The sequence below is a fragment of the Antechinus flavipes genome, chromosome 2, assembly GCF_016432865.1.
Source record: "Antechinus flavipes isolate AdamAnt ecotype Samford, QLD, Australia chromosome 2, AdamAnt_v2, whole genome shotgun sequence".
Taxonomy (NCBI): Eukaryota; Metazoa; Chordata; class Mammalia; order Dasyuromorphia; family Dasyuridae; genus Antechinus; species Antechinus flavipes.
Window position 1 is genome coordinate 100,939,489 of NC_067399.1, and position 72,089 is coordinate 101,011,577.

The following is a 72,089-nucleotide window of genomic DNA, read 5'->3' on the forward strand; positions in this document are numbered from 1 at the left end:
AACTGGTAGAATTACTGATGTGCTACTCATAAAAGCTTGAAAATCATTGATCCTATCTCTTAACAATTATACTTTTTTTTTCACTATTTTGTCTTAATACTTTGCAAATTACAAATTTTAATTAATGATGATCCTACAAATTCCTTTCTAAGCTCTATTAGGGATTGGGACCACTCGCTAGAACAACCCAGATGAACATTATATACATATTTCAGGCAGTAATTAGAGCTACATTTGTCTATTACTCCATCTTTGAGCCAATCAGATTGTATGTATAGAAGCAGGCCAGCCAATGTCATCAAACCCATTTAATTACGGTGAGGCTAAAATCCAATTCAATTCAGCAAGTATTTATCTTGGGTATTTCAATGACTACTGAGACAAAAACTCCATTAGTTCCCATCCCAACATTTCTATATGTATTATGGTTCTCAATGAGACACAAAGTCAATTCTCTTGAATTTCATAATTCACAAAATTGTGGAATCCAAGAATTCATAGTTGAAAGAGATCTTACAGTTTATCTGCTTTAATCTAAACACACACAAAAAAAATTTCCACAAGAATATGCCCCCAAAATGGGTGTCCAATCTATACTTGAATATCAATGAAGTAGGAAGTACCATGACCAAAGGCAAGTTCCTCCATTTTTTAAAACTTTTTATTCATTTTTAATATTCAGCATACTTTACATAAAAGAAATGTTGTCGTTACCTATTTTCATTGCCCTTCTAATTTCTCAGTTTCACATAATTTCAACATTAATAATTCTATTTATGTTTCCAACATATGAAGTCATGTAAGTTTAGCTTTACTAGTAATAATGTCCAGTGCTAGTTTATAGCATAACTATAATATCACCAAATGCCCAAAGTAAATAACACACCTGAAACCTAAATCTATTATAATACTAAGAAGTGTAATTCCTATGTCACCTATGCTTATTCTTCTAATTCAATACTCAAAAAAATAAGTATGAATTAATCCAGCTTCTGATATTTTAATCATTAGTATTTTGGGTTGAATCATTCTTCACAATAACATCAACCTAGGGCAATACTGTTGTACTGTAGTACTGTACAATACTGTAGTAAAGTTTATCAGTTTATACTCATTCTCTCATGCTTATTGCTGTGTTACTTATAATTACAAGCCAAAAATCATATCCTGAAGCAATCTCTAAAATGTAAAAATAGAGAAAAAAATCTTTATTAACAATATTAACTATTCTTGAAATAAAATATAGCTTTCAGTTCATCAGAACAAATCATATTGTATATTTTATTTGAAACAATAGTAACTTCAACATTAATTGTAATTGTTCAGGAAAGCAAAAGAAATGACTAAATCCATTTGATTTTCTATTTTATACTTTAGTAAGGACTTCATCTTTATTAGTTACATTTATCTTTCTCTGTAATGTTCTTCTCTAAAATATAATATTCTCTGGGAGCAGGTTTTTTGGGGGACTTCTGGGAGCAGCCTTCGTTTCAGTTCAGAGTGATCACCCCAAATGCAGCCAGGAGTTAAAGTCTAAATCCTTTATTTTCTCTTTCAAGTATTGTCTCCTTCCTTGGACCCAGTTAGCTTTCTTAGAGGCCTATCTCTCTCCTTGGTTCTGAAAGCTCTTGCCACTAGTCCTTTGCCTCTGCTAGCTTCAGGCTCTAGCTCCCTCCGAATGTCTCCAGCCAGCACAAAGGTGGAAAATGGAATGAATCTGTCTCCTCCTCTGAGACTGGGCTTGTCCTTTCTGACTTCTGAATGTCCCGAACTGAATCCTGGTTGTGGCTCCTAGTTTATATATGCTCTATTAAAGGTGTGAATCTTATAGAACTCTAATAAGTACTAAGTACATTAGTGAATTAGAGAACTGTTAAATACCATGCTAAATTAGATAACTGACTTAGCACCTTGTAAGAATTCAACATTTCTCCACAATAATATAGGGTTTCTATATATGTTAGTCATAAATAATCCATTTTTTTTAGAGTTCTATTGGTTAGGAAGGCTTTAAAAAAAAAAAAAAAAAAAAAAAAACATTTTCCCCTGAAATCAAACTTAATTTGTTCTCTCTGAAACTTCTAACTATTGTTCCTTGTTCTGCTCTCTAGGGTCAAACAAAACAAATCTAATCTTTTCTCCAAAAGAACATCCTTAAAATCCTTGAACAGAAACATCATGTCTCTACAGAGTCTTAAATTATCAAGGTTTATTTGCATAATTCCTTCACTTGATCCTCATATATCCCAGAATCAAGGTCCTTCACCATCCAGGATGCCCTCCTTTGAACACTTTTCATCTTATCAATGTCCTTCCAAAACTATGATGTCCAGAATTGAACACAATATTACAGGTGAGGTCAAAATAAGTCAGGGTACAATGATGCTACAATGTTACTATTCTTAAACGCTATATTCTCTTAAGGTAACCAATATTTTCATTAACTTTTTTCACTGCCCTATTACATACTGTTTAATACTAATTTTGCAGCCTGTGAAAACACATAGATCCTTTTTTCCCCAGAATGATTGACTAACCACACCACTTCTTGCTTTCTTTCTTTCTTTTTCTTTTTTTTTTTTTTTTTGCTGAGGCAATTGGGGTTAAGTGACTTGCCCAGGGTCACACAGGCAGGAAGTGTTAAGTAACTGAGGCCAGATTTGAACTCAGGTACTCTTGACTTCAGTGCTGGTATCCTATCCACTACTGACTAGCCATTTCTATCCCCACTTCTGATTAGTAAAATTGAGTGTTGGAGTTTATTTATTTATTTTCTTGTTGTGTGTGTAATTTGTATATGTTATCTCTCTACCAATGTAATATGTATATGTTATTCTAAGTTTGTTTAGTTTACAATTTGCATAATGACCTAATTAATAATTCATTGATCTATGTCTGACCTTTTAACTTAGTAAACTAGTAGAAACTATCCTGTCAGCAGAGGAAGGCAATCTTATAAGGAATTTCTTATAAGCTGTCTGAATTTGAGCACAGAACTTCATTTTGATATGTTTCTGTTTTCTCATCTGTGAGATGGAGAGGCCAAAACTTGAATTAGATTTTTTTTTTAATTTCTTTATGTCAGTAATTTATCCAGACACTTGTTCAGTGAGTTCTTGATTTGGAGTTAGAAAGACCTGAGCTGAAATCCTACCTCATACACATACTATGTGATTCTGGGCAAGTCACTTAACTGTTTTCAGCTTTAATTTTTCCATCTACAAAAAGGGTATGTTTATAGTTTACATCTCACAGGATTGTTGTAAGAAGCGAATGAGATAACATATAAAAATACTTTTGAAACTTTAAAGTGCTACACAAATGCTAGCTATTATTGTAATTTATTGAAATTATCATTTCATTCTCTAGTAAGGACTCGATAAATATTGGTTTAATTAAAGTCTTTCTTTTACATAAAAAGTCAATCATTCCTTAAAGCAAAAGCAATTTTTTCAGTGTTTCACTATTACAGATGTAACATGCTCTTGACTTAAAATATAAAATCCTGAACATAAAGCTTGCATACAGAATCAACATCTTGAATAAAATTTCATTGGTCACAACATTCAGTCTTCTGCCACATACATCCTAGTCTATTGGAAGAGTTTTTGTCAGGTTGTTTCCTTGCTGCAAACAAGGCAGGTTTTATCTGACCTTCAGTCAGAAAAGTACACAAGGAGTCTACCAATCTGATGAATCATATCTAATTCAGTCAACAAAATAGTCAACAGAAAATTAAAATGAAATCCACAGAATATTAACTTAGTGAGGGGGCTTAGATTAGTATTGTTTATCTTTCTTCTATCTCTCACAAGATTAAATCTAAAAGTGGAAAGTTAATGGCAATTAATTTAATAATATCCTCCCTGTATGATATGTAAACAAACCTTCCATCCTATAGTCTATTTCATTCATTGATTTGAATGGAGACAAACCATCCTCCTTTACTAATATTCCCTGAACTAAGAAACTTAGTATACCCAAGTGAGAATCATAAATAACTTAAGATGCCATTTCCATATATTCATTTGCTTAACAAATATATATATTAACCGCTTATTATATAAAATGTGCCAGGTACTCAGATATTTATTGAATGCACATAAGGAAAAGATGGAATTGCTAATCTCAAGGAGCTTTATATTCTGGTATACATATTTATATATTCACACACATAAATACAAACATATACACATAAATACATGCATACAAATATACATGTATGTGTATGTTTATGTATGTCAAACCAAAGCATTTATTAAGGGGTTGGAATTTTTATTTCTGTTGTTTGAGGCCAATCAACTCTTCACTTCTTATTTTACTCTGTCTCTTATAGTTTTTTTGGACTTTTCTCCTAGGGATATTATCATTAGAACATATCATTCTTTAAGATCCAATCAGTCTTCATATCAACTTCTCATATCAACTTCTCATTGTTACTCTATGCCCCTTTTGACTGCAGGGCAGAGCATGAAGTCTTAAACCTTCATTTAAGAAGAGGGAAATGAGTTCAAATCTGGCCTCAGACATTTAACAGTTCCTAGCTGGGTGATACTGGGCAAGTCACTAAACCCCAACTGCCTCAGCAAAATTGAAAGAAAAAGAACAAGAACAAGAAAAAGAAGAGTGTCCAAGTTAGAGTATCTCATTTTCCATCAGTTCTGCAATCTTCTGGACTTTGGAATTCTCCATCATATTCCAATGCAGAATACCTTCTTCCATTTTATGGATTCTTTTTCTTTTGTCTTCCCCCATTAGATTGCAATATCCATTGATAACAATTATTTTTCTTTTATAATATTTAGAATGCCATATTTGTATCACCTAGAACATACTAGGCACTTCACAAATGTTTATTAACTGTCTAAATGACAAAGACCAGACTAGTGTAATCTTAGGTATAAACAAATTCATATTTATAAACGTGTACACACTATACACCAAATCCAGGATAAATTGAAACTTAGCATATATTTTTTTATTAAATTGTTAAACCAGAATATCAAAGAAACCAATACAATAAGTCACTTGGATTAAGACTCTTCACAACTTTCCTACTGTTCAAATTGGACATGAGACAAATAGGACTGTTCATTTAAGTTCCATAGAGTACAAGCTGTCACCTAATACTATGTATCTTGGAAATCCTTTAACAAGAAATATATGAGTCTATTGAATCTTAGGTTATTTTGTTTACAAAAAAATCCTAATATTGTGAGAGATGAGTCACAAACCTTACATCAAAGCTCAAAAGGAACTTATTAAAGCAAAAAAACTTAGGATAACAATAGTGAATTGTTGAAAATATATTATATTCTGTGGAAAGGATATGCATCAAAGAAAGAGTAAGACCAAAGCTTGGAATGTATGAAACAATAACTGCAAACTATTCTACTCTTATTTCATTTTATTTTTCTGTTAGATGTCTTAGGACCAGAAAGGGTATCATCAAAGTGGCTAATAGGGAATTTAAAACCAAGACAAGAAATCATATGAGGAAATATCATGAAGATATCTTTAATAGGTTCAAATCACCTGAATGTGATGAATTAAATCATAAGATACAAAATAACATCTATTATTTGTGATCTTTAAAACATCATAGATTCAAAAATTAAAGGTAAAACTTTACTATAAAAATGAGAAGGGAAACAAATCCTATACATTTCTTAACTATGTGTAGTGAGTAAATTCTTAAGTATACAAATGGTAGAAGCAACTAAAAACAGATCACTTTGAGTACAAGAAATTGAAAAGCTTTTCACACATAAAATTAGTGCATTTAGCATAAGAAAGAAAGGCCTTCAATGAAGGATCATCTTTGCATGAAATATTTGTGATAAGGATTTTATTTTCAAGATGCATAAGCAAGTAGTCAATAAGCATTTATTAAGTAATTACTATGTGCCAGACACTTATCAAAATGACAACAAATAAATAATATGAGTATGCAGGATATGGGGAACATTTTTAAAATCCTTCTTTGTTCTAGTCATTCATCTTAATGCTTTACAAATCTCTTACTTGATCATCCCAATGACTTTGTGAAATTGTGTTACTATTGCCTCCATTTTACATTTGAGGAAACTGAGGCCCACAGAGATTAAGTGACTTGCCTAGGATCACATAACCAAAAAGTATCTAAAGCTGGATTTGAACACAAAACTTCCTGTTTCCAGACTCAGTAGTCTATGTGCCTCCAAGTAAAAGATAGTCCTTATTCTCAAAGAAAGCTCAGTCTAACAGAAATATGTGGCCAAAAGCTAAATCCTAAATGATAACTAGTTTAAAAAAATTAATAAAAAGTTTGGGATAATTTGGAATCATTCAAATAAAGTGGGTAAATATTTATGAGGTAATATTTGTAAAGTGCTTCACAAAAATTTAACTGCAACTTGTTTTATTTTATTTTTATAATTATTATTATATTAATTAAATTAATTTATTATATATATGTAAAATATATAATAAATTAATTAAAAATAAAAAGTAAATAAATATAATATAATATATAATTATTATTGACTCAGAAGTTCGACAAACATATGTCCCAAGAATATCATCTACAAAAAGAAAGTTTTTATATATATCAAAATGTTTTAGCAACACTTTTTGTGGCAGCAAAGAACTGGGAAAAGTAGATGTCCATTGATTAGAAAATCACTAAACAAATTGTGGTACATGAATGCAATGGAATATTACAATGCTATAAAAAATGACAAACATGATGAATGGAGAGAAGCATAGAGAGACATATGAAATGACGCAAATGCAAGTAAGCAGAGCCAAAATCACAATATTGAAATGCAAAATGTCCAGGATAATGTAAATGGAAAGAACAACCACCATAAACAATCTAAATGAAATCTTATGAAAGCATAAAGAACAAGTTTGGCTCAAAAAACTTTCTCTAAAAGAGAGAATATATCTTCTGTTTCAGATGTTTGTGATTTATTAATTAATGTTAAAACTTTTCCCTTTTCCTCTTTTTTTTATTATAACTTTTTATTGACATAACATATGCTTGGGTAATTTTTTACAACATTATTCCTTGCACTCACTTCTGTTCCGACTTTTCCCTTCACTCCCTCCACCCCCTCCCCTAGATGGCAGGCATTCTTATACATGTTAAATATGTTATACAATATCCTAGATACAATATATGATATGTGTGCAGAACCGTACACTTCTCTTGTTGCACAAGAAGATTTGGATACAGAAGCTAAAAATAAACTAAAAAGAAAAACAAAAATGCAAGTAGTACACATTCATTTCCTAGTATTCCTTCTTTGGGTGTAGCTGATTCTGTCCATCATTGATCAATTGGCACTGAATGAGATTTTCTCTTTATCAAAGATATCCACTTCCATCAGAATACATCCTCAAACAGTATTGTTGTTGAAGTGTATAATGATCTCCTGGTTCTGCTCATTTCACTTAGCACCAGTTTGTGCAAATCTTTCCAAGCCTCTCTGTATTCATCCTGCTGATCATTTCTTACAGAACAATAATATTCAATAACATTCATATACCGCAATTTACCCAACCATTCTCCAATTGATGGGCATCCATTCATTTTCCAGTTTCTAGCCACTACAAACAGGGCTGCTGCAAACATTTTTGGCCCATATAGGTTCCTTTCCCTTCTTTAGTATCTATTTGGGGTATAAACCCAGTAGTAACACTGCTGGATCAAAGGGTATACACAGTTTGATAACTTTTTGGGCATAATTCCAGATTGCTCTCCAGAATGGTTGGATTCCTTCACAACTCCACCAACAATGCATCAATATCCCAGTTTTCCCTCATCTCCTCCAATATTCATCATTATTTTTTTCCTGTCATCTTAGCCAATCTGACAGGTGTGTAGTGGTATCTCAGAGTTGTCTTAATTTGCATTTCTTTGATCAATTATTATTTGGAATATCCTTTAATATGAGTAGAAATAGTTTCAATTTCATGATCTGAAAATTGTCTGTTCATATCCTTTGACCACTTATCAATTGGAGAATGGCTTGATTTCTTATAAATTAGAGTCAATTCTCTATATATTTTGGAAATGAGGCCTTTATCAGAACCTTTAACTATAAAAATGTTTTCCCAGTTTATTGCTTCCCTTCTAACCTTGTTTGTATTAGTTTTGTTTGTACATAGGCTTTTCAATTTGATATAATCAAAATTTTCTATTTTATGATCAATAATGATCTCTAGTTCATCTTTGGTCACAAATTTCTTCCTTCTCCACAAGTCTGAGAGGTAAATTACCTTATGTTCCTCTACTTTATTTATAATCTCATTCTTTATGCCTAAATTATGGACCCATTTTGATCTTATCATGGTGTACAGTATTAAGTATGGGTCCATGCCTAGTTTCTGCCATACTAATTTCCAGTTTTCCCAGCAGTTTTTGTCAAATAATGAATTCTTATCCCAAAAGTTAGGATCTTTGGGTTTGTCAAACATTAGATTGCTATAGTTATTGAGTATTTTGTCCTCTGAACCTAACCTATTCTGATGATCAACTAATCTATTTCTTAGCCAATACCAAATGGTTTTGATGACCACTGCTTTATAATATAGTTTTACATCAGGTACAGCTAGGCCACCTTCATTTGTTCTTTTTTGTTGTTGGTGGTGGTGGGTTTTTTTCATTAATTCCTTTGAAATTATTGATCTTTTGTTCTTCCAGGTGAATTTTGTTGTTATTTTTTCTAGGTTATTAAAATAGTTTCTTGGGTGTCTGATTGATATAGCACTAAATAAATAGATTAGTTTAGGGAGTATTGTCATCTTTATTATGTTCACTCAGCCTATCCAAAAGCACTTAACATTTTTCCAATTATTTAAATCTGACTTTATTTGTCTGGAAAGTGTTTTGTAATTTTGCTCATAAATTCCTGACTTTCCTTTGGTAGATAGATTCCCAAACATTTTATGCTATTGACAGTTATTTTGAATGAAATTATTCTTTGTATGTCTTGCTGTTGGATTTTGTTGAGATGTATAAAAATGCTGAGGATTTAGGTGGATTTATTCTGTATTCTGCAACTTTGCTAAAGTTGTGAATTATTTCTAATTACTTTTTAGTAGAATCTCTGGGGTTCTTTAAGTATACCATCATATCATCTGCAAAGAGTGATAATTTGGTTCCCTCATTACCTACTCTAATTCCTTTAATCTCTTTCTCAACTCTTATTGCTGATGCTAGAGTTTCTAATAAAATATTGAATAATAATTGTGATAATGGAAAACCTTGTTTCACTCCTGATCTTACTGGGAATAGTTCCAGTTTATCCCCATACATGTGATGCTTACTGATGGTTTTAAAAATATATTCCTGACTATTTTAAGGAAAAGTCCATTTATTCCTATACTCTCAAGTGTTTTTTATTAGGAATGGATGTTGGATTTTATCAGATGCTTTTTGTGCACCTATTGAGATGATCATATGTTTTTTGTTAATCTGGTTATTGATATAGTCAATTATGCTAATGGTTTTCCTAATATTAAACCAGCCCTGCATTCCTGGTATAAATTCTACTGGGCCATGGTATATTATCCTGGGGATGATTTTCTGTAACCTCTTTGTTAATATTTTATTTAAGATTTTTCATCAATATTCATTAGGGAGATTGGTCTATAATTTTCTTTTTTCTGTTTTCAGCCTACATGGTTTAAGTATCAGTAACATGTTTGTGTCATAAAAGGAATTTGGTAGGACTCCTTCAATCCCTATTTTTTCAAATAGTTTATATAGCATTGGAAATAATTGTTCTTTAAATGTTTGGTAAAATTCACAGTAAATCCATCTGGTCCTGTGGATTTTTTCTAAGGGAGTTGATCAATAGCTTGTTCTATTTCTTTTTTTCTAAAATGGACTGTTTAACCAATTTACATCTTTCTCTGTTAATCTGGGCAAGCTATATTTTTGAAGGTATTCTTCCATTTCATTTAAGTTATCGAATTTATTGGCATAAAGTTGGGTAAAGTAACTAATTATTGCTCTAATTTTCTCTTCATTGGTGGTGAGTTCTCTCTTTTGATTTTTAAGACTAAAATTTTGATTTTCCTCTTTCCTTTTTTAAATCAGATTTACTAAGGGTTTGTCTATTTTGTTGGTTTTTTCATAGAACCAACTCTTAGTTTTATTAATTAATTCAATAGTTTTTTTACTTTCAATTTTATTAATCCCTCCTTTTAATTTTAGAATTTCAAGTTTGGTGTTTGACTGGGGAGTTTTAATTTGTCCCTTTTCTAGCTTTTTAAGTTGCAATCCCAATTCATTGACCTTCCCTTTCTCTATTTTATGCAAGTAGGCCTCTAGAGATATAAAATTTCCCCTTATTACTGCTTTGGCTGCATCCCACACATTTTGGTATGACAACTCGTTATTGACATTCCTTGGGTGAAGTTATTAATTATGTCTGTGATTTACTGTTTTACCCAATCAGTCTTTAGTATTTAGTTTCTAATGAATTTTTGTCTATTTTCCCCTGGCTTTTTATTGAATGTAATTTTCAATGCATTGTAATCTGAAAAGGATGCATTTACTATTTCTGCCTTTCTGCATTTGAATTTGAGGGTTTTATGTCCTAATATGTTTGATTTTTATGTAGGTTCCATGAACTGCTGAGAAGAAAGTGTACTCCTTTCTGTCTCCATTTAGTTTTCTCCAAAGAACTATCATACCTAACTTTTCTAGTATTCTATTGACTTCTTTTGACTTCTTTCTTATTTATTTTGTGGTTTGATTTATTTAATTCTGAGAGTGTAAGGTTGAGATCTCGCACTATTATAGTTTTGCTGTCTATTTCTTCTAGCAACTCTCTTAATATCTCTTTTAAGAATTTAGATGCTACACCACTTGGTGCATATATGCTTAATATTGATATTGCTTCATTATCAATGCTACCATTTAGCAAGATATAGTTCCCTTCCTTATCTCTTTTAATTAGATCAGTTTTTTGCTTTTTCATATCTGAGATAATGATGGCTATACCTGCTTTTTTGACTTCACCTGAAGTATAATAGATTCTGCTCTAGCCTTTTATTTTTACCTTTTCTCTTATGTATCACCCTGCTTCAAGTGTTGTTGGAATCTTTACAAACTGTTAAGTCATTAAAGTTGATAGAGACAATAATTATCTAATTTAGCATGGTTCAGTATCCTCGATCTAATCTTATAAGGAGATGTTTTGGGCCAGAACCTGAAACAAGGTACTAAGTAGAACTAATTGATACAATGCTTGTGTTCACACCTTTACTCACTGTAGTTCACACATTTGGGAGATTTCAGGGTTTAGTATGAGATATCTGAATTCACACCTCCCTTGAAGCTCTTAGGGCCAGAGAACACTATGGGAGAAAACCCATCATCCCGCTCTCTGGTATATAAGGAAAATGCAGAGGCCCAATTAGGAGAGTTCAGCTGAATTAGATTGGAGAGGAGAATGCTGGGACAGACACAGAGCACTCTGGGAAATTGAGAGCCAGAAGACCTCTCTCGGAGGCAAGATAGATTCAACTTGGAGTTGAATTGGAGGCTGAAGAAAGCAGAGGCAGAAGCAAAGGACAAGTCTGCAAGAGCTGTTGGAACCAAGCTGAGAGATAGGCCTCTAAGCTAACCAGGCTATATTGGAGGCAATAAAAGATCTGAACTTTTGACACCTGGCTGCATTTTGAGGTGATTATTACTTTCAACTGCAACTAAGGCTGCCTCCAGAAAACCTCCCCCAAGAAACCTGCTTTCTCCCAGAGAGAACTATTATTTTAAAGAAGAAAATCACCACATTTTGGCACCCAAACAGGGACTGATTTCAGTGGAAAAGCCTGTGATCCTGATCCATTGGAAAAGTATCTTCAACCCAGAAATTAGGGTGAATACAACAAAGAAATTTTGTTAAAAGAGTTAAAGTAGAATTTCAGCTAAGATGGGACAGGTGTTTAGAAAATAGCCTTCTGTTTCCTTCAGCCTCCAATTCAGCTCCAAGTTGAATCTGTTTTGCCTCTGAGAGAGGTCTTCTGGTTCTCAATCTCCCAGAGTGCTCTGTGTCTGTCCCAGCATTCTCCTCTCCAATCTAATTCAGCTGAACTCTCTTAATTGGGCCTCTGCTTTTTCCTTATATACCAGAGAGTGGGATCATGGGTTTCCTCCCATAGTGCTCTCTGGCCCTAAGAGCTTCAAGGGAGGTGTGAATTCAGATATCTCATACTAAACCCTGAAATCTCCCAAATGTATGAACTACAGTGAGTAAAGGTGTGAACACAAGCATTGTATCAATTAGTTCTACTTAGTACCTTGTTTCAGGTTCTGGCCCAAAACATCTCCTTGTAAGATTAGATTGAGGATACTGAACCATGCTAAATTAGATAATTATTGTCTCTATCAACTCTAATGACTTAACAATTTGTAAAGATTTCAACAAAGTGTGTTTTCTGTAAACAACATATTGTAGGATCCTGGCTTTTAATCCAGTCTTCTATCTGCTTCTGCTTTATGGGGGAGTTTACCCCATTCACATTTATGGTTAAAATAAGTAATTCTGTATTACTTGCCATCTTGTTAACCCCTGCTTATGCTTTTCTCCTTTCCTTCCCTCTTACCCCCTTCTCCAGTATTACACTTGTGAGCACCACTTGTGTCTCACAGCCCTCCCTTTTCAGGATCCCTTTCCCCAGTTTAGAGTTCTTCCCCCTTTTTTACTCCTTTTCCTCACAATTTCTGTATTCCCTTTTGCTTAGCTTATTCCTTCCTTTTTCATTTTCCCCTTCACACTTTTCAGTGAGATGAGAGAAGTTTCTCTGTAAATCGAATGTCTAATATTTTTCTCTTTAAGCCAATTCTGATGAGAGTAAGATATACATTATGTTCATCCCCCTCCTTTCTTTCCCTCAGATATAATAGGCTTCTTTTGCCTCTTCCTAAGATGTAATACCCCCACTTTTCCCTTTTTCTGGTACAATTTCCTTTTCACCTCTAGTTTCTAGAACAAATTATACATGTGTTCTGTATGTATATTTATAACAGAAATATAGTTCCCAAGATTTCTTTTTACCTTTTTATATTTCTCTTGAATCCCATATTTGGAGATCAAACTTTTTGTTTAGTTCCATTTTTTTCATCAGAAATAGAATTTCATTGAATGTCTATCTTCTTCCCTGGAAAAAAAAATGCTCATTTTGGTTGGGTAAGTTATTCTTGTCTGCATGCCAAGTTCCTTAGTCTTTTAGAATATCAGATTCCAGGCCCTTTAAAGTGGATGCTGCTAGATCCTGAGTAATCCTTATTATGGCTCCTCTATATTTTCCATTGTTGTTGTTGTTTTTTTTTTTTTTTTTTTTTCCTGCTTGTAGTATTTTTTCCTTGGTCTGATTGTTCTGGAATTTAGTCACAATATTTCTTGAAGTTATGATTTTAGGGTCCCTTTCAGTAGGTGATCAATTAATTTTTTCAATGTCTATTTTGTCCTATGTTTTATAACATCTGAGCAGTTCTCTTTGATAATTTCCTGGAAAATAGTGTCCGGGCTCTTTTTTTTCATCATATTTTTAGGAAGTCCAGTAATTCTCAGATTATCTCTCCTAAATCTATTTTCCAAGCCTGTTGTTTTTCTAAGAAGGTATTTGACATTTTTTCTATTGTTTCATTTTTTTTTTGGTTTTGCTTGACTGATTCTCAGTGTCTCCTCAAGTCATTCATTTCCATTTGTTCAGTTCTGATTTTTAATGAATTATTTTCTTCATTTACTTTTATTATTTCTTTTTGTAATTTTCCGATTGAGTTTTTAAATTAGTTGTTTGGTTCTATGGAATTTTTTTCCATTTTGCCAATTTTATTTTTTAGAGAGCTATTTTCTTTTTTCCAATTCACTAATTCTGTTTTCCTTGGAATTGTTTACCTTTTACAATTCACTAATTCTATTTTTCAGGGATTTGATTTCTTTATTCACTCTATCTTTAAATGAGTGGGATGACTTATCCAAACCCTCTTGCCAAGCTTACCTTTCCTTTCCCCATTTTTCTTCTAGCTCTCTTGTAAGAGACTTTTTAATTTCTTCTATGAAAGTCTTGAATGCTGGGGACTAGATCATATCCCCCTTTGCGGATTCATCTGAAGACAATCTGTATTTATTCTTTTCAGGGTTTGAAGTCTGCTCTCTATCTGTATAGGAGCTACCTATTGTTAGAGGCTGCTTTAATTTTTTGCTCATTTTGTCAAAGAATCAAAGAAAACAAACCAACAAACAAAAAAAAAAGCAAATGCTATCTGCTTTTTTGGGCCAGATGATATTACCAGACTTTCCTCTACAGACTGGAGGAGGTAGTAGTGTAAATGGAAGGATTCCGTGGGAAAAAAATTATGTAGAATTTAGCATAACATTTAAAAAAAGTCACTTGTCACATGGAAATGTAGAAGAGATATGGACAATACCATAGTACACTTAGGGGGATTCAGAATTTCATGGACATAATAGCTAAAAGAAGACATGTTATAGAAACCTCATCATTAATTCCACAATAGCTATTAACATACAGACAATGCCACAACTATCAGCCAGACCACTGAACTATGAACCAAGTCTTCCTTACATTTCTTAGTGAAGAGTCAATTCATTATGGCACAATCCTAGATGTAAAGAAGATACTTGAGTCTGATGAACAACTCTTTATTTAGTATTGGAATAATTGTCACTCTTCAGAAACTTTATGAAATTTCAAGTGGCAAAAAGCAAAACAGAGAAAATAAGTGATAAAGACAGCCATTGTTCTTGGCTGTCACTTTTGAAAAGAAATGCAAACAAATGGCTATGTTTCTGCTTGCTGTCTTTATGGATGTGTAGCACACATACACAATCTGAAAAAAAAAATTCCTCATGGATCTGGAAACTGAAAAGTATTAAATTTCCAAAATGGCCCCAAGGACATAGAAATGCTGAAAAACCTTGAAAATAAGATGGATTACCACATTTCATTATTCATGTATCTCCCTCCAAAGACTAATAGCTAGATAATTTTCTTTATATCACATTAAGCAAGATGTAAAGCATGCAATATAAATATGTTAGCAATCTATTGACTAAAATGTTATTTCAACAACCACTTTCCTTCCAAGTTTGAGGAATGAACAGACATTAAGAGTAAGAGAACAATACTTTTTCACTCTATGTTGCTGTAATTTAATACTAGTAGTTCTTAAATGCAGGAGGGGAAAAGCTTTATATTTCTTTAAGGAATGGCAGATAAGTTCTATCTGTATTTTTATTTTGCAAAATGACAAAAAATCCTGAAAGCAAAACTGACTCTAGTCAGAATGTTTAAAGCCAGGCTAACAGGGAATAAGTGGAGACACAGATATATAATTCAAGGATATTAACAGAATAGATTCAAAAGTTAAGTGGGAGCATAGAGAATGCTAAAATACACATTTCTACTTTCACAAATTTTTCCAAAAATAATAAAACAAATTCTTAGCTATTCCAGGAAAACAAGATGAATGAAATACACACACACAAACACACACATGTGTGTATGTATATATGTATACCTCTCCATGGAAGAATAATGCTCAGCAAAATTTTCAATAGGGAAAGTTTAGTTTGGAAACATAGATAGCATGACCAAGAAGGTAGGGCACTAATTCTGGAATCAGAAAGGCTTCAAATCTTGCTTCTCATACTTGTGATGATCCTGGAAAAATTACTTAGTATCTCTAAATCTGACTTTTCTTATTTGTAAAATGAGAGGATTGGACTTGATGCCTCCATTGTTCCTTCATTCAAATCTATGATCTCCTCCACTTCAAAACCAAGATTAAAGGGGAGGGGAGGATAGCATCCCTAACCTTTACTCTGTTTCTTTCCATCATGATCCTGTGTTTTTGTAAGCTGATAGCTCAAATATTAAATTTAGTGATTCTAAAGTAGTCCTGTATTTCTGCCCCTAGAAATGTAAAACATTTTTTGAAGTAGTTTTCTGTAAATATTATAATGATGTGAATTCTAGTCGCTACAAATTGATGGGAAAGATTGTATGATATTCTATTATATTTCTCAAAGTATTCAAATAAATGCCATCTTTGCCCAAAATGATCCATGTTTATTATGTAGTTACTATATATTTCTTCTTAAGTCATCAAAGCAATATTTGAGATACAAAAAATATACTGTCTTACATTTGAGAACTTTACTATAATATTTTGGGTTTTTTTTCCTTATTTGGAACATTAATTTTCTTGGTTAAGGACCTCCCAATGGGGAGAGACAGTGTACCCTTTTTAATAATATAGATTGGTAATTGTTCTGCAAATTATTGTTTTAGAGAATTGGCTGAGGCCAATAAATGATACTGACAAGGATGTAGCTAACATACATAAGCCCACATCATTCTGTCTTCCAAATCTATCCATGATGCCACATTACCTCTACCAGTGATCAAGGAGAAAATATTAGCATACACACACACACACACACACACACACACACACACACACATTCAATAAGTGAATACATGTGGGATCTCATGAATGTTAGTATATATTTTTTCTATCAGTTCAGGCTGTAATCCAGAAGATAGGTGGCTCAATGGATGGAGTCTTGTGCCTCTATTTGTGAATATCTGAGTCATTTATTATTATATATTTATTAGATACTAGGAAAGTCACTTAAGCACTGACTGTTTCAATTTCCTTAACTTTCAAATTATTACCTGTCTCCCTATGTGTAATCCATTTAGCCCAGTGCCTGGTACATACTAGTCACTTTAAAAACATAGGGTTTTTTCCTTCCTCGTGTTTTTTCCTTCTTTCTAGTCGTTCCTTCTCACACTGTACAATTCTTGTCTATGTTTTTCTATGAATCCTCTCCAAAGTTTTCATCCAATAAGCTGAAAGCTATCCTCTAAAATATGTCTGAGTTTATAAAAAGCACATGAACTCCCTAATTGATAGCTCTATTTTGTAACTCATGACCATCCAACAGTTTTCCATCATATTTTCCCCCTAATAACATATCTCATACAACTTCTTGGACATAGATTTTACATATATTACTCTTTCAATTGCATCCATTGAAAAAAGATCATTGAAGCAAAAATACACTGAAGAAAAGGAGAAAGAAGTTAAAATACAAAAATTTAGAAATAAAAAAACTAGAATTTCATATTATTTTAGAAGAATTTTAAAGGTTTTGTAAATTAAAGTGAATGATTATTTGAAAACTGCCAACATCCTAGGAAAATGCAGGAAAAGAGAGAGTTTATTTTCTACAATCATATGTTTAGAAATGATTCAAGAAAATATGAAGATCCATATGACAATATATGAAATGGAACTTACAATTTGAGTAGTGAAATTAATCAGAAATGAGTAAAACATAAAATGAAAAGGCATAATTTGATATGTTTAAAGGTAAAGAATATGATTTCCAGAAACATTCCTTAATATCATTTTAAGTAGGTAAAACTGGGCTATATAATTATTTGAATGGGGGAAACCTGGGATCTTTTAGAACACTATCGAAAATGAAATAAGAATACCATTTTTTCAGTAAGTAAGCAAGGTACAAAATAAATCTCTTCTCTCCTTTATCCCCCAATAATTAGCAATTCCATTTATTATTAACAAAATCCAGGAATGGAAAAAGGGAAAATAAATCTGATATTTTGAAAAAAATCAATTATTGGAAAATATGCAAGAGTTGCAAAATAAAGGTTATGTTAGAAATAGAAAAAGAGAAATAAAGAGAGAGGTGGAAGGAAGGAAGAATGGAAGGAAGGAAGGAAGGAAGGAAGAGAGGGAGGGGAGGCATTTGGCACTGCAAGGGATGTATACACACACATACATATATGTGTGTATGTATAGTATGCATATAGTTTGTATATATACGTATGTGTTCACACATAATATTAAGATAAAATGGGACATATAAGATCTTTGAATGTCAAACAAGTTGACAAGAGGTGAGAATAAATTAATATATGCCAGTGCTATAGGGATAGGAAGATGGAAGAATAGGGATAGAAAGGAAGGAAGGAAAGAAAGAAAGAAGGAAGGAAGGAATGGGGGCATTTGGCACTGCAAGGGATCAACCTATTTAATAAAGCAAAAACTTATAAATACATACAATATTCAAAAAATAGAACAACAAAAGTGTATAATACAAAACAGAAGCCAACAAATCAGTCTATTTTTATAAATACACACATAAAACACATACACACACACACAACTCTGGCAAAAGAAATCTATTTGAGAAGAAAAGAGGAAGTTAGAAAGCACTGATTTTCAAATGATAAATGATTAAAATTTAAAAATTCACAATGGGCCATCTCTTCTCATGTTTTTTAAATACAGAAAGGTATTGAAAATCACAATTTGTTGTCGATCCTAAATAACCATCCATTATTAATTTTCTGAACATTTTTATTTAAAGTTTTGAGTTTCCAGTTCTATCCTACCTTCCTTCCTCCCCCCCCCGCATGAGACAGAAAGCAATTAGATATACATTTCATATGTGTAATCATGTATACTATTTCTATATTAGTCACTTAGCATAAGAAAACTGGAATAAAAGAAAAATGAAAGAAAGTAAAAAAAATAGTATACTTCCATCTGGATTGAAATATTATCAGTTCTTTCTCTGGAGGTGAATAGGTATGCTCATTATTGCTTTGGAATTGTCTTAGATTGTTGTATTGCTAAGAAAAGCTAACTCACAGTACTTCTTTGAATAATATTGCTATTAATGTGTACAATGTTGTTTCCATTCATTTCACCATGCATCAGTTTGTGTAAGTCTTTCAAGGTTTGTTTATTTGTTTGTTTTCTGAAAGCATTCTCCTTGTCATTTCTTATAGCACAATAATATAATATTCCATTTTAATAAATTTGTTTAGTCATTTCTCAATTGATGAGCATCTCTTCAGTTTCTAATTCTTAAAACACCACAAAAAAAGATGCTATAAATATTTTTGTACAAATTGATTCTTTTCTCTTTTTTGCATATTTTAAGATACAGATTTAACAGTGCTAATGCTGGATCAAAAATATATACAAATAGGTTGCCTTTTAGGCATAGTTTCACATTGATCTCCAGAATGTTTGGATCAGTTTGCAACTTTATGAACACTTCATTAGTGTATCAGTTTTCTCACATTCCCTCCAACTTCCAACATTTTCTTTTTTTGTCATATTAGTCTTTCTGATAGGTGTAAAGTGATATCTCAGAGTTATGTTAATCTGCATTATTCCAATAAATACTGATTTAGAGCATTTTTTCAAATGACTATAGATAGCTTGATTTTCTGTCTGAAAACTGCCAATTCATATCATTTAATCATTTATCAATCATTACCTTTTTTTAAATTGCATGTTTATTAATAATTGAACCAAGTTACCAACTCACACAGTATATTGGTGTGCATTTCTTTTTTTAAATAACTTTTTATTGATAGAACTCATGCCAAGGTAATTTTTTACAACATTATCCCTTGCATTCACTTCTGTTCTGATTTTCCCCTCCCTCCCTCCACCCCCTCCCCCCAGATGGCAAGCAATCCTTTACATGTTGAATAGGTTACAGTATATCCTGGATACAATATATGTGTGCCGAACAGTTTTCTTGTTGCACAGGGAGAATTGAATTCAGAAGGTATAAATAATCCAGGAAGAAAAACAAAAATGCAAACAGTTTATATTCATCTCCCAGTGTTCTTTCTTTGGGTGTAGCTGCTTCTGCCCATCTTTGATCAATTGAAACTGAATTAGCTCTCTTTCTCGAAGAGATCCACTTCCATCAGAATACATCCTCAAACAGTATCATTGTTGAGGTATATAATGATCTCCTGGTTCTGCTCATTTCACTTAGCATCAGTTCATGTAAGTCTCGCCAGTCCTCTCTGTATTCATCCTGCTGGTCATTCCTTACAGAACAATAATATTCCATAACATTCATATACCACAATTTACTCAACCATTCTCCAATTGATGGGCATCCATTCATTTTCCAGCGTCTAGCCACTACAAACAGGGCTGCCACAAACATTTTGGAACATACAGGTCCCTTTCCCTTTTTTAGTATCTCTTTGGGGTATAAGCCCAGTAGAAACACTGCTGGATCAAAGGGTATGCACAGTTTGATAACTTTTTGAGCATAGTTCCAAATTGCTCTCCAGAATGGCTGGATGTGTTCACAATTCCTTGGTTGCATTTCTTCCCACAGTGTCTTCAATACAAACTTTCATCTTTTTTTATCATTGTTGATACTGAGGTAAAACATTTTGGTTGTTTCAATTTATATTTTGCTTATTAATAGTAATTTAGATCTTGGATGGTTCTGAGTAATGTGCAATTTTCTGTGGAAAATTATTTTGCTTCACATTCCATAGCCAATTATTTAATGGAAATTCCTTTTAGTCTTACATAAGTGGGCAAATACCTTATATATTTTGGATATCAGAATTTTATGAAAGTTATTTAAAAAAAATATTTCCCCCTCACTTTATCTTCTTATCCATGACAAATTGGATTCATTTCCTTAAAATATTTGTTATTGTTTATTGTTTTTAATAAGCTAATGGTCTTTTCCGTATTGTCACACTACATTTTACAAGGCATTAAAATAAAAAAAAAAAAGAAAGATTATGGTAATATTGAATGTAGGAGAGAAATAGCACACAGAAGTGAAATGGAAGAACTTTACTTGGATTCCTGAGGAGACTTCTCATTGGGCATATGCAAGATTATACTAATATGTGTATGTGTACATATGTGTGTATACACATGCATGTAGATTTTCCATAGATATGTATATGCATATATATATGTATATATATATATATATATATATAGTATGTATATGTATGTTTGTTCACACATAATATTAAGATAAAATGGGGCACATAAGACCTTTGAATGTCAAACAAGTTGACAAGTGGTGAGAATAAATTAATATATGCCAGTGCTATAAGGATAGGAAGATGAAAGATGTTTTTCAATGAATAGGAAATCCTTTATTTCTGGTAAGAATACTAATTATGCCATGCACATAGAAATTGTTGTCATAGAAAAATGGATCAAGGCATTTATATAAGTCAAGTTTCCCTCTATGTACAAATGATATAGCAGATAAGAGACCAGAATTTGAGTCATGGAAATTGTTTCAAATTCTATCTCTAACAAATTCTAGATGTGTAACTAAGTCACTTACCTTCTCTGTTTCTTGGTTTACCTATCTTTTAAATGGTAACATTGTATCATATGACCTCTAAGACAACTTACTGCTTGATTTTTTTTTATTCTGGTCTACTTCCAGTAAAATATCAATTTGGTGCTGGGTATTTCAATTTTGCCTTTGTATCACTACCACCTGCCAAGTGAATAGCACATGATGTTCTCAATAATATATCTGTGCTTTTATTGATTGAAAGCCATTGTGAGTAGTTTGAACAAGTCAATAAGATATGAAGTAAAGAATTGGTATACAGTAGTCCATTTAAGATTACAAAGGATGATTTTGTAGTAGATATAATCATCATGGCTTTTTCATCTAAAATAAGAATAATATCTTCCTTCAATTGGTGAAATGACTCTAAAGTGTTATGAACATGTTTGTTATTATTACCTCACAGGATTATTTCACATTTTGAAAATTAGAATTAAAGAAGTCTGTGAATGTAAACCATTATCATCCTTGTAAAATTCTACCATATTAAGGAGAAAATTTGTGGTATGTTCTGAGCCCAAAAAGCAGGTATTTATGAAAAGTCATTTTCCATTAACCCATAATTTCAGTTCCTCTGCATAGATGTTAAAGGACCTTTTCTTTGTGAAGTAGTTGACAGAACTTCTGGAAAGTTTCCATTAAAATGGTATGTCATATTGTCATAGATATATCCATGAATGTCAGCAAGATTATGCTCTGTTGCCCATGCTCGGAGTTCAGTCCCATCTCACTTCTGCCTCTTGGAATCCCATATTTCTTTCAAAACTCAGCATAAGCAACATCATCTATTTGAATCATTTGGTAATCTCCTTTCTGCTATTTCTCTCTCCCAAATTCCAAAATGTTTTATATTGTACCAATTTTATGCATTTTATACAAAGGTAACTTAAGCAACTTTTTCTCTTTGTAAACCCATTTAAGTCAGGGACTGTTTACTTTCTGTTCTTGTATCTCCAGTGCCTGGCACAAAGTAGGCACATTGAACGGATGCTGATTAATATTTTGATTTTCAAACTATGGTGGACCTTGAATTGTTTCTATTAATAGAAATATAGGATATAAATTCCATTTTTCACTGACTTACATTTTAAATCCTTGAAGCTACAAAGAAATTTTTCATTCTGTGGGTTTTGGATGGATTCGGATGACTATATTCTTTGCCACTGAGAAAACTTGGATCCTTCATTAAAGATAGTCAAAGAATAATGCTACAAGTTCTTTTTGCATTGTATACTAATTCAACAAATTCTACTAAGAAAAATAAGTAGTGCAACATGTAAATAAATTCCCCTTTGCAAATGCATCAAAAATAAAATAAATACTTTGTATTTCTTCTTGGAACATATATCCTACTATATACAATGCACTCAGTTAGCTACTGAGTCCTAACTGGCTTTGAATGGCCAGATGTAAAAAATGAATGTCTTGAATTTCATCCTAGCTAACAGATCAATTTCTAGCAGATATACGAAATTTTTATCCGAAGCTTGTTCAAACTTATCCAGTCCTCCTGGTGCTGGAAATCTCATAAGACAATTTGCTCCTGAGAGAATTGCAGGGTTTTTACAGATTTGGCTTGATTGAAAATGTCACAAGAATTATCTTTCACATATCCTTTCATCCAAATTAGTGAAAAGACAGGTCCATAGCACTAACACTTCAGAAGCAAAATTTTTCTTAGGAGGTCAAATATTTATTTTGGTTCCATTTACATGGCACTTTGCCAAGGCAAAGCCTTCTACTGTAGGATTGAGCATGTTTGTGCATCCCTTAGGAAGGAAATCATACCATGTGACAATCATTTCTTCTTACTGATGACTAAAACTTCAGGTATTCAAAATTCAAATGCCCTGAGAGCTTAGGCATTTCTTTTATATGAATGAGGGTGGGGGCTGACTCATGAGAAGCAAATCAATTATTTTTTCTCCTTCCACAATATCTAGCAGATGTGACATCTAATCATTCCTCAATGCTACTTTCTGAAGTTCAGACTTCTTCACAACTCTTGAAGTCCTGTTGTGCTTTTCTTCTAACTGAACTGCCCAAACCAAGTCTTTACCTTCTCCACCTCTTTCCTTGATACCTGCTAAAATGACTTTCTTTAAAAACAGATCTAATGGTCTCTCATTCCCCTGTCACAAATGCTTCAGCCATATCCTCTTACTTTTAGGATAAAATATAAACTCTCCTGTTTTTTTATTTAAAGTCCTTCACAGTATTGTCCTAATCTTCATTTTTAAGCTCCATTGCATAATATTCCCCTCCCCACAAGTTGGAATACATCAAACTGACATTTTTGTTACTGTTCACAAGAAGTGAGCAATCTCTCACCTCCATCCTACAACAACAATTGTCCTTCATTACTGAAATGCACTCCTTCCTCATATCAATCTCTTAGAATTTATTGTTTCTTAAAGCCCAATGCTATTTTTATATCTTATTGTACTTGTATGTATATTCATGTGGCCTTGTATAAATATGCATATATCCACATCCATATATATATAGGTATGCACAGTAGATAAAGCATGGAGCATGGAGTCAGGAAATTTTCAGTTCAAATCTGACTTCATACATTTATTAACTGTGTGACCCTGGGTAAGTCACTTCACGCTGTTTGCCTTAGTTTCCTCATATGTTATATGATCCAGAGCAGGAAATAACAAATTCCTGTGCCTTTGCCAAGAAAACCCTAAATGGAATCATATCTAAAAGAACTTAACAATAACAATATGCATACACTGTCTCCTCTAGGAGTAGGTAACAAGGTGGAAAGAATTCTACATTTGGAGTCAAAAAACTTGAGTTCAAATCTGACCACAGAAAACAATTATCTGTGTGATTCTGGGCAAGTTGATTAATCTGTTTGTCTCAATTCCCTCAATCATAAAAATCCTCAAGAAAAATTAAGTTAGAAAAAGAGAAAGGCAGAATGCTTAAGTTTATATTCAGATACAATCAGTTCCTTGTCTAGGTATGGATAGGATTTTTTATTATAAGTCCTTCAGTGTTGGAATCTTTACAAACTGCTAACTAATTAGAGTTGATCTGATCTTACAAGAAGATGTTTTGGACCAGAACATGAAACAAGGTACTAAGTAGAACTAATTAGTACAATGCTTGTATTTGCACCTTTACTCACTGGAGTTCACAAGTATGCCAGCTTCACAAAGTAAACTTTGTAACTTTGTGAGTTCACACCTCCCTTGAAGCTCTTTGGGCCAGAGAGCACTATGGGAGAAAACCCATAATCTCATTCTCTCAGAAGATTCACATATAAGGCCAGTGAAGAGAGAGCTATTCCAGAATATATTCCACTTGGCTGGCTGGTCGCAGAAGAGAGTTCAGCTGCATTGGAGAGGAGCACTCTGGTGCAGATAGCGGAATTATTCCAGAAGCCCTCTCTCCGAGGCAAGGCAGAATATTTTCCACTTGGCTGATTGGTGGCAGAAGAAGAGTTTTCAGAGGAAGAAGCTAAGAATTGAGAGTTCAGTGGACAACCAGATTCATCTTCATCTCACACCACTGTGGTAGGTGGCTGGGCTCCTGCACGCCCCCCACTGAGACCAAGCTGGTCTGAAAGACTCACCAGAAAGCTAGCCGAGCCCCAAGTGAATGAAACAAGAGATTCATTCCATCTCTGTGCTGGTTGGAGGCAGAAGAAAGCAGAGGCAGAGGCTGAAGGACCAGACCTTTGGATTTGGCGACATTGGGACCAGCCAGCCAAGTGGAATATATTCTGGAATAGCTCTCTCTTCACTGGCCTTATATGTGAATCTTCTGAGAGAAGGGGATTATGGAGACTTCCGGTTAAGATGGTGGAGAGGAGGCTCACAGCTGCATAAGCTCCACGCTTTCTCTCACTATCCATTTCATTACAAGCCTCTGAATTAATGCTTGACTGAAAAAAAACCCACAAATAGTTACCAAGAGAAGCCATCCTTGAGATCCGCCAAGAAAGGTCTGTCTTTACTGGAGGGCTGGGGCGGTTTTAGATCGGGCGCAGGCGGCGGGCAGCGGCAGTGAGAGCACGGGAGCAGACTGGAGAGGGGGTGGGGAGTGATCACAGCCGTCTCTGCGGGGAGAGCTTCGCTACAGGTTTGGATACTTTGCTCCGGCAGCAAGTCAGCAGCCCAGCAGAGAAGCTAAAAACACCGGGGCTGAAGAATACAACCCCAAACAGCTGGAGTTTCTCGGGACCTGGCCACCCCCCCGCCCCCGGCCCACAGTGACTCAGCACGCTTTGGGATCTCAGAGCGCAAGCGCAACACAGTTCTGCTAGTGCCTCACTGCTGCCCCCTGCAGTCTGTAGAGGAAGCTCGATAACACACCCAGCCCCCCCCCCCCCCCAAGAAAGACTCCAGTTTTTTCTGTTTTTCTTTGGTAGTTTGTCTTTGATTATTAGACAGAATGAGCAAGAAGCTGAAGAGGACTTTAACCCTTGACAGCTTCTATACAGATAGAGAGCAGACTCTAAATCCTGAAGAGACTAAAAACAGGCAGTCCCCAGGTGAATCCCCAAAGGAGGAGATCATCTGTTCCTCAGCACAGATGAACGTCATAGAAGTGATTAAAAAGGCTCTCACAAGGGAGCTAGAAGAAAAATGGGGAAAGCAGAGTGAGGCTTGGCAAAAGGAGAGGGAAGCTTGGGAAAAGGAGAGGGAGGCTTGGCAAAAGAGCCTGGAGAAGTCAGTTAAAGAGAGAGTGGATAAAGAAGTAAAATCCTTGAAAAATAGGATTAGTGAACTGGAAACAGAAAACAGCTCTCTAAAAAACAAAATTGGCGAAATGGAAAAAAATTCCACAGAACAAAAGAACTCAATGGGACAATTAGAAAAAGATTTTTAAAAAGTGAGTGAAGAGAATACTTCACTGAAAATCAGAATTGAACAAGTGGAATTGAATGACTCGAGGAGACAAGAAGAATCAGTCAAGCAAATCCAAAAAAAATCAAACAATGGAGAAAAATATGAAATACCTTCTGGGGAAGACAACAGACCTGGAAAACAGATCCAGGAGAAACAATCTGAGAATCATTGGACTTCCAGAAAAACATGATGAAAAAAAGAGCCTGGACACTATTTTCCAGGAAATTATCAAAGAGAACTGCCCAGAAGTCATAGGCACAGAGGAAAAAATAAACATTGAAAGGATTCATCGATCACCCACTGAAAGGGATCCTAAAATCAAAACACCAAGGAATATAGTGGCCAAATGCCAGAACCCTCAGATGAAGGAAAAAATATTGCAAGCGGCTAGAAAAACCCAATTCAATTATCAAGGAGCCACAATAAGGATCACCCAGGATCTGGCAGCATCCACATTCAAAGATCGAAGGGCCTGGAATATGATATTCCGAAAGGCTAAGGAACTTGGTATGCAACCAAAAATAACTTACCCAGCGAGAATGAGCATCTTTTTCCAGGGAAGAAGATGGACACTCAACAAAGTAAGCGAATTTCATCTATTTCTGATGAAAAAACCAGAACTTAACAAAAAGTTTGATGTACAAATATAGAACTCAAGAGAAATCTAAAAAGTAAAGATTAATCTTGGGAACTATATTTTGACTATATAGATGTATAAAGAATACATGTATACCTTGTTCTAGAAATTGATGTGGAAAGGACATTGTACCAGAAAAAGGGTAAAGTGGGGGTAGTACATCTCATGAAGAGGCATAGGAAACCTATTATATCTGAGAGAAAGAATGGAGGGGGATGAATATAGTGGGTATCTTACTGCCTTCAGAATTGGCTTTAAGTGAAAAATCTTAAGACATATTCAATCTATGGTGAAACTTCTCCCACCTCATTGAAAAGTGAGAAGGGAAAAGTGAAAAGGGAAGGAATAAGCTAAGCGGAAGGGAATGCGGGAACTGGGAGGGAAAGGGGTAAGATAGGGGGAGGAACTCTAAGGCGGGGGGAGGGATACTAAAAAGGGAGGGCTGTGAGAAGCAAGTGGTGCTCACAAGCTTAATACTGGGAAGGGGGGGAAAGGGGAAAGAAGGGAGAAAAGCATAAACCGGGGTTAACAAGATGGCAAGTAATACAGAATTGGTCATTCTAACCATAAACGTGAACGGGGTAAACTCCCCCATAAAGAGGAAGCGGTTAGCAGAATGGATTAAAAGCCAGAATCCTACAATATGTTGTTTACAGGAAACACACCTGAAGCGGGGAGATACATGCAGGTTAAAGGTAAAAGGTTGGAGCAAAATCTACTATGCTTCAGGTGAAGTCAAAAAAGCAGGGGTAGCCATCCTGATCTCAGATCAAGCTAAAGCAAAAATTGATCTAATTAAAAGAGATAAGGAAGGGCACTATATCTTGCTAAAGGGTAGCATGGATAATGAAGCACTATCTATATTAAACATATATGTACCAAGTGGGGTAGCATCTAAATTCTTAAAAGAGAAACTAAGAGAGCTGCAAGAAGAAATAGACAGTAAAACTATAATAGTGGGAGATCTTAACCTTGCACTCTCAGAATTAGATAAATCAAACCACAAAATAAATAAGAAAGAAGTCAAAGAGGTAAATGGAATACTAGAAAAGTTAGATATGATAGATCTCTGGAGAAAATGTAATGGAGACATAAAGGAATATACTTTCTTTTCAGCAGTTCATGGAACCTATACAAAAATTGACCATATATTAGGACATAAAAACCTCAAACTCAAATGCAGTAAGGCAGAAATAGTAAATGCATCCTTTTCAGACCACGATGCAATGAAAATTACATTCAACAAAAAGCCAGGGGAAAGTAGGCCAAAAAATAATTGGAAACTAAATAATCTCATACTAAAGAATGATTGGGTGAAACAGCAAATCATAGACATAATTAATAACTTCACCCAAGAAAACGATAATAATGAGACATCATACCAAAATGTATGGGATGCAGCCAAAGCGGTAATAAGGGGAAATTTCATATCTCTAGAGGCCTATTTGTATAAAATAGAGAAAGAGAAGGTCAATGAATTGGGTTTGCAATTAAAAATGCTAGAAAAGGAACAAATTAAAAACCCCCAGTCAAACACTAAACTTGAAATTCTAAAAATAAAAGGTGAGATCAATAAAATTGAAAGTAAAAAACCTATTGAATTGATTAATAAAACTAAGAGTTGGTTCTATGAAAAAACCAACAAAATAGACAAACCCTTAGTAAATCTGATTAAAAAAAGGAAAGAGGAAAATCAAATTGTTAGTCTTAAAAATGAAAAGGGAGAACTCGCCACTAAGGAAGAGGAAATTAGAGCAATAATTAGGAGTTACTTTGCCCAACTTTATGCCAATAAATTCGACAACTTAAATGAAATAGAAAAATACCTCCAAAAATACAGCTTGCCTAAACTAACAGAGGAAGAAGTAAATATCCTAAACAGTCACATCTCAGAAAAAGAAATAGAACAAACTATCAATCAACTCCCTAAGAAAAAATCCCCAGGACCAGATGGATTTACATGTGAATTCTACCAAACATTTAAAGAACAATTGACTCCAATGATAAATAAACTATTTGAAAAAATAGGGATTGAAGGAGTCCTACCAAACTCCTTTTATGACACAGACATGGTACTGATACCTAAACCAGGTAGGCTGAAAACAGAGAAAGAAAATTATAGACCAATCTCCCTAATGAATATTGATGCTAAAATCTTAAATAAAATATTAGCAAAAAGATTACAGAAAATCGTCACCAGGATAATACACTATGACCAAGTAGGATTTATACCAGGAATGCAGGGCTGGTTCAATATTAGGAAAACTATTAGCATAATTGACTATATCAATAACCAAACAAACAAAAACCATATGATCATCTCAATAGATGCAGAAAAAGCATTTGATAAAATCCAACATCCATTCCTAATAAAAACACTTGAGAGCATAGGAATAAATGGACTTTTCCTTAAAATAGTCAGGAGCATATATTTAAAATCATCAGTATGCATCATATGCAATGGGGAAAAACTGGAACCTTTCCCAGTAAGATCTGGAGTGAAGCAAGGTTGCCCACTATCACCATTATTATTTAATATCGTATTAGAAACACTAGCCTCGGCAATAAGAGTCGAGAAAGATATTAAAGGAATTAGAGTAGGCAATGAGGAAACCAAACTATCACTCTTTGCAGATGATATGATGGTATACCTAGAGAACCCCAGAAATTCTACTAAAAAGCTATTGGAAATAATTCATAATTTTAGCAAAGTAGCTGGCTACAAAATAAATCCCCATAAATCCTCAGCATTTTTATACATCACCAACAAAACCCAACAGCAAGAGATACAAAGAGAAATTCCATTCGGAATAACTGTTGATACCATAAAATATTTGGGAATCTATCTACCAAAGGAAAGTCAGGAATTATATGAGCAAAATTATAAAAAAGTCTCCACACAAATAAAGTCAGACTTAAATAATTGGAAAAATATTAAGTGCTCTTGGATCGGCCAAGCGAACATAATAAAGATGACAATACTCCCTAAACTAATCTATTTATTTAGTGCTATACCAATCAGACTTCCAAGAAAATATTTTATTGATCTAGAAAAAATAACAACAAAATTCATATGGAACAATAAAAAGTCGAGAATCTCAAGGGAATTAATGAAAAAAAATCCAATGAAGGTGGCCTAGCTGTACCTGATCTAAAATTATATTATAAAGCAGCAGTCACCAAAACCATTTGGTATTGGCTAAGAAATAGATTAGTGGATCAGTGGAAAAGGCTAGGCTCACAAGACAGAATAGTCAACTATAGCAGTCTAGTGTTTGACAAACCCAAAGCCCCTAACTTCTGAGAAAAGAATTCATTATTTGATAAAAACTGCTGGGATAATTGGAAATTAGTATGGCAGAAATTAGGCATGGACCCACACTTAACACCATATACCAAGATAAGATCAAAATGGGTCCATGACCTAGGCATAAAGAACGAGATTATAAATAAATTAGAGGAACATAGAATAGTTTATCTCTCAGACTTGTGGAGGAGAAAGAAATTTGTGACCAAAGATGAACTAGAGACCATTACTGATCACAAAATAGAAAATTTCGATTACATCAAATTAAAAAGCCTTTGTACAAATAAAACTAATGCAAACAAGATTAGAAGGGAAGCAACAAACTGGGAAAACATTTTCACAGTTAAAGGTTCTGATAAAGGCCTCATTTCCAAAATATATAGAGAACTGACTCAAATTTATAAGAAATCAAGCCATTCTCCAATTGATAAATGGTCAAAGGATATGAACAGACAATTTTCAGAGGATGAAATTGAAACTATTACCACTCATATGAAAGAGTGTTCCAAATCATTATTGATCAGAGAAATGCAAATTAAGACAACTCTGGGATACCACTACACACCTGTCAGATTGCCTAAGATGACAGGAAAAAATAATGATGAATGTTGGGGGGGATGCAGGAAAACTGGGACACTGATGCATTGTTGGTGGAGTTGTGAACGAATCCAACCGTTCTGGAGAGCAATCTGGAATTATGCCCAAAAAATTATCAAACTGTGCATACCCTTTGATCCAGCAGTGTTTCTATTGGGCTTATATCCCAAAGAAATACTAAAGAAGGGAAAGGGACCTGTATGTGCCAAAATGTTTGTAGCAGCCCTGTTTGTAATGGCTAGAAACTGGAAAATGAATGGATGCCCATCAATTGGAGAATGGCTGGGTAAATTGTGGTATATGAATGTTATGGAATATTATTGTTCTGTAAGAAATGACCAGCAGGATGAATACAGAGAGGACTGGTGAGACTTACATGAACTGATGCTAAATGAAATGAGCAGAACCAGGAGATCATTATACACTTCGACAACGTTTTTGTATGAGGACATATTTTGATGGAAGTAGATTTCTTTGACAAAGAGACCTGAGTTCAATTGATAAATGACGGACAAAAGCAGCTACACCCAAAGAAAGAACACTGGGAAATGAATGTGAACTATCTGCATTTTTGTTTTTCTTCCCGGGTTATTTATACCTTCTGAACCCAATTCTCCCTATGCAACAAGAGAACTGTTCGGTTCTGCAAACATATATTGTATCTAGGATATACTGCAACATATCCAACATATAAAGGACTGCTTGCCATCTAGGGGAGGGGGTGAAGGGAGGGAGGGGAAAAAAAAATCAGAACAGAAACGAGTGTCAATATAAAGTAATTATTAAATAAAAAATTTAAAAAAAAAAAGAGAAGGGGATTATGGGTTTTCTCCCATAGTGCTCTCTGGCCCAAAGAGCTTCAAGGGAGGTGTGAACTCACAAAGTTACAAAGTTTACTTTGTGAAGCTGGCATACTTGTGAACTCCAATGAGTAAAGGTACAAACACAAGCATTGTACTAATTAGTTCTACTTAGTACCTTGTTTCATGTTCTGGTCCAAAACATCTTCTTGTAAGATCAGATCAACTCTAATTAGTTAGCAGTTTGTAAAGATTCCAACACTTCAGGATAGTCATGGATGATTGTACTACTGAGAATAGCAAAGTCACTCACAACTGGTCATCCTGGAACATTGCTTTTACTTTGTATACAGTACATTTCACTTTGTTTGAGTTCAGGGAGGATTTTCCTAGTTTTTTCTTTATTTCCTGAGAGCATCCAGCTCATCATTTCCCAAAGAACAATAATATCCCATCATAAACACACACCACAATTTATTGAGCCATTCCCCAATTGATAGACACCCCTTCAATTTCCAATTTTTTGCCCTGACAAAAAAGATATATATGAATCATTTTCCTTTTTTTTTTTTAAACCAAATCTCTTTTGGAATTTATGCCAAGTAGTGGTGTTGATAGCTCAAAGGATACGCATGAATTTAGAGCCCTTTGGGCACAGATCATATGTTGTGATAATTTATCAGTTGGGGCATGGCTCTTATGGTTTACAAGTTTGACTCAGTTCCCTCTACGTTTGAGAAATGAGGCCTTATCAGAGACAGTTGCTTCGAAATTCTTTTTACAACTACTATTATTAATGATATTTCTCTCCATTTATTTGCTCCTTTCACCTTGTCTCTCCTCAAAAGTGATTTGGTACTGCTCACTTTCTCCCCCAATATGCCCTCTCTTTTATCACCCTCCCCACCTTCCTATATCCCTTTCCCTTCCTATTTTCCTGAAAGGTAAGGTAGAGAAATCTTTCTATACTCTATTGAGTATGTTTGTTATTTCTTCTTTGAGCTAATTCTGATGAGACTAAGTTTTCATCCTCTCCTTCCCTCTGGCTCTTCCACTGTAAAAGCTTTTTCTTGCCTCTTTTTTTGTGGTAGATAATTTACACTATTCCATTTCTCCCTTTCCCTTTCTCTCAACACATTCCTCTCTCACCCCTTAATTTCAATTTTTTCTCAGAAAAAATTTTCCTTTCATATTCAACTCACACTTTCATATTCAACTCTCTGTCTATATACTCCTTCTAACCGAAATAATGAGAAAGTTCCAATGAGTTATAAGTATCATCTTCCCAAGGAAGGATGTAAACCAATATACCTTATTAATTTCCTTATATAACTTTCCTGATTATCTCCTTATGTTTCTCCAGAGTTCTGCATTTAAAAATCAAATTTTCCATTCATCTGTATTCTTTTCATCACAAATGCTTGAAAATCCTCTGTTTCATTGAATGACTACATTTTTCCTCTGAAGGACTATACTAAGTTTTGCTGGTAGGTGATTCTTGGTTATAATCTTACCTCCATTGCTCTCCAGAATACCATATTTCATGACTTGTGATTCTTTAATGTAGAAGCTGCTAAATCTTGTATTAGCCAGTAGGTCCACTATAGTGGAATTGTTTCTTTCTAGATGCTGGTAATATTTTCTCCTGGTCCTGAAAGTTTCAGATTTTGGCTAAAATATTCTTGGGACTTTTCATTTTGGGATTTCTTCCATAAAGTGACTAGTAGATTCATTTAATTTCTATTTTACCTTCTGGTTCTAAAATATCAGGACAGTAATTTAGTTTTTAAATTATTTATTTATTTACAAAGCATATGCATAGGCAATTTTTCCAACATTGACCCTTACAAAACCTTTTGTTCCAAATGTTCCCCACCTTCCATTTACCCCCCCAGCTTGTAATTAGTCCAATATATGTTACATATGTTGAAATACATGTTAAATCCAATATATGTTTACATATTTATACAGTTATCTTGCTACACAAGAAAAATCAGATCAAGAAGGAAGGAAAAGAAAAACTGAGAAAGAAAACAAAATTCAAGCAAATAACAATAGAGAGTGAGAATGCTATGTTGTCTTCCACACTCTGTTCCCACAGTTCTCTCTCTGGGTGTAGATGGCTCTCTTCATCATTGAACAAGTAGAAATGGTTTGAATCCTCTCATTGTAAAAGAGAATTGATCGTTGTATACTCTTGTTGTTGCCACATATAATAATCTCCTGGTTCTGGTCATTTCACGTAGCATCAGTTCATGTAAGGTTCTCCAGGCCTTTCTGAAATTATTCTGTTGTTGTTTCTTACAGAACAATAATATTCCATAGCATGCATATACCATAATTTATTAAGCCATTCACCAATTGATGGACACCCATCCAGTTTCCAATTTCTTGCCACTACAAAGAGGGCTGTCACCAACATTTTTGAACCTGTGAGTCCCTTTCCCTCCTTTAAGATCTCTTTGGGATATAAGACCAGTAGAAACACTGCTGCCTCACAGTTTGATAACTTTTTGAGCATATTTGAAACTGCTCTCTAGAATGGCTAGATCCCTTCACAGTTCCACCAACAATGTATCAGTGTCCCAGTTTTCCCACATCCCCTCCAACATTTGTGGTTATTTTTTCCTGTCATCTTAGTCCATCTGATAAGTGTGTACTGGCATCTCAGAGTTGTCTTAATTTACATTTCTCTGATCAATAGTGATTTGGAGTACCAACTGGCCAATTTTGCTTTTTAAGGCGTTCTTTTCTTCATTAGCTTCTTCTCTAAAATATAATCTTCTCTGTGAGGCGGTTTCTTGGGAAGCTTCTGGAGGCAGCCTTCCTTTCAGTTGAGAGTAAATCACCTCAAATGCAGCCAGCTGTTAAAATCCAGATCCTTTATTGTCTCCTTCAAAATAGCCTGGTTAGCTTTCTTAGAAACCTATCTCTGTTCTTTGGTTCGAAGAGCTCTTGCTGCTAGTCCTTTGCCTCTGCCTCTGCCAGCTTCAGTCTCTCGCTCCCAATGTCTCCAGCCAGCACAAAGGTTGAAATTGGAATGAATCTTGACTCCTCCTCTGAGAGTGGGACTGTGGGCTTCTGACTTGTGAATCTCATTGACTTGTGCATCTCCTTAAGTAAATCCTAGTTGAGAATCCTAGCTTATATATGTTCCCTAAAGGTATGAACTCCAATGTGTGAACTCTCCCAAAGGTGTGAATCAAGTACATAAGATTGTCTCTATCATTCCCAGTGACTTAGCACCTTGTTTCAAGTTCTGGCCCATAATACTTTTGTCCACATTTATGAAGTTATATAATTGATAGAACTATAGCTGAAATTTAATTTCATTGATCCATTAATCTAACAATTAAAGTTTTCATTGACTGTCAAATCAGCTCTGATTTCAGATATACTTGATGGAGACTACCTCTGTCATTTCCCAAAATATTAGTACAATGAGCTAAGGGCTGTAACAATTCTCCCATAAAGTGTTTTATGTAATTGCAATTGTATAATCTATATCTGATTGCTTATTATCTTAGGGAGTGGGGGGATAAAGATGAAGGGATGAATATAATTTGGAATTTGAAACTTTAAATTAAAAGGTTAAAAATTGAAAAAAAAATTTCCCATTCAGGTTTATAGAGAACCACTTTAAATCCTATATTGTGAGATAAGAATCAATGTCGGAATTGTGCACACTATAGAACAGAAATTGATGGTATGCAGCTGATAATTCCTTCAACGACAAAGGAATAAATCATATGGGCTTGCTACTCATCAATCACCTAATTACAAGTGTTTCCAGTTGCTTGGTTCTCATAAACAAATTAGTGCACACCTGAGGACTCAAATTATTAACAAATAAAAGATTTATTATGACATCCATGCCATTTTGCAGGCCAGAACTAATTTCTAACCTATATTTCAATGAACCTACTTAGTTACTAATTCAGGAATATGAACATTTATCTTATTCTGTCTTGTTCAGATGACCATTCGTTTTTCCCCTCTTAGCTTATGGTATCCTACCTAGAGAAGCTGAATCCAAATTGGGAGATGTTTTCACTCTAGAACGGATAGTAGATAATTGTTATTTTTGCCAAATTCTAGAGAGGAGGAATGAGGTTAAGGTTAAAGTACTTCATTGGGCCTTGGTCTCTGATAAAGTTGAATAGTTATTAGTGACAACTTTCCTTATACAGCTGTCTTCCAAAAATAATCATTGTAAATGATCAAATTATAGTGCTGTTAGCAACTTCAAATGACAATTAAAACAGTTGACTATATTGCCAGTCTAGATTTTTTAAGCAGAAAGATATCCTCAAGCAGGACCATTTCTGTGTAGATACAAAGGGAGGTTCTATCATGAAGTGTATTTCAAAAATCAAATTGGAAACTTGATAACTTCATAGCAAACATAACGGATCATACTTAGACAAAAAAACATAGTCTAGAAATAGATATGCACAGTGTCTGGAGCTGAGGGAATTCCATTTCCCTGTAGCCCATTTTCCTCATCTAAATTCAGATTTAGGTCTTTTTACTCTAAGTCCCACATTCAGGATTTAAAGTTCAAAAATAAGTTGATTTATTTTGCTTAACTGTAATTTTCCCCTTCTCAGCCTCATCTCACCCTAACCTAATTTATCCTCCATTTGGATGCTGAGGTCATTTTTCCTAAAGATTAATCTGACTATATTACTCTCACAAAAAATCCCTCCTACCCCCAATCTACTCACCTCTCCCCCTCAGTAAACTTCAGTAGCTCTTCATTTCTTCCAGATATAAAAATAATCTCCTTTAGTACTTGAAATTTGTCTTGATCTAGCATTTTCCTATGGTTCTATTCTTTTTACATCTTAATCCCCACTACACAGCCAATAACTCAGTTACAATAGGACATTATCATAATTGGAACATAATATTGTCTGTCTCCCATCTCCATGTCTTTGATCTGTCTTGTCTATTCTGTGCCTTCATCTCTACATTATACTCTCCTTGTAGTCTCCCTGGTTTCCTTCAAGACTCATCTCAGTTCTCACAGGCTTTTTCTCTACTTCCCAATCTGATAATGCTTCCCCTTTTCAGATTACTTTTTGTTACTCTGAATTCATCTTATTCATATCTAGGTTACTTAAATGTTATCTTCCCCAATAAAATATAATCTCCTTGAGGACAGATAATTTTTTATCTTTATATTTCCATCAATTAAAACAATGCTTGAAATCAATACTTAATATTTTGCTGAAAAAAAATTACTTACATATTACTAAGAAAGAAGGAAGAGTCCCTGAGAAGTTACAGCACTGCAAAAGAAGATTGCCAGCAAAACACTTCTAAAGGGAGATGTAGAGATTGAAAGGATATTGATAATATCTCAACCAATTCCTTCATTTATTTAAATATTCCAAAGTATCTATGATTTTATTGATCTTAGTATTCCTTCCAACTGTGCAGATCATGATCTATCCACACCTAATTTTCCTTTGATATTTATATGAATCTTCTTTTAAATTCACAGCAGGCAATTCATCCAGAATTTCAGAGTCTTCTTCACATTCTCTTGGTATCGCAAAGTTGTTAGTTGATCAGATAGCCAGCCTATTCCTTTTTTTCCCATATGGACAGCTTATTATCTTTTTCTATCATGAATTTATTTGAAAGACAAGAAAAGATGAGGCTTAAAAATTTAAATGGCTTAGGGAAACTCACAGCTAATAAGAATAAGATGCAGAATAAGTGTTTGTTTTCTTTTTTCCTTTGTAAATCATACTATAGGAGTCAAAAGACTTGAATTTTAGCCCTGACTTCATCAGTGACATTTTGTGAACTTAAGCAATTCAATTAACCAGACCATGTATCCGTTTCCCTATTTGTAAATATGCCCTATCTATTCTACAAAGTTGGAGATGATTAAGTGAATTAATCTATAAGGAAGCTTTTGGGAAATTCTAAAGCAAGAGTTAAGTTTTTTGACTTTTTCTTATGAATCCCTCTGGCAATTTGGAGAAGCATATGGACCCCTTGTAAGAATAATGTTTTTTAAATGCACTAAAGCAAAATGCATAGGATTTTAGAACAAATTAATTCTATTGAAACAAAGATTAATACCTTTAAAAGGTTAATACCAAATATAAAAAAAGGTTTATAAATAACAGCTTAAAAACTCTTGAACTAACATTCTAAAACTTGAAAGATTAATGCTAATGATAATGAATTTATTTGAAAAGACAGTAACTTTTTCAGACTGGAAGATCAGAGCAATAAAAATAACACATATAAAAATAAAGGCTCTAGAATTCCAAAGTTCTCATATAAAACAAAATCACTATTTATGTTATACAATATAACATTGCCAAACATCTGTCTTCCTCAGTGATAAGGCTGTTGTATTCAGCATTATTTATTCTGAAGGAATAACTGTGACCTAGCACCAAGTAGAAGAGATCCATTGATTATTTCTCAGTAATAAAAGCCACCTATTAAAATGAAAATGGACCAGATGTATTTTCACTGAAACACAAATAAAAAGGTCATCATGGCTAAGGTCTTGTCATAGACATAGGTAACTATTACTGGTTCATAAGTACATATGTATTTTCCTATATGCAAAGCAGATCCTTGAGTTGTTAACATGTATAACAGCATCTTGTCCCTGTCTAACACAGTGAAAAGAACATTAGATTTGGAGTCAGTAGACCTGGCCTCAAATTCTGCCTCTGACATTTATTACTCATGTGAACTTGTCACTTTACCTGACTTTCACCTTCATCAGTGATTGATAGAGTAAGCTAAAAATTCTGGGAATTGTTTGAAGTATCATCAAAAATCCTTTCCAGTTCTAAATTTATGTTTCTCTGGTCAAAAAATGACTAGTTATTGGCAGAACAGAGTTTATGGGATATAATTTAAAGGCACAGGATAGTCCCCTACACATCCAAACTATCTCCAACTTCACGCTATAGCTGATGCCAGAAATCATCTGTAGACATTTATTCCATTGGGGAAAACATTTTCCTTTTCTAAAATAAGTAACTTTGAAATATGTTTACAAAGAAAGCCTGGCAAATTCCTATCTACCTAATACTGACTATTATTTGCCTCTGCCTGAAGTGCCCTCCCTGCATCATTTATTTCCATTGGACTGCCCATAAGACCTCTTTCAACTGTCATTCATTTAAGGTAGTCTTTCTTCATCTCCCAAAGCAGGAAAATTTTTCTATCTCTTTAGACATTTATTATTACCTCCTGTGCTTATTCTAGCACTATACTTGACTTGCATGCCTGATCTCTTCTAGGAAGGCAATTTACTCTAGTGGAATTACAATAGTCTTCAGTTAGGAGAGACCAACTTCCATATCATTTCTCTGTCTTACTTTCCACTTTAAAAAATAATTACCCTGTGAACTTTAAGAAGTGAAAAGATTTGGGATTCTCTCTTAATTTCCTAGTAGAATTCATGGAACAATATGGCAATGTTTGCAATAGGAGCCAATGACAATGTACATATACTGAGGAAAGGCAATTTCAAAAATTACAAAGAAAGTCATGATTCCACAAAAGAGAGCAGATTTCCAGTGAAAGGACTTCTAAGAGCTATGAGTTATATACTTTGACAATGAGACTGAAAACTTAATCCCACCTTCCTTGGGTTCTGTTTGTACTGTCAGGAGAGTATATCTAAGACCATTAGAAAACACTTCTGAACCAAATATTCTTACTATACCATGTAGTAAATACCCACTTCTAGAAGTTAAGTCTGGTTGACTAATGGCTAAAAACTTATAATCATTTGAAGAAACTTAGAAATGGGGTCTCATTGACAAAAATATTGGAAAAACTACTTGTGTATTTTACATATGAGAAAACAGAAGTTAGAAGAGATTAAACTGATCTGCTTAAGGGAAGACATTTGAAAACTGTGTCATATTTAGGAGTTTGCCTGAATGAGTCAAATTTTTTTAAGAGAATTTTAAATGTTATGTGCTTATATAGGTGGTATAAAAAGTTTCTTGATATGGCAAATAAGAAGGCTGGTTTTGAAATGAGGAACACTTGGGTTCAAGTCTTGGCCCGGTCACTGAACAATATATCTCACTAGACAACTGTCTAGAATATTATATTAGAGGCTTTCTGAATTTATAAAGTCATCTGTTTTAGATTTTAAGCTCTTAAAGATAAAGAATAGAATGTGTACTTTTCATTTCTCAAGTACAAGTGGGCACTTAAGGCATAATTTTTAACAGAAAGATTTTCAAATCTTTTTGATTAGTTTTCCCCTAGAAATAAAATTTCCATAATTTTTCAGATATTTTTTCCTGAAAGAAAAAGAAAAGTGCTTATCTACATCCACTAACTAAAAATATTAACAAGTGGCTACAATGTAAGAAACAGAAGAATATGCAAAAATTCAGAAAAATTCAAGAAATAGACTAGTAGTCTAACCTGGGGCCTTTCCTACTTACACACACATGTGAAAAATATGTTAGATAAACCAAAGATCTTTATGCAACAAGTCAAAATTGACCTCCACTTAGTGAGATTTAGTATGATGAAATCAATTACTACCGTGTGGCTTCTCTTCCTTTTCTCTTCTTATCCTCCTTATTCATTTTCTTCTTTTAGTTCAAACAATATTCATCCCCCTCCCTTTGTTCCCTCAACTGTAATAGATCTTTTTGCCTCTTCATGTGATGTAATTTATGCCATTTTACCTTCCCTTTCCTCTTCTTCCAGTACAATCCCTTTTCCATCCCTAGTTTTGTTTGTTTGTTTGTTTGTTTGTTTGTTTGTTTGTTTTTTATCATCACAATAAAGTCAAATTATACCTATATCCTCTAAGTTTACAGTTCTCAAGAGTTTCACATATTATCTTTCCATGTAGGTATATAACATTTGAACTTTTAAAAAGAACATAGTTTTTTTTTTCTTCTCTTTACCTTCTTATACTTTTCATGAAGATCAAATTTTCTGTTCAGCTCTGGTCTTTTTATCAAAAATAATTGAAAATCCTATATGTTATTTAATATCCATCTTTTTCCTGAAAGATAATGCTTAGTTTTGTTGTGTAGTTGATTCTTTACAATCCAAGCTCCTTTGCCCTCTAGAATATAATATTCCAGGCCCTTCAATCCTTTAAAGTGGAAGCTGCTAGATCCTGGGTATAATATTTCCTTTCTTTCTGGTTGGGTGCAATATTTCCTCGTTCCTCTGATAATTCTGGAATTTAGCTACAATATTTCTTGGAATTTTCATTTTGGGGTCAGTTTCAAGAGGTAACCATTGAATTCTTTCAATGGCTATTTTTACCCTCTGTTTCCAGGATATGAGGGCAATTTTCTTTGATGATTTTTTAAATAACTTTTTATTGATAGAACCCATGCCAGGGTAATTTTTTTTTTTTACAGCATTATCCCTTGCATTCACTTCTGTTCCGATTTTTCCTCTCCCTCCCTCCACCCTTCCCCTAGATGGCAGGCAGTCCTTTACATGTTGAATAGGTTACAGTATATCCTAGATACAATATATGTGTACAGAACTGAACAGTTTTCTTGTTGCACAGGGAGAATTGAATTCAGAAGGTAGAAATAACCCGGGAAGAAAAACAAAAATGCAAGCACTTTATATTCATTTCCCAGTGTTCTTTCTTTGGGTGTAGCTGCTTCTGTCCATTTGATGATTTTTTGAAAGATGTTGTCCAGGCTCCCTTTTTCATTGTAGTTTTCAGATAGTCCAATAATTCTTAGTTTGTCTACCCTGGATCTATTTTCCGGGTGAGTTGTTTCTTCTATTTTCTTTCTTTCTTTTTTTTTTTTTTTGTTTAATTGATTTTTGATGTCTTATTGAGACATTCATTTCCATTTGTTCAATTCTAATTTTTAGTGAATTATTTTTATTTACCATTTTAATCTCTTTTTGCATTTGTTCAATTGAACTTTTAATTAAGTTGTTTTATTCATTGAATTTTTATCGCATTTCATCAATTACATTTTTATGGATTTGTTCTCTTTTCTCAGTTCTCCAATTCTGTTTTTCTTTTTTTTTTTAATTTGCCCTTCTTTCTTTTTTTTTTTAAATAACTTTTTATTGACAGGACCCATGCCAGGGTAATTTTTTACAGCATTATCCCTTGCACTCATTTCTGTTCCAATTTTTCCCCTCTCTCCCTCCACCCCCTCCCCCAGATGGCAAGCATTCTTTTACGTGTTAAATAGGTTACAGTATATCCTAGATACAATATATTTGTGCAGAACTGAACAGTTTTCTTGTTGCACAGGGAGAATTGAATTCAGAAGGTATAAATAACCGGGGAAGAAAAACAAAAATGCAAGCAGTTTATATTCATTTCCCAGTGTTCTTTCTTTGGGTGTAGCTGCTTCTGTCCATCCTTGATCAATTGAAACTGAATTAGCTCCCTTTTTCGAAGAGATCCACTTCCATCAGAATACATCCTCAAACAGTATCGTTGTTGAGGTATATAATGATCTCCTGGTTCTGCTCATTTCACTTAGCATCAGTTCATGTAAGTCTCGCCAGTCCTCTCTGTGTTCATTCTGCTGGTCATTCCTTATAGAACAATAATATTCCATAACATTTATATACCACAATTTACCAGCCATTCTCCAATTGATGGGCATCCATTCAATTTCCAGTTTCTAGCCACTACAAACAGGGCTGCCACAAACATTTTGGCACATATAGGTCCCTCTCCCTTCTTTAGTATCTCTTTGGGGTATAAGCCCAGTAGAAACACTGCTGGATCAAAGGGTCCAATTCTGTTTTTCAAAGCACAGAGTAGGAATTTAATAAATGTTTGTTTCCTTATCCCCTCTTCCTTAAAGGTAACATTATATCTATTATCCCTTGGCTTTTTCTCAGGCTGTAATCTATGCCTATATTGAATTTTATTTCAACTCTCTATTTTCAGGCATTTTTGCTCCACAACACTTAGTAAACATTCCATTATTATCCCAAATAAGTCAACATAGTGACCATGTCTGATCCAAATGAAACATTCCACATTTTTACTCTCGTGATTTTCTATGATGAAGAGAGAAATGTTTCTCTATTTGCAATTGGGACCAAAATGGGTGATTGCTATTAATCAGAGTTTAACCCTGCAACTTTTTATATAAAGAGACCCGTATTAAGAGCCTTAAATGATTTGCTCAAATATATACAGCTTAGCTATTGCCTCTTCCATTCTCTTTGACTATACTTCACTGCAGTCTTATATAAATTTCATTCTATCTCTGTATCTTTATATTGACCACATGCCCTGGCACATGATGAGCTCAGAATAAACACTATGAATTCAAGGTTAATATTTCTTTGTCATTGGACATAATAAACTAGGCTCCTTATCCAATGTGGCTTAGTATTTGGTACTTGGATTTACCAATTTGGAAGGAATAGGGTAGCCAACTTGTCTAACCTTTTATTAAAAATTTCTCCAAGTTTTTAGACCATGGGCACATTTCTAGCAAAGGGATGAACTGTTGCAGAGTGTTCCTGCTCCCTAATGAATCATAAAGTTGATGATCTGCTTTGAAATGATAAACACCAAGTTAGTGACTCATATGAAGTGGATGTTTTCTTTTTTCTCTCTACTTTAAATTCCAAAATTGTTCAGTGATAATAAAAGAATAGAGAAAAGCTTGTAAGTAGCAGAAGTCATTTGTGCTGTCAGATGCAGAGTCTTTGAAATAATTACTAGAATAAATGAAAACAAAACAAAACATGATTCTAAACTCATAAAAATTCTAAAGACTAAGATGATATAGAAACTGACATCATACCAACCTATAAATACTGTCTATCTGTACAAGGCAGCCAGAAAGGTAGGTTGAATCTCAGTTTGAAGCAAGGGACTTCATGCTAAGTTTATTCATATAAAGCTATGAAAACTAAACAATTTGACCAATTTCTCAGGAACTTTATTAAAAAAAATCAGGAACAATCCATATCTGTGAACTCTTATTTTTACCTTTTAAAAAGGTAAACAAGTCACCTGGGAAAAAAAGCTATGGTTGCTTAGAAATGTGAATATACTCACATCACAAATTAAAGCAAAATAGTTTTAAATAATTTCCCTTTGAATCCAACTTTTTTCATATAGTAGTTTAAAAGTCGATCTATTAGGAACAGTTAGGTGATGCTGTGAATAGAATGCAAGTCTGTACTGAGAAAAACTTGAGTTCAAAATTGGTCTTAGACACTTACTACTTGTGTAACCCTGAGCAAGTCATTTAACCCCAAGTGCCTTTTATTTAAAAAAAAAAGTAGTTCTAGTAGATTAATTGCAGTGTCAAACAGAAATAGGATATACTATGCAAATAGGATTCTGCTGCTAAATTTAGAGTCAAAAGATCTGGGTTCAAATGTTAGTTCTACCATTGGATATGTGGGTGACCTTAAGGAAGTCATTTTGGCACTTTGGGCCTGAGTTTTTTATCTACAAAGTACAGAGGTTGGACTAGATATCTTTTAAGATCTTTTTTAACTCTAAACATGTGATCCAATGATCTTGTGAAAATGACTCCTCTCCATGCAGCTGTATCTAGAATTTTAATAGGTTTATTCTATATTTTAATTGCCAGATTTAATCACTTTTTCTGTCTTCATTTATCTGAATATTCTTCACACAGTATGTGTGTTATTGAGGTAGTGAGATGATGGTTTTGTGATCTTAGGAAGAATCAAGAGAAGAGTAAAATAAAGAACTAGTGATGTAATAGTGCTGCTGACTTTTATCCCCATGATATCACCTCTGTATTATGATGTTAGTTTTGGGTGACAAATTTAAGAAAGCACATTGATGCAGTGAGTGAAGTCAGGATGAAGGAGGGTAATGAAATTTGCACATATCCTAGAAATTATTGCCATAAATCATCAGTTGAAGTGCCTGGAGATATTTAGCATTGTTTGAAACAGTTTTAATCTTTTTTAATGACCAAATCTAGATCTATCCATCAGTACTACTGGCAACTGGTTTACTCAGTAGATAGAGTGCTGGGCCTGGAGTCAGGAAAAATCATTTTCCTGAGTTCAAATTTGGCATCATACACTTTCTAGTTATGTGACTGTGGGCAAGTTACTTAATTCTGTTTGTTTTCGTTTTCTCACCTATAAAATGAACTGGAGAAGGAAATAGTAAACAACTCCAGTACCCTTGCCAAGAAAATCCTAAATAGGGTCACAAAAAGAACAATAAGACTAAAATGACTAAATAATAACAATAATAACAATTACAGATGTTAGCACCACCTGAAATACAGAAGAATTTAGAAATGAACAACAAAGATGAGTTGTTTTTGTGTTCTTTATAGTCTTCATGACATCCTTCCATTCTCTTCTCTAAGCCATTCTTCTTTCCTTATAACTAGACTGAGTTTATCTTCTTAGACTTTTCCCTGATTTGTGATCTTCTAATTTCAAATTGAGTTATCCTTTAATCACTTAGAATATTTTCTGCCATATTGTTCAATTAATAAGAAAAAAAAACCCTACTTTCCAAAGTCCTTCACTTTTACCTTTTCTCTTGAATATGCCTTCTTAAACCAATCATCCTCATGATAGCTAGAATTTATATAGCAATTACTATGTGCCTGGCACTGTGCAAATACATTTTCTCACTTGTTCCTCATGACAACTCTGGGAGTTAGGTATGTTATTTCCCCCATTCTACTGTTGAAAAAACTGAAGCAAACAGAGGTTAAATGATTTAACCAGAGTCAAACAGACAGCAAGTATATAAGACTGAAGTTCAGTTCAGTTCTTTCTGACCTGGTACTACAGACCTGAAGCTATATCCATTGTGCTATATAACTATTCACTCTAGCCCTCCACAATCTCTCCATATAAACTCATATCACATAAAGCAAATATCAAAAATTTGGCAGTGGATAATATACTATCCTACAGTTTATTTTTTTGTTATGTAATTTGTTAATTTTTATTTAACTTTTAGAATTCAATTAGGATATGGAAATGATCAGAAGTTCCTAAAAGCTGTGCTAGTGGGACCTAAGGTCTCTTAGGCTTGCTACAACTTCTATGAGACAGAGAACAGTAAATTTGTCATTCCATGATGAAATAGGCAAGTTTAATGGCTTGTCAGCAAGTTGAATGTAGAGTAAGGTACTTATTAAAGCCGCAGCAAGGCTAGATGTAGGTTTGATTCTAGAAAAGAGTACCTGAGGGACAACTAGATGGCCCAGTATACAGAGCACCAGCCCTGAAGTCAGGAGGACCTGAGTTAAAATCAGTCACTCAACACTTCCTAGTTGTGTGACCCTGGGCAAATCACTTAACCTCAATTGCCTCAGCAATAAATAAATAAATAAGAGTACCTGATATAATGATTATTGCCTTTTTGAAATAATTAATATTCAATATTAAACAAAATATTTTCCTCTAAAATGCTTTCTTTCTTTAACTCAATTGTAAGTTATTTAAAGATAGACACTGAGTCTTCTACTCTACTCCCTAAAGTATGTTTCACAAAGTAAGCACTTAAAATATACATAGCAATTGACTGGTTAATGTTAAGAAATCATAGGAAAAGGGAAGGGAGTAAATATTTATATAGCACCTAATATGAATTAGGCGCTGTGCTAAGTGTTTTTAAAATGTTATTTTATTTGACTCTCATGGCAAAAAACCTTGGGAGGTAGGTGCTGGAATTATCCTCATTTTAGAGTTGAGGAAACTGAAGCAAACAAGAATTAAGTTACTTACCCAAGGTCACACAGCTAATAAATATCAAAAGGAAGACAAACTCAGGCCTTAATATCTCCAGTCCCAAAATTCTACATATTAATCATCTAACTTACCTGCTTAAAATACAGAATGTCAAATGTTTTTTCTGCATCTATTGAGATGAACATATGGTTTCTGTTAATTTGGTTATTGATAATCAATTATGCTAATAGCTTCCCTAATATTGAACCAGCCCTGCATTCCTGGTATAAGTCCTACTTGGTCACAGTGTGTTACCCTGGGGATGATTTTCTGTAATCTTTTTGTTAATATTTTATTTAAGATTTTTACATCAATATTCATTAGGGAGATTGGTCTATAATTTTCTTTCTCTGTTTTCAACCTATTTGGTTTAGGTATAAGTACCATGTCTGTGTCACAAAAGGAATTTGGTAAGATTCCTTCAATCCCTATTTTCTCAAATAGTTTATATAGCATTGGAGTTAATTGTCTTTCAAATGTTTGGTAAAATTCAAATGTAAATCCATCTGGTCCTGGGGATTTTTTCTTGGGGAGTTGGTTAATAGCTTGTTCTATTTTTTTTTTCTAAGATGGGACTGTTTAGGATATTTACTTCTTCCTCTGTTAGTTTCGGCAAACTATATTTTTGAAGGTATTCTTCCATTTCATTTAAGCTGTCGAATTTATTGGCATAAAATTGGGCAAAGTAATTCCTAATTATTGCACTAATTTCCTCTTCATTAGTGGGAGTTCTCCCTTTTCATTTTTAAGACTAACAATTTGATTTTCCTCTTTCCTTTTTTTAATCAGATTTACCAAGGGTTTGTCTATTTTGTTGGTTTTTTCATAGAACCAACTCTTAGTTTTATTAATTAAGTCAATAGTTTTTTTTTTTAATTTCAATTTTATTATCTCTCTTTTTACTTTTAGAATTTCAAGTTTAGTGTTTGACTAGGGGTTTTTAATTTGTTTCTTTTCTTCCATTTTTAGTTGTAAGCCCAATTCATTGATTTTCTCTTTCTCTATGTTATGCAAGTAGACCTCTAGAGATATAAAATTTCCCCTTATTACCGCTTTGGCTGCATCCCACACATTTTAGTATGACATCTCATTATTGTCATTTTCTTGGGTGAAGTTATTATGTCTATGATTTGCTGTTTCAACCAATCATTCTTTAGTATGACATTATTTAGTTTCCAATTATTTTTTGGTCTACTTTCCCTTGTTTTTTTATGTAATTTTCATTGAATCGTGGTCTGAAAAGGATGCATTTACTATTTCTGCCTTACTGCATTTGAGTTTGAGGTTTTTATGTCCTAATATATGGTTATTTTTTTGTATAGGTTCCATGAACTGCAGAGAAAAAAGTGTACTCCTTTCTGTCTTCATTTAGTTTTCTCCAAAGATTTATCATATCTAACTTTTCTAGTATTCTATTTGCTTCTTTGACTTCTTTCTTATTTTGTGGTTTGATTTATCTAATTCTGAGAGTGCAAGGTTGAGATCTCCCACTATTATAGTTTTGCTGTCTATTTCTTCTTGCAGCTCTCTTAATTTCTCTTTTAAGAATGTAGATGCTACACCACTTGGTGTATATATGTTGAATATTGATATTGCTTCATTATCTATGCTACCCTTTAGCAAGATATAGTGCTCTTCCTTATTTATCTCGTTTAATTAGATCAGTTTTTGCTTTTGCTTCATATGAGATCAGAATGGCTACCCCTGCTTTTTTGGCTTCACCTGAAACATAGTAGATTCTGCTCCAGCCTTTTACTTTTACTCTGTATGTATCACTCTGCTTCAGGTGTGTTTCCTGTAAGCAACATTTTGTAGGATTCTGGTTTTTAATCCATTCTGCTAACTGTTTCCTCTTTATGGGGGAGTTTACCCCATTCACATTTACGGTTAAAATTACCAATTCTGTATTACTTACCATCTTGTTAACCCCTGTTTATGTTTTTCTCCCTTCCTTTTTCCTTAACCCCCTCCCCAGTATTAAACTTGTGAGCAGCACTTGCTTCTCACAGCCACCCCTTTTTAATACCCCTCTCCTCACCTTAGAGTTCCTCCCCCTATTTTACCCCTTTTCCTCACAATTTCTATATTCTCTTCCACTTAGCTTACTCCTTCCATTTTCACTTTTCCCCTCCCACTTTTCAATGAGGTGGAAGGAATTTCACTATAAATCAAATATGTCTAATATTTTTTTCTCTTGAAGCCAACCTTGATGAGAATATGATACACACTATGTTCATCCCCCTCCATTTTTTCTCTTACATATAATAGGTTTCCTTTGCCTCTTCATGAGATATAGTACCCCCACTTTACCATTTTTGGTACAATTTCCGTTCCACCTCTAGTTTCTAGAACAAATGATTCAGGTGTTATTTATATATATTTATAGCAGAAATATAGTTCCCAAGATTTCTTTTTACCTTTTTAGGTATCTCAAGTTTTATATTTGGAGATCAAACTTTTTGTTTAGTTCTGGTTTTTTTTCATCAAAAATAGATGAAATTACTTATTTCATTGAATATCCATCTTCTTCCCTGGAAAAAAAATGTTCATTTTGTCTGGGTAAATTATTTTTGGATACATAACAAGTTCTTTAGCTTTTTGGGAGATCAGATTCCAGGCCCTTTGATACTTTAATGTGGACACTGCTAGATCCTGGGTAATCCTTATTGTGGCTCCTCTATATTTGAATTGATTTTTTTCTAGCAGCTTGTAATATTTTTCTTTGATTTGATAGTTCTGGAAGTTAGCCACTATATTTCTTGGAGTTTTGATTTTAGGGCCCCTTTCAGTAGATGATCAATGAATTCTTTCAATGTCTATTTTACCCACTGTTTCTGTAACTTCTAGGCAGTTCTCTTTGATAATTTCCTGGAAAATAGTGTCCAGGCTCTTTTTTCATCATATTTTTCAGGAAGTCCAATATTTCTTAGATTTTCCTAGATCTATTTTCCAGGTCTGTTGTTTTCTGAAGAAGATATTTGACATATTTTTCCATTGTTTTATTTTTTTTTTTTTTTTTTTGGTTTTGCTCGACTGATTCTTATCTCCTCGAGTCATTCAATTCCATTTGTTCAATTCTTATTTTCAATTAATTATTTTCTTCACTTGCTTTTTATATTTTTTTTCTAATTGTCCAATTGAGTTTTTAAGTGAGTTGTTTTGTTCTATGGAATTTTTTTCCCATTTTACCAATTTTATTTTTTTAGAGAGCTATTTTCTTTTTCCAGTTCACTAATTCTGTTTTTCAAGGATTTGATTTCTTTATCCATTCTATCTTTAAATAAGTGGGATGACTTATCCAGACTCTCTTGCCAAGCTTCCCTTTCCTTTTCCCATTTTTCTTCTAGCTCTCTTGTGAGAGCCTTTTTAATTTCTCCTATGAGAGTCTTGTGTGTTGAGGACCAGATCATATCCTCTTTTGGGGATTCATTTGTAGATAGTCTGTTTTTAGTCTTCTCAGGGTTTAAAGTCTGTTCTCTATCCATATAAAAGCTATCAGTGGTTAGAGTCCATTTTAATTTTTTGTTCATTTTGTCAGAGAAGAATCAAAGAAAACAAACTAAAAAAAAAAAAAAAAAAAAAAGGCAGTCTTTTTTTTGGTGGGAGGAGACCTGGATGGTATTACCGAGCTTCCTCCACAGACTGCAGGGGGTAGCAGTAAGGCACTAGTAGGACAGCAATGCCTGCAGTGCATCTGCACTCTAAGACTCTGAGAGCATGCTGAGACACTCCAGATGTGTAATATCTTTTTGGTATTTACAAGCTCCTGTGTTTACAGCTTCTCTGCTGATCCTGATTGCTGCCAGGATCCACACTGTTGTAACGTTCTTTCTGAAGAAACAGCTGAGATCATACCCCACCCCACTCTGGTCTGCTCAGTGTGAGCTGCCTACCCTCAGCCTGCACCAGATCTGACCATCCCCACCCCCAAGCAAAAACAGAACCTTTTCTGCTGAATTTCAAGGATGTCTTATGTTGGTAATTATTTGTGGGGGGGGGGGGGTTTCCTGTCAAGCACTAATTCCAAGGCCTTGTCATGAAATAATTTCTGAGAGCAAAGATAGAGATTAAGTAGGTATGTATGTCCTCTCTTCCATCTTGGCTGGAAGTCAATATATAATGTCAATGAAGAAGACCTAGTTTCAAGATATGCCTCATACATACTAGCTGTTTGGCCTCAGGCAAGTGACAAACTCAGAAAATTAGCATACTAGTACAGTTCCTTAGAAGATTTATATTAAGGGTCTACACCATTAGATCTTCAGGTCTAAGAAGAGACTTCATAGATTACCCTAGTCCAGAGACAACATGAAACAACAAATATTTAATAACAATTACTAAACATTATATAAAGCATCATAAGTTATGAAGGGGGAAAATGAGATAGATCCTATCTGCATAGATTAAATACTACTTTCTTTTAAAAATTTTAATAAGAGGAAGCAGAGGCTGGGAAAGCAAAGTGATTTGAAATATATCTAGTGAGCAGCAGAATCAAAATTAGTATTTGGGTCTTCAGATCTCAGTTCCATTAGTACTTCTATTCCCTTACTAACATTGAATTCTAAGATATACAATCTTTGAGAGAAAGTTAGTAAATATAGGTGAAATGAGTCAACATTCATTTACATAGATATATGGCAAAGATCTAAAAAATATACTTTGGATAAGAGGCTAGGAAACTTTATAACTTACAATTTCCTTGTTTTGTTTTTGTTTTGCAAATAAGCCTTTGTATTTTGGTAATAACAACCTGTAAAACTACACAATTATTCAAAAGATTTCTCTAAGTTTTCTATAACATTGAAAATGTGAAATTTTATTAAAGTTCACTCTGAGATTATTCCATGTTTGACTTTCTAGACATTTTTTTCTTTTCATATGCAAAAAAATCTATATTTTCCCAAAATTAGGATTTTTTTTTAACAAAGAGAGGGAGAAGTAACAATTTCCTATCTGTGAAAATTTCCTGTAGTTGACATGAAAAAAATTTGAGTTATAAACAGAAGACAACTTATTTTCTCCAGATTTTCACATAGAAAAATATATCTTTTCCCACTCCTTCCTTTAACTATTTCATATGGAAAAACTAAAAAAGAAATCTAGCAAATAACCTCAAGATTACCAGTCTTTAGGTCATTTTTGGATTTGAAGATTGCATTTAATTGTTGAAGTTATCTTTTAACTAAATCCTAATAGCTAATAGCATATATCTTGATACCACGCATGGGCAATTGACATTCTCAAATAAAGGTCAAAACACAGATCCAAGTACCTTGTAAAAGAATGTTTCCTTGACAACTCACAAATCAGAAATTGTATATGAATCTAAATATGAAATAAAATAAATAGGCCTTTTCATTTCAGAAAAATCATACTTTTTTTTTTAAGTGAGGAGATAGGCTAGCAGTAGTAAGAGGAGTTTCAAGAAGGGACCATGATTTTTTTTTTCTTTTTTTTCCACTTGGGTCCAATGAGTAGTAAAGATACAATAAATACTGATCTAATACAAAAAATGTTTTTCAGAATCCTTGGTGAACTGCAAGCACACCCCAGCCATTACTTCCTTTGCATAGGCACCTTCAAAGTAATGGCTGCCTGAAGCAGGGGTTATTTTTAGCTTATGGGCTAGTGTGGGGATAATACAAAGGCTCCCATTAAGAATGTGTGAAGTATCATGATTTCCCAGTGAACAAAATAGCTTTTGCCCTTTTGTTCTATTTATACTTTTATACTTCACATTTATACTTCACAATGTGTTTAAAGCTTTAAAGAAAGGAATTAGAGCAGTCTTACTCTTCTTTACAATAGAATTTGCCCTTTTCCTCTGAGTAAATAATCTCTGTAAGTAATGTTACTTTAAATACAGAAGGCCACAAAAAGGGTATAGCTTGGATACCCAAATTACATTAAACTTGGTTCTCTTGCTATCTAGATCACAACTATATCATAGGTGTTTTTAAAATTGGGAAAGGGAGCAAGGTTAATAAGAACTTTGGCAGGGTCTACATAGCAAACAAGGGACTACAGAGTAATTAGATTTCAAAAGCCATGTCTTTCAAAAACTTTCTTGATCTTGCAACTCACAAAGCTTTAGTGTTAATGGCCATTTATTCAAAGTCATCTATTTTTAAATTTCATTTCACAAATCAAGAAATAAATGCCTAAGAATCTTGTAAAGTGTCTATGATTCTACAGATAATTGACAGTGATTAGAATTAGAACCCAATTATCCTGGCTTCCATCATGAATTTTTTTTTCATTAAATCCCCTATTATCTCAAACTAAAATGATCTGAGATTGGAGAGAAGGATGACTACAGCAAAATGAGGGTAGGAGAAAGAAAGAAGGAAGGAAGAAAAGAAACAAAGAAAGAAAGAATAGCAAGAAAGAGAGAGGGGGAGGGAGGGAAGGAGGGAGAAAGAAGTATTAGAAAGAATATTATTAAGAATAAAATGAAAGAAGAAAATAGGGGGAAGAAGTTTAATAGGAAACATGATATTTTTCAAGGACAACAGGTGATTATGTTAATGGAGATAGCAAGAAAGGCAAAATATATGACTGTATATGAGAGACAGCATGGTGTAGTAGAGTCCTGAACTGGCTGTAAAGAGGAGTGAATTATCACTCTGCTTTTATTTCAAGTTCTTTACTTCTTTGTGCCTTCTTGTTTTCATCCATGAAATAAGAGGTTTGAATCTAAGTTCTCTTAGGGAGACTTTAATCTCACTAAGCTCTAACACTCTGTGAATCAATAGGTTGGGTGAAATTGAGTTAAAGCAAACAGAGTATCCTCTAGGTCAGTGGTCATCAGGCAAAAGACTGAGGTCCCCTGGGAGACCAATGACTTAACCAAGGAAGGGATTTTCATAGCCAACAGAGGATAAAATGATAGTTTATAGGCTTCCCTTTTTGCATTTTTTTTACTCCAAAATCATAAAATAGGGATCAGTCTGATTCTGTCTTGATATTTCTCAAATCTGTTTATATATATATATATGTGTGTGTGTGTGTGTGTGTGTGTGTGTGTGTGTGTGTATGTGTGTGTGTATATATATATATATATATATATATAGAGAGAGAGAGAGAGAGAGAGAGAGAGAGAGACATATATGGTTTATATATATATATATATATATATATATATATATATATATATATATATATATATATAAACATGTTAAGACCTTCCTCAACCCTACATGGACTAGATAGCAAGAAAATTGTTCAACCCAATACATATCCATTTGTAATATAGTTCTAAAGTGATCATCCTAAACAGTAGGTCTGTTTATAGCATTGCCTTACTGAATAAACTCAAGAAGCTTCTTTTTGACTCTAATGAAATATTTTCTTTTGTTTTTAAATTAAATTTGAATATATTTTATAATATTCATAGTTATTAGTGCAATGTTACTTATATATAATTCAAAATAAATATATAAACATATGTTGGGGGGTTTTATGCTTAAATATTTTTTTGTTACTGATAATGTACATTACTATTCCAGTTGATTTGTAGAGATGATTTCAAATTCCAAGACTTTAAAAACAAGAATATTTTCCCCCTTTTTATAATTCTTGTAGGTTAAAAACAAGATCATATTCACTTCAGTCTCCATTTTAGAGAAACTTGATTAGTTTTAGTCCTTTCTATATATTACCATTCCTTGACGCTTATAGGCTGCTAGCCAGGTTCTTGTGTAATAACTGACTTAAGGATGAAGTTAGTATATTTTTCTTTGGTATTTTTGATTTTTTAAAATATTTTGCCTTTTTAAATTCTCTTGTAATATTGGTTATGAGAACTGAGCTCATCACATCACTATTATAAGAGGAATCCATCCTGTCTTTTTTCTTTACCATTTTGAACTTACTCTTTGACCTAATTACAGTAGGGGTAAAGATTGGTATATACAGAATATAATTTTGACTGCTGCTTGTTATTCACTAATTGTGCGTTATTGAACAACTCACTTCATCTGTCTCAACCTATTTACTCCATCTTTAAGATACAGGATAAAACTAGTTTGACCTCAGAAGTTCATTTCAATTTTCAATCTATTCATCCCTCTCTTTTCTAGTACATTGTTTCTCTTTTAGATTCTATTTTTCTTTGTCTCAGCTCAGAAACAAGAGTTTCATGGTCACTTAAATGATATTCTTGATAAAACCCTAGAATATTCCATCCCCTTACCTTTCACCATGCTAATCTCCAATTTCAAGCATATATATGGGACTTCTGGCCAAGATGGCAGAGAGGAGGCACATAGCTGTGTAAGCTCCGTGTTTTTTCTCAGTATCCATCTCATTACAAGCCTCTGAATTAATGCCTGACTGGAAAAAAACCCCACAAATAGTTACCAAGAGAAGACAGCCTTGAAATTTGCCAGGAAAGGTCTGTTTTTGCTCAAGGGCAGGAAGGTTTTAGATCGGGCACAGGCTGAAGTCAGGCAGCAGCAGGGAGAGCCTTGCAGGCCGCTCACAGCCAAGTAGAGCTGGGGGGGGGGGGTGATCTCAGCCATCTCTGCGGGGAGATCTTTGCTACTTTGCCCTGGCAGCAAGTCAGTAGCCCAGCAGAGAAGCTAAAAACACCGGGGGTGAAGAATACAACCCGGAACAGCTGGAGTCTCTTGGGACCTGGCCACCCCTCCCCCACAGTGTCTCAGCACAGTCTCAGAGTCTCAGAGCCCAGGTGCAGCACAGTCCTGCTAGTGCCTCCCTGCTGCCCCCTCAGTCTGTAGAGGAAGCTCAGTAACACCACCCAGCCTCTCCCCGCCAAAAAAAACAGATTCCATTTGGATTTTTTTTTCTTTGCTATTTTGTCTTTAATTTTCTCTGACAAAATGAGCAAAAAATTGAAAAGGACCGTAACCATTGACATCTTCTATATGGATAGAGAGCAGATTCTAAACCCTGAGGAGACTAAAAGCAGACTGTCTCCAGGTGAATCCCCAAAGGAGGAGATCATCTGTTCCTCAGCACAGATGAATCTCATAGAAGAAATTTAAAAGGCTCTCACAAGAGAGCTGGAAGAAAAATGGGAAAAGGAGAGGGAGGCTTAGCAAGAGAGGCTGGAGAAGTCATCCCACTCATTTAAAGACAGAGTATACAGAAATCAAATCCTTGAAAAATAGGCTTAGTGAACTGGAAACAGAAAATAGCTCTCTAAAAAATAAAATTGGAAAAATGGAAAAAAATTCCATAGAACAAAACAACTCAATTGGACAATTAGAAAAGGATATTTAAAAGGTGAGTGAAGGAAATACTTCATTGAAAATCAGGATTAAACAAATGGAATTGAATGACTAGAGGAGACAGCAAGAATCAGTCAAGCAAAACCAAAAAAATCAATCAATGGAAAAGAATGTGAAATACCTCCTTGGGAAAACAACAGACCTAGAAAATAGGTCCAGGAGAGACAATCTGAGAATTATTGAACTCCCAGAAAAATATGATTAAAAAAAAGAGCTTGGACAATATTTTCCAGGAAATTATCAAAGAGAACTGCCCAGAAGTCATAGAAACAGAGGATAAAATAGACATTGAAAGAATTCATCGATCACCCACTGAAAGGAATCCTAAAATCAAAACACCAAGAAATATAGTGGCCAAATGCCAGAACCCTCAGATGAAGATAAAAATACTGCAAGCTGCTAGAAAAACCCAATTCAAATATAGAGGAGCCACAATAAGGATTACCCAGGACCTAGCAGCATCCACATTAAAAGATCAAAGGCCTGAAATATGATATTCTGAAAGGCTAAGGAACTCAGTATGCAAACAAAAATAACTTACCCAGCCAGAATGAGCATCTTTTTTCAGGGAAGAAGATGGTCATTCAACAAAATAAGTGAAATAGTTTTTTCACCTATTTTTGATGAAAAAAAACAGAACTTAAAAAAAAAGTTTAATCTACAAGTATAGAACTCAAGAGAAACCTAAAAAGGTAAAAAGAAATCTTGGGAACTATATTTCTGCTATAAAGATGTATAAAGAATACATGTATACCTTGTTCTAGAAACTAGAGGTGTAAAGGACGTTGTACCAGAAAAAGGGTAAAGTGGGGGTACTACATCTCACAAAGAGGCAAAGGAAACCTATTATATCTGAGAGAAAGAATGGAGAGGGATGAATATAGTGTGTATCTGCCATCAGAATTGGCTTTAAGAGAAAAAATTTAGACATATTCAATTTATGGTGAAACTTCTCCCACCTCATTGAAAAGTGAGAAGGGAAAAGTGAAAAGGGAAGGAATAAGCTAAGTGGAAGGGAATACAGAAACTGTGAGGGAAAGGAGTAAGATAGAGGGAGGAATTTCAAGGTGGGGGGGAGGAATACTAAAAAGGGAGAGCTGTGAGAAGCAAGTGGTACTCACAAGCTTAATAATGGGAAGGGGGTTAAGAGGGAAAGAAGGGAGCAAAGTATAAACAGGGGTTAACAAGATGGCAAGTAATACAGAATTGGTCATTTTAACCATAAATGTGAACAGGGTAAACTCCCCCATAAAGAGGAAGTCATTAGCAGAATGGATTAAAAGCCAGAATCCTACAATATGTTGTTTACAGAAAACACACCTGAAGCAGGGAAATACATGCAGAGTAAAGGTAAAAGGTTGGAGTAAAATCTACTATGCTTCAGGTGAAGTCAAAAAAGCAGGGGTAGCCATCCTGATATCAGATGAAGCAAAAGCAAAAACTGATCTAATTAAAAGAGATAAGGAAGAGCACTATATCTTGCTAAAGGGTAGCATAGTTAATGAAGCAATATCAATATTCAACATATATGCACCAAGTGGTGTAGCATTTAATTTCTTAAAAGAGAAATTAAGAGAGCTGCAAGAAGAAATAGACAGCAAAATATAATAGTGGGAGATCTCAACCTTGCACTCTCAGAATTAGATAAATCAAACCACAAAATAAATAAAAAAGAAGTCAAAGAGGTAAATAAAATACTAGAAAAGTTAGATATGATAGCTCTCTGGAGAAAACGAAATGGAGAAAAAAAGGAGTACACTTTCTTTTCAGCAGTTCATGGAACCTATACAAAAAATGACCATATATTAGGACATAAAAGCCTCAAACTCAAATGCAGTAAGGCAGAAATAGTAAATGCATCCTTTTCAGACCACGATGCAATGAAAATTACATTCAACAAAAAGCCAGGGGAAAGTAGACCAAAAAATAATTAGAAACTAAATAATGTCATACTAAAGAATGATTGGGTGAAACAGCAAATCATAGACATAATTAATAACTTCACCCAAGAAAATGACAATAATGAGACATCATACCAAAATGCATGGGATGCAGCCAAAGCGGTAATAAGAAGAAATTTCATATCTCTAGAGGCCTACTTGCATAAAATAGAAAAAGAGAAGGTCAATGAATTGGGCTTGCAACTAAAAATGCTAGAAAAGGAACAAATTAAAAAACCCCATTCAAACACTAAACTTGAAATTCTAAAAATAAAAGGAGAGATCAATAAAATTGAAAGTAAAAAAACTATTGAATTAATTAATAAAACTAAGAATTGGTTCTATGAAAAAATCAAAATAGACAAATCCTTAGTAAATCTGATTTAAAAAAGGAAAGAGGAAAATCAAATTGTTAGTCTTAAAAATGAAAAGGGAGAACTTACCACTAATGAAGAAGAAATTAGAGCAATAATTAGGAGTTACTTTGCCCAACTTTATGCCAATAAATTCGACAACTTAAATGAAATGGAAGAATACCTTCAAAAATATAGTTTGCCCAAACAGAGGAAGAAGTAAATATCCTAAACAGTCCCATCTAAGAAAAAGATGCTATTAACCAATTCCCTAAGAATAAATCCCCAGGACCAGATGGATTTACAATTGATTCTACTAAACATTTAAAGAACAATTAACTCCAATGCTATGTACAAATTTGAAAATATAGAGATTGAAGGAGTCCTACCAAACTCCTTTTACGACACAGACATGGTACTGATATCTAAACCAGGTAGGCTGAAAACAGAGAAAGAAAATTATAGACCAATCTCCCTAATGAATATTGATGCTAAAATCTTAAATAAAATATTAGCAAAAAGATTACAGAAAATCATCCCCAGGATAATACAATGTGACAATGTAGGATTTATACTAGGAATGCAGGGCTGGTTCAATATTAGGAAAACTATTAGCATAATTGACTATATCAATAACCAAACAAACAAAATCCTATGATCATCTCAATAGATACAGAAAAAGCATTTGATAAAATCTAACATCCATTCCTAATAAAAACATTTGAGAGTATAGCAATAAATGGACTTTTCCTTAAAATAGTCAGGAGCATATATTTAAAACCGAAAGTAAGCATCATATGCAATGTGGAAAAACTGGAACCTTTCCCAGTAAGATCTGGAGTAAAGCAAGGTTGCCCACTATCCATTATTATTCAGTATTGTATTAGAAACACTAGCCTCTGCAATAAGAGTTGAGAAAGAGATTAAAGGAATTAGAGTACGCAATGAAGAAACCAACCTATGACTCTTTGCAGATGATATGATGGTATACCTAGAGAACCCCAGAGATTCTACTAAAAAGCTATTAGAAATAATTCATAACTTTAGCAAAGTAGCAGGATACAAAATAAATCCCCATAAATCCTCAGCATTTTAATACATCACCATCAAAATCCAACAGCAAGAGATACAAAGAGAAATTCCATTCAAATAACTGTCAACAGCATAACATATTTGGGAATCTATCTACCAAAGGAAAGTCAGGAATTATGTGAGCAAAATTACGAAAAACTTTCTACACAATAAAGTCAGACTTAAATAATTGGAAAAATATTAAGTTCTCTTGGATAGGCCGAGCAAATATAATAAAGATGACAATACTCCCTAAACTAATCTATTTATTTAGTGCTATACCAATCAGACTTCCAAGAAAATATTTTAATGATCTAGAAAAAATAATAACAAAATTCATATGGAACAATAAAAAGTCGAGACTCTCAAGGGAATTAATGAAAAAAATCAAATGAAGGTGGCCTAGCTGTACCTAATCTAAAACTATATTATAAAGCAGCAGTCACCAAAACCATTTGGTATTGGCTAAGAAATAGATTAGTTGATCAGTGGAATAGGTTAAGTTCACAAGACAGAACAGTCAACTGTAGCAATCTAATGTTTGACAAACCCAAAGACCCTAACTTTTGGGATAAGAATACATTATTTGATAAAAACTGCTGGGATAACTGGAAATTAGTATGGCAGAAATTAGGTATGGACCCACACTTAACACTGTATACTAAGATAAGATCAAAATGGATCCATTATTTAGGAGATTATAAATAAATTAGAGGAACATAGGATAGTTTATCTCTCAGACTTGTGGAAGAGAAAGAAATTTGTGACCAAAGATGAATTAGAGACCATTACTGATCACAAAATAGAAAATTTTGATTATATCAAATTAAAAAGCCTTTGTACAAACAAAACTAATGCAAACAAGATTAGAAGGGAAGCAACAAACTGGGAAAACATCTTCACAGTTAAAGGTTCTGATAAAGGCCTCATTTCCAAAATATATAGAGAATTGACTCTAATTTATAAGAAATCAAGCCATTCTCCAATTGATAAATGGTCAAAGGCTATGAACAGACAATTTTCAGAGGATGAAATTGAAACTATTACCACTCATATGAAAGAATGTTCCAAATCGCTATTGATCAGAGAAATGCAAATTAAGATGATTCTGAGATGATGAATGTTGGAGGGGATGCAGGAAAACTGGGACACTGATGCATTGTTGGTGGAGTTGTGAATGAATCCAGCTATTCTGGAGAGCAATCTGCAATTATGCCCAAAAAGTTATCAAACTGTGCATACCCTTTGATGCAGCAGTTTTTCTACTGGGCTTATACCCCAAAGAGAAACTAAAGAAGGGGAAGGGACCTGTGTGTGCCAAAATGTTTGTGGCATCTCTGTTTGTAGTGGCTAGAAACTGGAAATTGAATGGAAGCCCATCAATTGGAGAATGATTGGGTAAATTGTGGTATATGAATGTTATGGAATATTATTGTTCTGTAAGAAATGAGCAGCAGGATGAACATAGAGAGGCTTGGAGAGACTTACATGAATTGATGCTAAGTGAAATGAGCAAAACCAGGAGATCATTAAATACTTCAACAATGATACTGTATCAAGATGTATTCTGATGGAAGTGGATTTCTTTGACAAAGAGATCTAACTCAGTTTCAACTGATCAATGATGTACAGAAGCACCTACACCCAAAGAAAGAACACTGGGAAATGAATGTAAACTATTTGCATTTTTGTTTTTCTTCCCAGGTTATTTTTAGCTCCTGAATCCAATTCTCCCTGTGCAACAAAATAACTGTTTGGTTCTGCATACATATATTGTATCTAGGATATATTGCAACATATCTAACATATATAGGACTGCTTGACATCTAGGGGAGAGGGTGGAGGGAGGGAGGGAAAAAATCGAAATAGAAGTGAGTGCAAGGGATAATGTAAAAAATTATCCCGGCATGGGTTCTGTCAATAAAAAGTTATTATAAAATTTTTAAAAAGCATATATATTCCCCATACCCATTTCTAGGTTATTTAGCATTTGTAGTTTTCCTGTCTGGTCAACCAGATAGGATATTCTATAAGGATAAATTTTCTTTATATGTACCCATAGTACTCAGTACCACACTTTATACATGGTGAGTGTTCAATCCTAGACCTTGATTAGTATTAGATCATTAAATGAATTAGCAATAATCTTCATTATTAACAGTCTTTCTTTTGTTCCAGAAGCAAGAAAGAAAAAGAAAAAACAGGCAATGAGTAAAACTGATTCCTTCTTTTCCTTTCCTTTCTTTTTCTTAGATGCATGCAAAATATTTCTCATAAAAAGCAAATAAGAAAAATAAAGTTTATTTTTCTTCTAAAATGCAAGTTGCATCCAAAAATCTAATTGTATCAAAGCAAACATTATCTTATTTTTTTGCTTAGATTTTTTATCCTTAGCAGGGAGGTCTAGAGTTCATTATTTCAGTCTTAATCTTTTCTTAATCTTTTTTCCATTTCAAGGTACTTTAAAAACAATTGTAAACTATGCTTCTATTTGCATCCAGATTATTGCACAAGGTCATTTTCCCCTAGATAGCAGCTGAAAAATAATGTCTTCCACTACTCAAGATTGCTGAATCTGTGCCTCTCAATAGATGTGTCCAACACAGTAAACAATCTTACTCTCCATAGCCAGGTTTTGTTGTTGGAAATAATACTGCTCCTGATATTTCAATCCCTATTCATAGAATCATTTATTGAAATGTGAAAGAATGATAATGTCAGAAAGAACACCCATGCCATGTGTAATGCTTTGTGACAAAATTGTACACAGTCATGAAAGAGGAATTCAAGCCTATCCTTTGCCATTCATCAGTGAAGGGTTCTGGTTTTTAGAATTCAGCCAAATTCATGGGGATACAGAAAAACAAGCATACATATAATAAAAATCTCTTTGTAGGTTAGTACTGTGCCTGTCAAGAATTCAAAGCAGAGCAAATACTAAATTTCAAACAGTTTAAGGAAGGAAAAAATACAAGAGAGATAACTAAATCATGAAAATGGTTTGTAGTTTCCAGAATTTATTCATTTTATTTTAAAAAATCATGTGATATATAATATGGCAACTTCTCCAGTCTTCCAAATGATTCAGGTCCATCAAGGACAATTGTAACTCTTCAATCATTCTCTTCATAGTTTGTATTTCCCCATGGAGTTCAGCCAAAGTGCTTTATCAATAAAATAATGTTAAAAAAGTGGTCTACCCCCTAGGTATTAAATTAGAACATAAATTTCATGTTGCAATGTTGTCTGTAAATTTTTGGCTGCTAAAGTAAATCACTAGGGAAAATATACCTGCCTTGCATTCGTTGCTTGTATCTCTTGAGAGCTTCAAATATTTTGCATGTATATTATACTCATGTCTTCACACAATTATTAAGAAGTAAAGGAAAAGCAAGTAGCGTTATATCCATTATATTAAATGCAAATTTAAGTAAAAAACAAAGTGATAAGCATTGGTTATATATAAATATTGTTTATTTTAATTACAAAAATGATTTATAGCAGTTCTTTTTTCAGTTGCACAGAACAATAAAATAAGGGATTGCCCATTAGTTGAAAATACCACCATATTAATATAATAAGTATTATTGTTCAACAAGACACAATGAAAAAGATATTTTTGAGAGAAATCCAGGAAGACATCTAAGAAAAGATTCAATATGAAGTGAACAGAAGCAGAATAATAAATTGTATTATGATAACAACACTCTAAAAATGAAAAACTTTGAAACAAATGCTTCTGATTTAGTGAATTTGAATTAATCAATCCACACAATAGAAAGTGAAATAATAAATATTTGTTAAATATCTTCTATGTGCCAGGAACTTTGCTAGGCATTGAGAAATAAAAAAAGCCAAATGACAATCCTGTTCCCATGGAGCTTATAGTCTGATAGAAATATGGAATACTCTCTATGTTTATGATGGACTATGGTTATGATTCATGTTGAATTGAATAGTCTGGATCTTCTACTCTGAGTTGTTCTGATTGTGTCAGGTTATATAAATAACATTTGGTAACCTGCCTATCATTCATTTGGTGAAAAGTCTGCTATTCAAATCTTTTCAGTTTAATTCTCTTTTGATTTCTTCTTCTTTTCACTTCTCTTCCTTTTCCTTCTCTGCTCTTCCTTTCCCTTTCCATAACTCCCTCCATTTCGTCTCTTTGATATTTCCCTTATTCCTTTTCTCTTCCCTTTCTTACACACACACACACACACACACACACACACACACAGTACATATGGGTACACACAGAGTATTCGGAATTATCCCATTTGTTCCTTCACATGAAGATATATAATTTGATATCCTATTAAACTAATTTACCCACCGATTATAGTTGAAATCAATATGTTGCATATTAATTATTTATTGTTCTTTTTTCAACCCCATATTTTCAAAGAAAAGAAATCACAATAAAGCCCTTATCTCTGGGATATAATTTCCCAAAATATATCAGAAAGAGATATTTTGAAATACAGAAAAGGGAAAGCAAAAAAGGAATCAATTAATTCATATAATAGGGGAATTAATTTAATTTAATAATTTAAATAATGATTTATCTTTTTTCTGAAACATTTCTTTGCCATTGTACATATATATTTGTCTGTTTTTATTTTTAAAATCTAGTTGTGGAATTTTTTTCATATACATACATACCTAAAAAACATCGTATTCATAGACTATGATTTTTTTCTACTATAAGTTCAATGCCTAGAGAGAAAAGAAATGCTGTGAACTAGGAAGAACCCAGACTTGGGAATTAGAAAACTTGGTTTCCAACTGTATTCCAAATTGATATGTAACATTAGGCAAAGCAACTAGCTTTTCTTTATATCAATCCCCTTTCTTTTCAAATGAGAGTGGGATACTCATTGTTTTCCACAAAAACTTACAGATCCAGTGTATTATGATTGTATGAGAAATCAAAGAAATTTAAGCCCAGAGTAGTGAAATGACTTATTTAAAATCTCACAGGAAGTTAATAGCAGAACCAGGTTTTGAACTTGAGTCCTGTCCTGTCAAATTATGTATTTTTATACTGCCCCATACTAATTATCACATTTTCAATCAAATAGAGAGTCTTTAGCTGACAGAGATGCTTTTCAGGACAGTTGCTGCTTTCAAAAATGTTGAAAATAGAATTTTATTCTAGACCTTTAACTTGATAAGTATTTTCCTTAATAACTTCCTTTTTAAATGCCTAAAATGACTATTTCAATTTTTCATTTAGTTATGGTCTTTTTTGTAACACACTTTCCTTTTGAATCCACCATTAGAAATGCTGCTATCATATAGTGCTAGTTTCTAAAATGTCTTTGTCTTATGCTTCTAAATTATTGTCTCAATTACTTTTGTAATAATATCTCCTGAATAATATTTATTTTAGTTATATTTTATCTTAGTCTTATATTAGATATTTATAGATTGTGAAATAGTTTCTGAATGTGATCTTCAGCAAGTAATTTTTTATAATTTAATTTTCCCTTCTGTCAAATGGGGAAATATCTGTCCTAATGACCTTGACAGCATATTGTGAATACTAAGTACTATCACCACCACCATTTATCATCATCATCAATATTGTCATCACCACCACCACTACACTAACTCACATGTATGTAGTGTTTTCTAAATAATAGATATTACCAATATCATTATCACTAATTTTCAAACCAGGAAACAGAATCTGACAAATGACTTGGAATTCTCACTTAGCAAATATGATCTGAACCCTGGTTTTCCAGACACCTTCTAAATCTAGTATACCCAACTGGGATTCTAAATTATATTTATTATTATATTGAAATATAATTTACTTTTTCTAAGAATGATAGAATAAGGAAAGGTACCTGTCAATCACATTGATTTATTGTTAATAATATTTTCCTCAGTTACATGTCAAGAAGATTTTAGGATTCATTTTTACAGAATATTGATTTCTAAATATTTTTCCTTCCCTCCTCATCCTCCTCTTTTCTGAATATGGTAGGTAGTTTGATATAGTTTATGTATGTGCTATCACATAAAACATATTTCCAAATGAGACACAGTTGTGAAAATGGAAATAGATCAAAAGAAAACAAATGCAAGAAAGAATGAGGGGGGAAAATATTCTTCAATCTTCAGAGTTCATCAATTTTATCTGAATATTAATAGCATTTTCCTCTATGAGTCCTTTGTTCTTGTCTTGGATCAATTCCTTGCTGAGAAGATTTGAATCATTAATAGTTCATCATCACACATTGTTTTTGATATTGTGCAAAATGGTTCTGCTCAATTCTAAGGTCATTAACAACTGAGTCTTCTCTAACAAATTCAAATGAGCTATATTCTATTTCCTAGTCAAGACCAGATGGTTTTGAAAATTAAGGTTTAGTAAGATAGGTTGAACTCTGTATTAATAGGTCATTGTGCTTTCTATTTTTTCCATTAATTCCCTTGATATTCTTGAGTTTTTGTTCTTTAAGATGAATTGTTATTTTTTTCTAGTTCTATCAAGTAATTTTTTGGTAGTTTGACATGGCACTAATTAAATAATGTTTAATACATTGTCATTTTCATTTTATGGACTCAGATTATTCATGAGCAGTTGATATTTTTCCATTTCTTTAGATCTATTTTTATTTGTATTAAAAGTGTTTTATAATTGTGATAACAAAATTCCTAGGTTGTCCCCACAGGTAGACTCCTAAGTATTTTGTGTTGTTTACAATTCATTTTCATTGGAATTTCTCTTTAGATCTTTTGCTGCTAGACTTTCTTGGTCATATAAAGAAATGCTGATGATTTACGTGGGTTTATTGTATACCATGTAACTTTGCTAAAGTTAGCATTACAAGTAGTTTTATTAGTTAATTCTCTAGGATTACCTAAGTATATTATCATATCATCTGAAAAGAGAGATAGTTTTGTTTCCTCATTTCCTATAATTTGATTTTTTTTCTCTTATTGATATAGCTAATATTAGCTATATTTTAGTGAGTAATAGTGTTGATAATGGGTATCATATTTTACTCCTGAACTTATTGAAAAGTATTCTAGCTTATCCCCATTATAGATAATGCTTGCAAATGGCTGATATAGATATTTCTTATCATTTTAAGAAAAATTACAATTATTCCTATACTAGCCTGTTTTGTATTAGGAATGGTTACTGTATTTTGTCAAAAATCTTTTTTCAAGATTCATTAAGATAATCACATGATTTCTGTTGACTTTATTAATGATATGATCAATTATGTCAATAGTTTTCCTAACACTGAACCGGTTTTGCCTCCTGGTCGAAATTTCACCCAGGTGTAGTATACAGTCCTTGTACTATATTGCTGCAATGACCTTGCTAGTAATATTTTTGAAAATTTTTGCCTCAATATTCATTATGGAATTTGGTCTATAATTTTCTCTCTCTTTTAGGTCTTCCTAATTTAGGTATCAGCACCATATTTGTGGACACATTTGGTCCTATTTTTCCAAATAGTTTATATAGTATTGAAATTAACTTATTTTTAAAAGACTGGTAGAATTCATCTTGAACCCATTTGACCTAGGGAATTTTTTCCTAGACAATTAATTAATAGTTTGATCAATTTCTTTTTTCTGAAGTAGGAAATTTTAGGCTTGCTATTTTCTGTTATGTTAATCTACGTAATCTGTATTTTCATAAATATTCAATGATTACTACTCAGATTATCAGATTTATTGACATATGATAGAAATATTTCTTAATGATTGCTTTAATTTTTTCTGGTGATCCTTCTTCATTTATGATACTGGATATTTGGTTTTCTTTTTTTGATCAAATTAATGGCTTATTTTATTGGATTTTTTTTCATAAAATCAGCTGAGATTCTTTATAAGGTCACCAGGATTTTTTTTAAATTTTTTGTTTGTTTTGTTTTTACTTTCAATATTATTAATCTCAAGCTTGATTAACTGGCTTTCTATTTTGGTGCCTAATTAGGGGTTTTCTAATATTTTCTAATAATTTCTAATAATTTTTTAGATTTTTTTCAGTTGCATAGTCAATTCATTGACCTGTTCCTTTTTTATTATGTTGACTTAAATATTTACAGAAATAAATTTTTTTCTAAGTACTCTTTGGCTGCATCCCATAAATGTTGTTATACTGTATCAATGTTGTCATTCTCTTTAATGAAATTATTGGCTGTTTCTATCATTTGTTCTTTGAACTAATTATTCTTGAGTATTAGATTATTTAGTTTCCAAATAATTTTTAATTTCTTTTCCCTTCCATTTGTTGAATGACATTTTATGGCATTATGATCTTTAAAAGGTAAAATTAATATTTCTGTCTTTCAATATTTAATTTTGAGGTGTTGATGCCCTATCACATAGTCAGATTTTGTGTAGAGGCCATGTCCTGCTGAGAAAAAGGTGTATCTTTTCTGTACAGATACAGTTTTTCCAAGGGTGTCATATCTAACTTTTGCTCTCTCCTAAGTTTCCTTCTTGTTTATTATTGGGTGGATTTATTAAGTTTTAAGACGGAACAGTTGAGAAAACAAGTAGTATAGTTTAGCTGTCAATTTTTTCCTGTAACTTTCTATAACTCACTTAACTTCTTTAAGAATCTGGAAACTTGGTGTAAATATACACACACACACACACACACACACACACACACACACACACATGTATACATACATACATATGTACTATTAATATTGGTTTATTACCTATGGCATTTTTTAACAAGATATAGTTTCATTCCTTATCTCTTTTAATTAGTGATATTTTTGCTTTTATGTAATCTAAAATCAGGATTTCTACTCTTGGTTTATTTTATGTTTTAACCTCAGCTGATACATAATAGATTCTGCTTCAGCCCGTTTACTCTGCCTGTGTCTCTGCTTCAAGTGTTTCTTTTCTTTTCTTATTAAAGCTTTTTATTTACAAAGCATATGCATCGGTAATTTTCCAACAGTGATTCTTGAAAAACCTTTGTTCCAAATTTTCCCCTTATTCCTCTAACCCTCTCCCCTAGCTGGCGGGTAGACCAATACATGTTAAATTCAATATATGTACACATATTTATACAGTTACCTTATTGCACAAGAAAAAATCAGATCAAAAAGGAAGAAAAAGAAAAACTGAGAAAGAAAACAAAATGCAAGCAAATAACAAAAAAGAGAATGAGAATGCTATGTTTTGTCTCACAATTCCCACAGTTCTCTCTCTGGGTGTAGATGGCTCTCCTCGTCACTAAACAAATAGAATCAGTTTGAATCATGTCATTGTGGAAGAGAGCCACATCAATCAGAATTGATCCTATAGTTTTGTTGTTGCCGTATATAATGATCTCCTGGTTTTGCTCAATTCTCTTAGAATCAGTTCATGTAGGTATCTCCAAGCTTCTCTGAAATCATGCTGTTGGTCATTTCTTACAGAACAATAGTATCCCATAGCATTCATATAGCATAATTTATTCAGCCATTATCCAATTGATGGGCATCCATTCAATTTCCAGTTTCTAGCCACTACAAAGAGAGCTGCCACAAAAATTTTTGCACATATGGGTTTCTTTTCCTCCTTTAAAATCTCTTTGGGATGTATTCCCAGGAGAAACACTGCTGGATCAAAGGGTATGCACAGTTTGATAACTTTTTGAGCATAGTTCCAAATTGTTCTATAGAATGGTTGCATCCATTCACAGTTCTGCCAACAATGTATCAGTGTCCCTGTTTTCCCACATCCTTTCCAACTTTCATCGTTATCTTTTCCTGTCATTTTAGCCAATCTGACAGGTGTGTAATGGTATCTCAGAGATGTCTTAATTTGCATTTGTAGTTTTTCTCAAATAGTGAATTCTTATCCCAAAAGCTGGGCCCTTTGGGTTTGTCAAATACTAGATTGTTATAATCACTGGTTTATAATATAGTTTTAGATCTGATACAGCAAGGCCACTTTCATTTGCTTTTCTCTTCATTAATTCCTTTGAAATTCTTGACCTTTTGTTCTTCCAGATGAATTTTGTTATTATTTTTTCTAGGTCAGTAAAATATTTTCTTGAGTGTTTGATTGCTATAGCACTAAATAAATAGTTTAGGGTGTATTGTCATCTTTATTATATTTGCTTGATCTATCCAGGAGCACTTGATATTTTTCCAATTGCTTAGATCTGACTTTATTTGTGTGGAAAGTGTTTTGTAGTTTTGCTTATATACTTCTTGACTTTCCCTTAGCAGAGAAATTCACAAATATTTTATATTATCAACAGTTATTTTAAATGGAATTTTTCTTTGTATCTCTTGCTGTTATATTTTGTTAGCGATGCATAAGAATGATGATAGTTTATGTGGATTTATTTTGCATCCTGCAACTTTGCTAAAGTTGTAGATTATTTCTAATCACTTTTTAGTTGATTCTCTGGGGATCTCTAAATATACCATCATGTCATCTGCAAAGAGTGAAAATTTGGTTTCCTCATTACCTACTATAATTCTTTTAATCTCTTTTTCATCTATTATTGCCAAAGCTAGCATTTCTAATACAATATTGAATAGTAATGGCGATAGTGAGCAATCTTGTTTCACCCCTGATCTTATTGGGAATGGTTGTAGTTTATTTCCATTACATATGATGCTTGCTGGTGATATTTTAAATACATGCTACTGACTGTTTTAAAAGAAAGTCCATTTTTTCCTATACTCTCTAGTGTTTTTATTAGGAATGGGTGTTGGGTTTTATCAAATGTTTTTTTCTGCCACTATTGAAATAATCATTTTTTTCAATCTAATTATTGATATAGTCAATTATTTTAATAGTTTTTCTAATATTGAACCAGTCCTGCATTCCTGGTTTAAATCCTACTTGGTCATGGTATATTATCCTGGGGATGATTTTCTGTGATCTCTTAGCTAATGTTTTATAAGATTTTTCTATCAATATTCGTTAGGGAGGTTGGTATATAATTTTCTTTCTCTGTCTTCAACCTATCTGATTTAAGTATCAGTAACATGTCTGTGTCATAAAAGGAATTTGGTAGGAGTCCTTCATTCCTTATTTTTAAAAAATATTTCATATAGTATTGGAGTTAATTGTTCTTTAAATGTTGGGTAGAATTTAGATGGAAATCCATCTAGTCCTAAGGACTTTTTCTTAGGGAGTTGATTAATAGCTTGTTCTATTTCTTTTTCAAAAATGGGACTATTTAAGTCATTTATTTTCTCTTCTGTTAATCTGGGCAATCAATATTTTTTGTAAATATTCCTCCATTTCATTTAGATTGTCAAATTTATTGCCATAAAATTGTTTTCAAATAATCATTGTAATCATTGCTCTAGTTTCCTCTTCATTGGTGGATATTTCCCAATTAGGTCTTTTATATTTTTCCTTTTTTTTCTTTTTTTTTTTTTTTTGGTTTTGCTTGACTACTTGTTGTCTCATTGAATCATTCATTTCCATTTGTTCAGTTCTGAATTTTAGTGAATTATTTTCTGCATTTCTTTTTTTAAATTCTTTTTGTTTTTGTCCAGTTGAATTTTTAAATGAGTTGTTTTGTTCTATGTATTTTTTTTCCATTTCACAAATTCTGTTTTTAAGGAGTTATTTTCTTTTTCTATTTATAAATTCTGTTTTTTAGGAATTGCTTTCTTTTTCTATTTTATCAAATTTATCTTTTAATAAGTTATATGGCTTTTTCAAAACTTCTTACAAATTTTTCATTTTCTTTTCCCATTTTTCTTCTAGATCTTTTTAAAGATCCTTTTTAATTTCTTCTAGAAGAGCCTTGTGTGATGGGGACCAGATTATATAACCTTTTGGGGCTTCACCTGGAGATAATCTGCTTTAGTCTCCTCACAGTTTGAAATCTGTTCTACTCTTTCACCATAGAAGCTATCAATTGTCAGAGTCCTCTTTATGTTTTTACTCATTTAAAAAAAATTAAAGTCTGACTTTAGGACAGGGGAAGTTTTCCAAGTGGGTCAGTGTTGATTCACTCCTGATGCTGGGTGGGTGTGCCCAGGTCCCGTGAGATTCTGGCATTTTGGGGTTTACTACTGATCTTTTGTGTGTTGGATGTTTTATAACTTCTCTGCTGATCTACTGGCTTTCAACCAGGGCAGAGTGGCCAACACTGCTGTAGATTGCTGATTCCTCCCTGTAGATTCTCTGCCACACAGAGTCCATCCTGCCCAACAATGTCCACACCACCTGCAGAGTCTGCACTGTCTGGGGACTCTGTGCTGTCTGTGTTGATGTTTGTGCTCAGCTGTTTGTGTTAGGCTGCCTCCCTCTCATTTCTGGTTGAAACACACCTTTTCTGGTCTGTTTCCTCCCATAGATTTTCTGCCATGTGGAGTCAGCAACATCCTGAGACTATGTGATGTCTGTGCTGGCATTTGTGCTCAGCATTGTACTTGGTTGACTCCCTGATGTTTCCAATTGAAACAGACATTTTCTGGCTATCTTTGAAATTATCTTCTGCTGATAATTTATTGTACTCCCAACATTTGTGGGTTCTGCTGGTCAAAATCTAATTCAGAAGCTGCATTTGCTAATTAGTCTGAGGGTTTAGAGAAGGTCAGAGAGAAATATGGGCCATTTTTGCCATATTGGCTATGCACCCTAGAGACTAAAGTGTTTCTTGTAAACAACATATTGTAGTATTCTGGACTTTGATCCATTCTTCTCTTCTTCTTTATTGGAGAGTTCATCCCATTCACATTCACAATTACAATCACTGTATATTTCCTCATCCTTTTCTTTTTCCTCTTTCCTCCCCCTCTCCTTTCTGCCTTTCCCTCTGCACCAGTCTTTTGCTTCAGTCAACTACCTTCCCTAATTTCTCCTCTCTTCTGTCAACTCCAACCTTTACTTGATCTCCTACACTCATTCCAACATCCCTGTTGGTTAAGATACATTATTATATCTAACTGATTGTGTATATTGGTCCCACTTTGAGCCAATACTTATAGAAATAATGTTCAATTAATGCTCATCATCAGGCCTGCCATCTTCTCCTTCATTGTCTTTCATGCCTCCCATCTTCCCCTTCATTGTCTTTTATGCCTCTTCATGTGAAATTATGTACCTTATTCTACCTCTCCTTTCCTTTTCCATCCAGTGTCTTCCTCTTTCATATGCCTTATTTTTTTGTCATTCCTTCTAATTTACTTTATACCTGTGCTCTCTGTCTGTGTTTATTCCTTCTTCCTATACTATTAGGGATACAATTTTTAGGAATTACAAGTATCATTTTCCCATGTAAAAAAATTTAGATAATTTAGCCGGATTGAATACCTACATTTTCTTTTTTCCTTTTTTTACTTTTTTAGTATTCCC